Genomic DNA, 72,089 nt, shown 5'->3' with positions numbered 1-72,089 from the left:
GAGAACGGTGTTGTAGATTGGCTGACAGCACAAGAGAGAGTTGCTGGAGCCGTGAGTTTCATTCAGAACACTTTTTTTGGCATTATTCTGACTAAGAATTTTTGAGCATCCTACTGTTTTTCTGAGTGAACCATAAACTGTGTTGGAGCGAGAGACATTTTCTGAGAATCACTTAAGTGCACTTGTTAGTGCGCGAGAATGCGTCTGTGAGCTGAACGACCCAGCAAACATGCCAGTGTGGGCCCGCTGTGGGTAAGTGTGGGCAAGGGCAAACCCTTTGGGGCCCCATGTGGGCTTTCTGTGGGCAAGCCATAGCAGTTTTACCCATTTGGGCCCCCATTAGGATTTACTGTGGGCAACCCACTGTGGGTTTGCCCACAGAAAAACCCCCACGGGCCCCCAGTGGGTTAGCCCATGCAGGGCCCATAGCTGTTTTTCACTGTGGGGCCACCATGAGGATTTACTGTGGGCAACCCACCATAACAGTACAGTTAAATCATTGTTTTAAGATTAGAAGCTCAGGGTTAACCCTCTGATGTCGGCAATCACGCCAGCATGATCTGCTCGCTTTTTTTCTTATCAGTTGAATTGAGACCCGAAATACTCTTTTGACTTTGATTTTACAAACAAGTTTCATACATCAATCGATTCTGTTAAATGTGTATTATTTTTGTGTATACTCACAATAAAAACAAAGTGTTGTGCTTTTTGCCAAATAAAGAAAAATAAACACGAAGCGAGTTCTGCCTTCTCTCTGTCAGTGTAGTCCATTCTGAAACGCGTCCGAAAATGAACAATAACTCAGCGAATACTCAGTCAATCAGGCATACAGACACACAGGCATGAAGCTTGAATTCTCTTCTTTTAAATGAAGTAATTTATATAAAAAACAAATATTCTCATCTTGTGAAATCTGTATTAAAAGAGAGCGATTCCAGTCGAGCTCATTACAGCTCATTTAAAAGTAATGTGACACGCCCACGGAGAGCGCGCGCTATTCAAACGCAAATGACTGAGGCAATCGATGCAAACTGTGAATGCGCCCTTATCAGCTCGAGAAAACACAAGTTTATTCAGATCATTACTTGTTTACACCGTCTCGCAGCGCTGTGAGGAATAATAATAATGGAAAATGTACCTCAGAAGTGCGGGTATTTCGAGGAGCAAGGATCCGACTGAGCTGAGGAATACTGTAGTAAGTTTTTTTTCCTTCTCAAGTGAATCGGGTTTCTGATGAATGAACGGCAGAGATGCGCGCTGTTTACCACAGCTCGCAAAAAGACAGTTTAAATTTAAATCGCGTGTGTGAATGAATGATGATGTTTTAGCAAACTGTATTGCTATACTGAGATGAGTAAAAATCGACTGAAATATGTTGAAATAAAATGTAGGCTATTTGTATAAGCAATGTATTAAACTGCAAATTAACATTTATATGCCCTAATATTTCATAAAAACAACGTTACAGTCAGGCGAAATATGAAAGACAACATTTTGTTGACTAGATTTGGGTACAGTTTTTACTGTAGAATATACTGCCACATCAAATAAGCTTTTGTTTAGCAATTTCTATATATATAAAATACTATTTTTGTCAAAAATAAAGTCATCAACTAAGATGTTAGCTGTTCCAATGTTGGCTATATTCAAACTAATGAATACATAGATAAAATGTAGGCCTATAATCATTTTTTTTTTACAAAGAAAGAGTACACTTGAAATATTGTTGAAAGTAATTATTGTTGTAATTGTAACCTTTTTAATAAAATAGCAAAACATATTTACAAGATAGATGTAAGCAAAATCTTAAATGGTCAATATAAGTCTTCTTCTAAATATATCTTTTGTCCTTGCATTGTGGCTCAGTCAGTGTCACACCTGAGTGAATGGCTCATTATGCAGAGTGGGTGGGACATTGTATTCTCAGGTGTAAACCACTCCTCGTTCACGCCCCCCTCGCATATTGGCTTTCCAAGCAAAACCTGTTTTACATCAATTTAAATCAATGTATTGTTTTATGTGAACGATAAAGCAAGACTATTTTCACATAATTTTGAAGCCAGAACTCGAAGCGACAACATCCATTAGTCAAAAGTCTTATTGACACATATTTATTATGAGTTTTGTGGTCTTATTTCAGCAACTTTCATTTTTATTTTTTTCAATAACCACGCATAAACATTATTCTCTTAAAAATTAAAAAATATACATGCATGGTGATCACATATTTTGGTAGCCCTGTTTGTGCTATATAGAGTGAATTTACACCTTTGCCATTAACATGTTTATAAATAACTGAAAAAAGCACAAATGTCAGAGCATGTCAGAACACCTCCAGGGCCCAGAAAACCCCTCAGACTCCAGAGGGTTAATCAAACTATTTTAACAATCCCATAAAATGTCATAAATGTTATTTCATTCAACAGTCCATCCCATACTTAACTAAAACTGCACACAGTCAACAAGATAGCAAGACAAGTACTATCTTTACCTGTTTGCTTGTAGCAGCTGTTCCCAGACGGACTGATAAAGTCAGACAGACCAGTGCATTACAGTAGTTTAAACACCATTAGACTATTAGACCTCAATAAATCATACATTATTATATAACATAATAACATTATAGTAATGCAGGTTGCATCTGTAAATACATTCATGGAACCATAAAACTGACTAATTAGCCTAATACTTATAAATCAGTGTATAATGGATTATGAGCATGTGCACTGAAAGAGCAAATGAGTGACTTATAAGGAATTATAAAAAAATTATATAAATTTAACTATATCTTATAATGCATAGGTCTTAATGAGTCTTTATAAATATATTTATAGAATAGTAATATTGCTCATAAAAAAGTATAAATGGAGCTATAATTCATTATGAGCATGGTCTGCATAGAAAGTGTTACCATGTTTATTAAATAAAATTAACCTATTTGTCACAAAAAAAACAATGCAAATGGTTGACTGATTTGTTTTGGTTTCATCAGTGATGTATTTATTATTATAAAATTATATTTTTTTATACTAATAAATACATCACTGATAAATTATATATTTTTTATATAATGTTTTATTTCTTAAAACTGCTAAAGAAAAAAGAAAAATTATAAGTACTACAGTAGATGGCATCATCACGTGATTAATTCTAACCAATGAGACTGCTGGAACTTTGCATCGTTAAGGAGTTGTCATTCTGGACTCGACTGGTACCGCCCAGCTTTGCACCAAACAGGTAAGCTTAAATTTCCATAGTAATTTGAGTTTTCTATTAAAATGACTGAAATGGGTCAAAATGATAATTAATTAATTGGTATTATATTACACTCATTTTATTGTTATGATTATAGGCTATATAGTATAGCTAACGTTTCTCTGCTGCTGTTTAAATGAAACGGTGATAACGGTCGACTAACGTTAGCTGCTCAGACAGTCCGTTTTTTGGTAATCTCCGAGGTAATGTATACTTTAATACTGCATGAATTCATTACCTGTACGTGTTTTACACTTTTGGTGTTATTATAATTTGGTTTATTATTGTTTTCCCGTTTACGTGATGAACTAGGACCGAGCTAGACAAATGGCTGGGCTGAAGTCATGTCAAGTCATGTCTTTGTTTTAAAGTTTTAAATAGCGATGTAAACGAGGATTTATGTAGCGTAAATACAATACATAAGCTACACACTCTTATTACATCTCGTTAAATATGATTATGACCGTTCATAATTGATGGACACCGATAAACACTTGCCGCTGACAGACAGCAAATCAGTTAGGCTATTTAAGTTAACTTACATATAGCGTTACACGGGGTCATAACTATCATGTTAACGTGACCTAAAAATAACAAATTTTACAATTCTATCTTTAATTGATAACTGAAATGAAATCAACCATCTGTAATATTTAATTAACTTTAAATATGGTTATAATAAAGTTATAATAGAAGTAAAACATTTAGGCCATGAAATACTATTCATTCATTTAATATCATTAATGTAATAATTTCTTTTGAATGTATAAATTTCATCAGAACATTTGTCCATACAGATATTGTATTTGACTGAAATATTAATTTTTGTTTATTTTTCTCCCTTTCCCGTGTAATCAGATAATTGGTGCTGCTCTGTGTAAGTATTCTGTTGGAATCACTGTCAGACACATTCTCAGTTTTTGCATTGTAGATTTGTCATAGACATTTACAAAAACTTTCTTTGCACCATATAAATAACTGTATTTTCAAAAACATTTTGCTTATGTTATGTTAATATTTTGGGAATCAAATTTTTTAAATGAGATGTTCCTCACCCCCTGAACAAATACTGTATTTGAAATGTTGTTTGTCCTCTCTCTTTTCAGTATTTATTGCTGACTGGACACCAAAAGAATCATTTTTATTTGTTATCTTCTCTCTTTTTTCCTCAATTGTGATGTGTGTCAAACATATAAAAATGACATATTCAGGCTGCAAGTTAAAGCTATCAATGATTTCTTGATAAAGACATTAAAAGGATTGTTAATCTGTTTTGTTCATACAATGAAAATCCCATTGGATCCCATTGACTTTTTATTGAGTCATTTTTCAAAATATCATCTTCCACAGAAGAAATCATGCAGGTTTGGAATGACATGAGTGTGAGTACAAGTTGACAAAATTATTCTTTACATTGTGTTGATAATTTTAGTAAATTGTTCTCATGCTCTCATTTCATCATGCTCTCAATTGGTTCACTCTCTGTATGTTTCTCTTACAACAACACCGCCTAATTTTTTATATAATTTTTTAAATAATAATAAACACCTGTAAGACAGCAGGTCCTTCCTGAGGGGGATTTGCCATGGGGCAGCCACCATTAACTCTCTCAGGTCCGCGAACCACGGCTGTTTCGGCCAGTTCGGGGCCACAAGGATCACTGACGCTCTCTCTTCCCTGATTTTGCATAACACCATAGGCAGAATCTTCACCGGATGGAACTCAGTCTTCGCTTTTGGCCAACAAGACACCAGAGCATCTCCCGTCAGCGGGGAGTGAGATAGCGAGAAGAACGTCTGACAGTGCGTGTTCTCGCTCATCATTTGATCAAAAATCATTTGAACCGATCCGGGGTGAAGCCTCCACTCTCCTTGAGGAATCCCGTTCCTCAAAAGCATGTCCGCTCCACGGTTCAGGATACCGGGTATGTGCGCCACTCTTATGGAGAGAAAGTGTCGGTCCGCCCACAACAGGAGACTCGCTGCCTGTTTGAATAGAGCTCTGGAGCGCACACCGCCCTGGCGATTTATGTACGAAACCACAGACGTGTTGTCGGTTCGAATCAGTACATGTTGCCACTCCAATCTTGACCGAAAGGCTTGCAGGGCTAAGGACACCGCTTCCAATTCCAAACGGTTTATGTGCCACCTTCTCTGTGACTCTGACCACAGGCCTGAGGCAGGTACGCCCAGGCACACTGCTCCCCAGCCTGAAGTTGAGGCGTCCGTCAAGACCACGGTGTGCTGACTGTACCCAAAGGAACTCCTGGGCTGAACATATCCGGGATGTTCCACGGTCTCAGAGTGCTGACACAACTGTGAGTGACCGCAATACGCTTGTGGCCTGAAGACCACGCCCTTGGCGGAACTCGAGTTTTCAGCCAAAACTGCAGCGGCCGCAAATGCAGCAGGCCCAGATGGCACACTGAAGAGGCCGCCGCCATCAGTCCCAGAAGCCTCTGAAATTCCCTCAGAGAATTGATGAGATTGCCGCTATGCGCTCTTGAGCGAGGTGGGCTCACATCGCCATCGAGATCTGTTTAAGTGTTGTCATTCTGAACACACGCTTGTGAAGTGCTTGGTTGATGGGTCTCAGGTTCAGTCCTCCGTCCTTTTTTGGCACCACGAAGTAGCGGCTGTAGAATCCGCTCTCCTGCTCGCTGGGAGGGACACGCTCTATCGCTACTTTCTCGAGCAGACTGAGAACTTCCTGTCTCAGAATGGGAACGTTTTGGGGCAAATTCAGTGACGGGACCATGCCATTGAAGCGGGGAGGTCTGCGTTTGAACTGGAGAGAATATCCGTGTTGAATTATTCCCAGTATCCACGGTGAAACGCCCGGGATAGCCCTCCACGCCTCCAGGAAGTGACACAGCAGATGCGTTAGCTCTACGGCCACCGTAGCCACTGATGGCGTGTTTTGACCAGAGCCCTGTCCCCGCGAGGCTAGAAGCACTGGCGAGAGGGCGGCTCGCTGCATAGGCTCCTTCTCTGACCCTGATGTTTCCTCCCAGGCCCTGACCACTGCTTGTATTGGCCCGAAACGAGCGTTCGGGGCGGGGCGCCACAGTGTGTTGTCTAGCCGGTCCTTGAGCATGGCGAGGTGCCGAAGAAGAGCGGGACCTCACAGATGACTGAAGTGAGCGACGGGGCATCATGTGGCTCATCGCCTTGGCACGCTTTTGCGTCTAGGAAAAACGCTCCGTGACCGACTCCACGGCGTCACCAAAGAGGCCGGAGGGAGTGACTGGAGCGTTTAAGAGCATCTTGCGGTCCACATCCTTCAGGTCAGCTAGGGTTACCCGTAGGTGCCTGTTAAGGACGACCATGAACCCCATGGAACGGTCGATGGCTTGTGCAGAGCGCTTAGTAGCCATCAGCGCGAGGTCCGTTGCCGCACACAGATCCCTGATGACGTCTGCGTCAGCTGTGCTGCCGTCCAGGTATTGTAGCAGTTTTGCCTGGACAACCTGCAGTACTGCCCTGGCGTGAAGAGCAGAAGCTGCCTCCCCCGCAGATGCATAGGCTTGTCCACTTGGTGGGCCGTGAACCTACACGGCTTGGAAAGCAGGCTGCGGTCCGAACCCAATGCAGAGTTAGATGCGCGAACATGGCCTGTGTGGCAGTGGGTGCAAGCCGATTGGGGTGCAGCCTACGACTTCACCACGTGCTCATGCACGTCAGGAAAGAAAAGGGGTTCTTCTCCTCGATGCGGCCTGGCGGTGACTCGACTGTAGGAGCCACGAGTCCAACTTACTTTTTTCAGGCTATCGTCCGCGAAGCTGACAGCTTTTAACTCGTCATCGGGTGGGGGAGGGCCCACCAGCTGCTAGCTGGCGGCAGTGGGCCTCATCCCCGCTGTTGCCCGAGCCACTTCTCTTCTGGCTCTGAAGGCACTGGCAGCTCGGCGCAGTGGGCACACGTGTCGTCCGTGAGTGCCGCTTCAGCGTGGGCGAGGCCCAGGCAGGTGTGACAGAACTGGTGAAGGTTGGGCAGGTCAATGGGACCCACACATCTGGCATGTAGCAGCCATCGAAATGCGGAGAGGAAAAACAGGGGGTGAGTAGTCCTCTATTGCAACTTCCACAATGACTAAGATATGACTTCTAGCGTGAAGAAAGAGATTCTGACGTAATTGTCGCGCCCATACATTTTATACTGCCCGCAAACCTGTCAGTATTTGCATGCTTCGCGTCAATTGGCCAGCTGTCCCTAGCTGGCGTTAGCCCATAAGATTTCAGCGAAAGTGGAGAAGGGAGGAGTTCCCATATATGTCACAGCTGATGTAATGTTGAGTTACCGCCTTAAAAGGGAACTGCCACACTGGTATACCTTGCCGTACTCCCTCAATGGTCCTCTGGAAGATGGCAGGACTAGAAGAAACTCCAAAGGGTAAAGCACGGTAAGTAACCCCTTGTGGGTATTCTTGGACTCTGCATCTAATGCAATCTGATAGTAAGCATGGCTCATATCCAGTTTGGTGAACTTCTGCCCACCTGACAATGTTGCAAACAAATCTTCCATTCTAGGAATGTTGTACTGTTCCAACTTTGAAACTCGATTTACTGTTAGCTTGTAGTCGCCACATAGTCATACTGTATTATCAGACTTTAACACTGGCACTACAGGTGCAGCCCATTCAGAGGGTTTAACAGGTTCAGTGATGTTTTCTCTTCACAGGCGTTCTATTTCAGCTTCTACTTTCATCTTCATTGCATAAGGAACTGGTCTGGCTTTGGAAAATCTGGGGACAGCCTCCTTGTCTATATTGTAAGGCTGCTGCCAGTATGTCTGGCCGACCCCTCAAAGGAACAAAAGGCCCCCCTGGACATTAACACGAACTATCTCCTGCATATGTAACAGGGATTTCGAGACGCAGTTCACACTCCACACACACTATCTCCCCTTCATCCCCCCTCCTCCTCACCTGAAATACACTGAAAACCTATGCAATGTAAAGTATGTACAAGAAGTATCTATGCATGTTTGATATCATTTAAAGTGTCTCAGTGCGTCTGGTAAAATGGTCTCATTCTCCCAACCATAATGAAAAGCTAAAAGAAGTTATAAAATATGAGAAAAGTGATGTATCCTCTAAAGGTGTTTCCCTCTCCCAGATCCTCCATTCAGACTATACCTCCTGTATGGAAAACAAGAACCTATTCAAATACAAATTCTGATCTCCCAGTGTGAATCCCTGAATAGGGAACCAAAATCTAATTATAATGATAGACAGCCATTTGGTAAGAATATTGAATTATCTGGGTATACAAGGAAAAGGAGCAGAAAAGTTCGGGGAGTCTGTAGGTTGACTGCCCACACAACCGCATGTGTGTAATTTTTTGTTGCCAGGTAATAATCTTTACAAATTCCTCGATTCCGGAATTGTTGTTATGTTATGATTAACTGATGATTTTATTCTTGCGAATTGGATTTTGAATTATTGCTTCATTACCTGGTCAATAAATTGTAAATGTTTGATTTTATTCTGACTGACTCTGAGATTGTTTTTACTCTTAGATTATAGGATCCGTATATTTCCACAAGCCTGCGCTAGACATTAGTGACGACTAATACCTGATTATCAGATTCAAGTGTACTTGAATGAGGGGGGCGAGTTATTTCCGTCCAGAATCAGCAAAGGCTGTTTGATCAACCTGGATTCGGGTGCGTCCCATAACCTCTGTTCTCTTTAAATGTTCCTTTAGATACGTGTACGTGGTTATACCACGGGCTTGACTAAACTAAAGCCATTTTAAGAAAAGTAAGTTGATCGACTAACGTCTTTTATGGTGGTCATGACCTCTACTAAAGTGAAACAATTTAATTAAGTTCCTGAGGTGGCATTCAAGGGGGCTATGTAAGTGTCTGTTATTTTGTACGTGTGAATACGGCAAATCTCAGATATTTAGCCAATTACCTCTGTTTTGAGAAATCAGACTGGCGAGATTGTGTCGTGCATCCTTAGGAGAAGGACTGCTAAGCGATATAGTTTCCTAATCTAAACGGGTAAACTATAATCAGAGTTAAAAGAATAATCAAATATTCGTTCATGTTTAATGATGCACAGATATCATTAAAATCTTTTCATTTATGGAGTCAGATGAAATAAACGAGTAAGTACATATGAGAATTGTGTTCCATTTAATCTTGTTGTGTTGCGTAAAAGGAAAGACAGTAACGCGCAGAGAAACCTTCCCCGTGTTATTGGAAAATCTCCATTGGACCAATAGACTGGCTTACAATATCATTTTATGTATACAATTTAATAATATATAATAACGTGTTGTTTCAAAATGGATGAGGAAAATAGCGCCTTGAAAATTTCTGCTGCTCGTCAAACTACAAATGTGGCGTCTGTCAAACGAAGGAAGAATGAAGGAGTTTCCAATACTGCCAAAAAGAAAGGTAAAATAAACAACATTACGTCTGTATCGGAATAAATAAAGGGAAGGATCTGGCTACTTGACAAATGAAAATCACAAACATGACACTTGTTAAAATAATTTTATAAATACAATTTATTAATATGTAATATCATTTTATCTCAAACCAATTAGAAAAAATAAAGGGGGTTGAATTCAAAAAGCTCTAAACTTTTTTAGATTGTTAAAACAGCAGGTCGATACCATTTAAAAAAAGTTAAATATAGGCCTGCCCTACACACACACACACACACACACACACAAAAATAATAATTAGGATACATCTCTGTCCCCGAGGGGGAAAATAGCAGCGATTTGATGTTTTTGAGTGATTTGATGTTATTGAACTCTGAAACCAGAACTAATAACTTTTTTTTGTCTTGAATGATTTGAATACGTACATTCTAGGACGCTTCAAACTGCAACTGGCTCGATGTACTGTAGTAAGCAGTAAACTGGCGCATTTCAGTTGCCTCATTATTCGCTGCATTTTACAATGTGATGCGAAAGATACAATATAATTTGCGAAATACTGTACTCAAACATTTAATCTTTCACTCTGAACATTAAATCATAGGGGTGTAACGATACCCTCATGTCACGATTCGATACATATCACAATACTGAACTCACGATACGATATTATTGCGATACTCCAAGACATATGATAAAAGGTTAACAAAAAATGTACTGTTTATTAAACTGATAAATTTGATATTACATTGTGTGTATAAATGAATATTCTTGGACTTGGTGCTGGAAACCCAAAGCACAGGACAATAGAGACACCAGAATAAAAATATTCATGATTCTGAAAATGAAAATACAGAGTTATTTTAGACGAATATGTTTCTCTGTCACTGACAAGATACATTTAAAATAATGTAGGCCACTTTTTTACACAGATATTCCCTAATTGCATTATTATACATTATATTCAACATTATATATAATATTTGAATGTAGTACTGACACTAAAACTCTGAAAACTTAAATTTTTTCTCACATTGTAACTTTTATTTTGGGTGAACTATTCACGATACATGTTGCATTTCTGTATTGCGATATATTGTGACACGATATATTGCTACACCCCTATTAAATCACATAGGTATTATTTATTTATTTAAAACATAGTTCAAGGGATTGTCACTATTAGTCAAACTCTGTCAGAGTTTTCAGTGAGTCCCAGAGAAACTGATTATTTGTTGTGAGAATCAGATTTATAAACATCTGAATGGAGTATTTCTATTTTAAAGGGATACTTCAGGATTTAGCATTAAGCTTTGTATTAGTAGAAAACCTGTAGTATTTTCGAATTACCGTGCTTTCCACCCTCATATCCCCCTGAGACGAGAGATTTATGTATTTTTTGTCTGGAAAAAATCCAGACTTTTTTTGGCCAGAGGCTAAAGACTGCAGCCAGTAGTAGGGGCTGTCCCGCATGTTTTCAACCCGCCCATAGAGGGTGGGATCTCACTCACAGAATGTACACATAGTGTCAGCCATCTTTTTTGGAAGCTAAGCTAGCAGGCTCTTGTTCTGTGGAGAAAGCTGAGTAGTAGGGGTTACCATCCTCTTTTTCCCGGACATGTCCAGCCGGGATTTGGCTTTTGCTTTCTGCAGTCGCCATTCATTGTTTACATGCACACCTTTTCTTTCAATCTAACTGAATTCATTCCGATTGGTGAATCTGAATGTAGTGTTTACATGAACGCTAAACAAGTGATCGGTTGATGTGCGTTTTAACATTGCTAAGAAAATTCCCGCTCCTTCGTGAGAGATACGAGGCCGGTGGCGTGATTACTGAGACGCACCGTTCTCCCGCGGCCCTCAGCCTCGTCCTGCTCGCCACAGTACACATGATGAATGGCGACTGTAGAACGCAAAAGCCGAATCACGGACATTTTGGGCGATCTCAAAATCCCGGGCAGACTCGTCACGGAGACTCACTAGTAGCCTAGCCTTGTTGTTTTAAACTGCGCTCTCTTACCGGTACGCGTGGCTTGGGAGTGGCATCCTAGGGCAGCGAAGCAAGTGCATTCTGGGAGTTGTTGTCTTTCATCCACATAAGCCAAAAATACATTTTCTGGCTTTTCTCAGTCTAGAAAGCTCCAAATTCAAAAATAATTTCACATTTCTTCTACATAAATGACCCATTTTAAATACACATTCATCTTGACAGAGGTGAAGTATCCCTTTAAGTATTTCTATTTCATTCAACATTGTTGTGGATCAGCAAGAGCCTTTACATCCATTAATTTCAATGAACAAATGATCATTTCACCTCTATAACTTTTGATACAGTCAGCCATACAGTTATATTTGAATGAAATTCTTTGGTTTCAGTCGATATTTCATCAAAAGTGTAAAAACGATGGACTATGTCAGTAATATCTCTATTACTGTAATATCTCTATAATTCACTAACGGAACATCTCCAAGATTTTAAATAAATCGAGGCATGTTGTCCACTTTCTGCATTCTTGTTTTTAGTTGTAGCTCAAGTGTTGAGTAATATGATAAACACCCTTTAAAAGGTATTGAAATTCATGAAAGACAAATTCAAATATCGCAACTTGCTGATGACACGACAATTTTTCCTGATGATAGTATTGAGGTTTGGGTTAGAAAACCATTAATAGCTTCTCAAAATTCTCCAGATTGAATTTAAATTTGTCTACAGTAGATCCTACAACTTAAAAACAACAACCAATCCACTGTAATATTGCTGTTAAAAGTGTGGTAGCCTATTTGGGAATTAAAATCAATAAAAACACAGATGTAATGGTCAAGTCTAATTTCAGGCCTGTTATTGAAAAAATGCAAAAGAAATATAACTCATGGTTAACAAGAGATCTTTATATTTCAGGGAGAATAGTGAGTAAGGCAGAATGTATTTGGAGAGCAGCTCTTCTCTCTTCATTAGTGCCTCAAAGGAGAAATGCTCACAAATAGAGGAATTACTCTTTCATTTCATCTGGAGAAACAAACCTCATAAAATTAAGATAAGGCAAGGCAAGGCAAGTTTATTTATATAGCACATTTCATACACAATGGCAATTCAAAGTGCTTTACATAGAAGAAATTAAAATAATTTCTAAAACAGTTTAGAAAAATAAAATAAAATACAGTACAGTACAAACAGTCGGACGAGCATTGGCACAGTGTTCATTCAGTAAATGCATAGCTAAACAGATGTGTTTTGAGTCTGGATTTGAAAGTGACTACAGTAGGAGCACGTCTGATCTCCTCTGGAAGCTAGTTCCAGCATAATAGTTAAAAGCGGACTCGCCATGCTTAGAGTGAACCCTTGGTATTTCTAGCTGATATGATCCTAGTGATCTGAGTGATCTGTTGGGTTTATATTCAGTGAGCATATCTGCAATATATTGAGGTCCTAGGCCATTGAATGATTTATATACCAGTAATAATACTTTAAAATCAATCCTAAATTTAACTGGGAGCCAGTGTAAAGACCTGAGGACTGGTGTGATATGTTCATATTTTCTGGTTCTGCTCAGAATCCTGGCGGCAGCGTTCTGTATGAGCTGCAACTGTCTTATGGTCTTTTTGGGAAGGCCAGTGAGGAGTCCATTACAATAATCCACCCTGCTAGTGATGAAAGCATGCACAAGTTTCTCTAAGTCTTGTCTGGAAACAAAGCATCTTATTCTTGCAATATTTTTCAGATGATAGTATGCTGATTTAGTTATTGCTTTGACATGACTACTGAAACTAAGGTCTGACTCTAGTGACACACCAAGATTCCTGACTTGATGTTTAGTTGTTTGACCCCTAGAGTGAAGGTATGCGTTCACCTTGAGAACTTCATCTTTGTTTCCAAACACAATGACTTCAGTTTTGTCTTTGTTTAACTGAAGAAAGTTTTGACACATCCAACTGTTGACTTCATCGATGCATTGGCACAGGGAGTCAATGGGGCTGTAATCGTTAGGCGATAGGGCTAAGTAGATCTGTGTGTCGTCTGCATAGCTGTGGTAAGCAATTTGGTTCTTTCTCATTATTTGGCTCATTGGGAGCATATACAGGTTGAACAGGAGTGGCGCAAGAATTGAGCCTTGAGGAACTCCGCATGTCATGGATGTCCACTCAGACTTATGGTCTCCTATACTCACATAATAACCTCTCCCATCTAAGTATGACCTGAACCATTTTAGGACTATCCCAGAAAGCCCCACCCAGTTTTCCAGCCTGTCAAGAAGTATGTTATGATCGACAGTGTCAAATGCAGCACTGAGGTCGAGTAGTACCAGCACTGATAATTTGCCTGAATCAGTATTTAAGCAAATATCGTTTATTATCTTTACGAGCGCTGTCTCTGTGCTGTGGTGCGGTCGGAAACCAGATTGAAAATTGTCAAAGGATCCATTCAAGCTCAAGAATTTGTTCAGCTGACTGAAGACAACTTTTTCAATGATCTTGCCTATGAAAGGAAGATTTGAGATTGGTCTATAGTTAATTAATATGGTCTTATTCAGATTGCTCTTTTTCAGGAGGGGCTTGACAACTGCAGTTTTCAGGGAGTTTGGAAAACTCCCAGAGAGAAGTGAAGCATTTACCACTTCTAGAAGATCTGCTTCTAAACTGTTTAACACACTTTTGAAAAAAAATGTGGGAAGTGTGTCAGGGGCGCAGGTTGATGTTTTAAGATGCTGTACGGTTTCATCCAAAATTTTGCCATCAATTTCTTTTAAATCAGACATAGTAACTACTTTCTCAGGTGGTTTGATCTGTCTGACCCCAGTGCAACTCAAGGATGTGCTGATCACCTTTCTGATATTACTGATTTTCTCAGAGAATAAAGAAGCAAACTCACTGCACTTGTTGTCTGAGAGCATTTCACTGGGAATCTGGTTTGGGGGGTTGTCAGTCTCTCTACAGTAGCAAAAAGAGTGCGTGTGTTGTTTAAATTGCTGTTTATAATATTTGAGAAGAAAGTCTGTCTAGCTTTGCTTAGTTCCATATTGAAAGCATGGATGATGTCTTTGTAGATGTTATAATGGACTACAAGTTTAGTCTTCCGCCACATGCGCTCTGCTTTTCTGCATTGTCTTTTCATATTTTGCACTGCTGTTGAGTTTCTCCAAGGTGCTTTTTGTCTGCCACTCTTTTTCCTGACTTTCACAGGAGCAATATCATCAATTACACTTTTAACTTTTGAGTTAAAAGAATCAAGGAGAAAATCAACAGAGTCTGCAGATATGCTTGGTGTTAAGGATATAGCCTTCATAAATAGTACACTAGTGCTATTTTTGGACCCTTTGAAATGTTTAGACCCTTACTGATAAGTAAATCTAGAGTGTGTCCACGATTGTGTGTGGGTCCATGAGTCAGATCAAAAGTTCCATGAGTCAGATCAAAAGTTTTTAAAACAGTTTTGATTTCTTTTGCCATATTGTTTTCTGCACTATTTATGTGGATGTTAAAATCTCCAGCAATGGCAAAACAGTCAAACTCTGATGTAATTGTTGATAACAGTTCTATAAAGTCCTCAGCAAAGGCTGGAGAGTATTTTGGAGGCCTGTAAATAATGATAAGTAAAATGCGTGGAGCACCTTTTAACACAATACCCAGATATTCGAAAGAGGGGTAATTCCCAAATGATATTTGCTTACATTGATAGATATCTTTAAAAAGAGCAGCTAGACCCCCACCTCTCTTAACAGCTCTGCAGACACTCATAAAAGTAAAGTTAGGAGGGGCTGCTTCATTGAGGACTGATGCACTGCAGCTGTCTTCTAGCCAGGTTTCATTCAGAAGCATAAAATCCAGATTGTTTGTGGTTATTAAGTCTTTGACTAGAAGTGATTTATTTTTAAGTGAACAAATGTTTAAAAGTGCTAACTTAACAGTCTTACTTTTTGTCCCCACATCAATCTTAGTTTGACGTGTAATAGGCACCAGATTAGTTAGGTTTGCTGTACGGCTATTGAAGGCCTTAGACTTTCTATCTTGTAATAGAACAGCAATAGAGAAAGATACAGGCACACTGGTTTCCCGCTTGTTCTGTAAACATTTGAGAAAGTTACTGTTATCAAAACGGGGACCCAACACACATCACTGAGAGCTGGTATCAGTTGTTTTTGGTTCACCTCGAGCAGATGGAGGAGGGTGTGGGCCCTGGCGTTGTGGCAGAGGCCGAAGAGCTCTCACCGGAGGGGGAGGGCGAGCTGGGCCCGCAGGCTTTGGTGGTAGCGGTGCCTGTCGTTTTTTGGTTTGTATCTGGGGGCTTGCAGCAAAAGAGTGGGATAGTTTGGTTCCAGCATACACCAGTTCTTCCATTTTCTGTGAGAAGCACAGAAGTGGCGATGCTGGAGAGAGGGAAAAAGTGTCTGGTGAGAGGGGCTGTTGATCTGGTGTTATCGGAGGCTGTGATATGCTGTCCTGGCTTCCCTGGCTGTTTTCCAGGAAGTCGTCCTTGGGTGCTGAATCTTCGAGCAGTTCTGATATGTCTGTCTGTGGTGAGCTCTGTGGGCAGGGTTCAGCAGAGATTGAGTCCGTGAGCAGAGGTTGTTGTGGCGGAGTGGTGTTATCGTTGTCCTTGTGTGATATGTCAACCGCATGTCCATTTTGCTGCTGAAGTGAAGTCCTGTGGTCATTCATACTGTGTCCAGGTGTGTGTGTGTGCTGTTCAGATTGAGTGGATAGGCACACACTGCAGAAGGATGATTGAGGGAGAAGTAGATATTGTCCTTTAGCACTCTTGAACCAAGTTTGTTTGGGTGATGGCCATCCCGATGAAAAAGTTGTCTCTGACTCCAGAAAAGATTGAAATTGTCAATGAAGTTTACTCCTTTTATATTGCAGGTTTTTTGCAGCCATGTATTTAGCCCAAGCAACCGTGAAAACCACCCGGAGTCCAAAAGTGTCCTTGATGATAAATTATCTGATGGTGGGTTCAATTTTCTTAATTTGACTATTTTCAATCAAATCTTAAATTATTTGGCTTAAATTAAAAAAAAAAAATCTAACAAATATATTCAATATCCTCCCTTTTTTTCCCTTTTTTTTTCCTTTTTTTAAATTTGGTGGTATTAATTTTTTTCGTTGCAATGTCCTTATATAACTGGTAAACTTCCTATTGCTTTGGCCAATTATCACAAACAAGCATTACTGTTCTGCTCACTTTTGTACAAACACAGTTTTGGTGTTTTATTTGAACATAGGTGATATCATTCATGGGGCCCTATTTTAACGATCTGAAACGCAAGTATCAAATGCAAAACGCAAGTAACTTTGTGGGCGGGTTTCGGGCGCTGTTGCTATTATACCGGCGGGATAAATGACTCTTGCGCTCGACGCAAATCTAAAATGTGTTGGTCTGAAGAAGCTTCATTACTCATAGGTGTGGTTTGGGCATAACGTGAAATAAACCAATCAGATCGACATCTCACATTCCCTTTAAGAGCAGACGCACTTGTTCCATGGCGGATTGCTATTATAATGGCGGATTTGCCAGGAGCGGTTCACAGCCGAGGAGACCGATGTTCTCGTCAGGGCCGTAAAACACAGAGAAGTGACATTGGGGATGGAGAAACACACCCAAATTAGCTTCGCTTAAACAGGCGTATAATAATTTGGGTAAATGTGTAAGCTAGATTTATGCCTATTTTTTCACATCTTCATGGACACAAAAATTATTTCCCTCGTGTGGTAATATTTTTCTTTGTAATGTATTTTTTGCAAAAATGAAAACTGCTGCTTCTGTGTAGAGTAGAGAAGCAAAGTGTATGTGCGTTGTGCACACGCTACATTATGGCCAAGCATGCGCCCTTAAAATAGCATATGAATAACATGCGCAACGCGCCACTGACTTCAGACTAGGTTTTTCCTGGTCAGTGGCGGAATTGTTTTCTAAACCTGCAAAATAACACCAGGGAACGTTTGCGCCGGAACACGCCTCCTCTTTTCGCTGAACCGCCCCCGGGAGCACAAGTTCATTCCCTAATTTACCGATGTGCGTCTGTGGAGGGAAAAGTCCGCTGTGCGTCGGGTGCAAAATAGGAATGATACATGCGTCGTGTACAAAATCAATTGCGCTGGGTGCAAGATAGGGCCCATTATAAGAAGTCGTTGTACATGGAGAATTGGGTTCGGCACAACATTTTAATTGTAAAGCAGTTTATTGATGGGCAATTAAACATGCCTGTCATAGGTGGTTGCAGGAAGGCAGACGAAGATGGTGAATAAAGTTCCAGTTTAATGAGGGTAATACAAATAACACCAGGACAGGACAGGCAACACACACCAAATACAACATAGACCGAACAGAGAATGAATGTGAGGGATGAACTTATAAAGCAAACACACACGAGGATAATAATAGAACACAGCTTACACTGATAAACTAACACGATGACAATTCCCCTCATTTTATTTCAAGATATATATATATATATATATATATATATATATATATATATATATATATATATATTGTAAATGAAAAAGAATTAAAGTAATTAAGGCTATCCCCAATGGCATAATTATCTTAACCCAGTTCTCAAATGTATATATTATTAACAATCTTACAAAATCCCCAACTTTTTGTAAATGGTCTCTCCGGTTTTGATAAACGTTTTAATAACAATTTAAGAAATTCCTTTAATGTCAGATCCAATCCTTTTTGTAAATCAAAATGGCTTAAACCTCATTGTATATTTTGGCATTACCATATAAATATGTTATTTCTAATAAAGTAAAATAAATCATTTACAAAATTATTCATAGATGTTATCCTGTAAATGCAGCCATTAGTAGATACAGTATATTCATACTGTTTGTCATAAATGTACTTTTTGTAACACATCATTTGAAGATATTGAACATTTCATTTTTTATTGCCCCTTTTCTATTTCTTTTTGGACTGACTTTAAAATAGACATGACAAAAAATTCAACAGAACTCTTAATTTAGAACCTCATGACATTTTTCTTTGATTTTGAAACCCATATTTTTTGAAAAACAAAATTATATGATTAATCTTAATTATTTTGGCAAAGTTTTATATTCTAAAACACAAAAATAACTCAAAAGAAACCTTCATATATTACCTTTTATAATATTGATCTCACAATATACATTGAAACTCTTTCAAACATGAAATCACAAAACAAAAAGCTTATAAAATATTTAAAAAAACATCAAAAGCTTTTCAAATTCATGTTACATGCCGTGATATTATATAGAACCTTTTATCACAGTATTGTTTATTTTTATTTATTTTTTATTATTCTTTGTTGTACATACTCTGAACTGCACCACGATGCCTTGTGTTTATCTTTAACATTTTGCATTGTACTTGTCCGTAATTGTCTAAAATGGTCTCTAATTGGTATAATTGTGTGATATAATCATATATAATTATGATGCAAAAGGTTTAGAAATTAATAAAGACACATTGACTGAAATAATCAGGTAAATGTCAATTATCCTGAAAACATGAATGCTAAAACAGTCTCTAATCGGTCTAATTGTGTGAAGTGGAATATAAATGAATATATGAAAACTTCTTGTTTATTGATCTGAGTGTTGCTGTAGTGCTGGATATCAGTCATGTGATCATCATGGCCCAATCACAGCCACCGTACTGATATTCAGATCAACAGCACTCTTACTCATGTGATATGGATTAAATATTGGAAATATGTAAAGTGACGTTTACTGACTATTGACCGGTAAAATCCTCATAGAGTAATAACAACAGAAGAATGGAAAGAGTGTGTGAGTGAAGGTGGTTGTGAATGTGTGTAAATGTGTGTTAGTTACAGGATCAGAGAACGACACCGTTCCTCCGTCATAGTCCAGATTCACTCTCACACGATCAAGAGCCTGTTCAACACGAAAACTAGAAGCTAAAGACCATCCATACTCCACACACCAGACATCAGTGTTGAAGAAAACCCATCCCTTCCTCTGGTTTGATGCTGTAGTTACTCCAAGAGTCCAGCGTTTACTCTGTTTAACCTCCACATCCCAGCAGTGTGTTCCTGAGTTAAAACCCTCTGAACCCAGAACACAGAGATACCGGTCAAATCTCTCTGGATTATGAGGAACAGGATGATAGTTCCCGCTGTTTCTCACTCTGGTCAGATCATCAGACAGGACGAGTTCTGGATGAGCAGTGTTTGGATCCAGAATCACAGGAGCTGATGAGACACAATCAACAGATGCTTTTATTCTGATCTTCATATAATGATCAAGAGTGAACCCAACACACATTATTATGAACTATGACACTCGTCCTGTTGATCAAACACATTTTCCTCTGATCACTGTCAGTGCTGTTATTAGTTTCACACTCGTTTTTATCATCAGCGATTAACGGCATCAACTACAAACATTAAATTTGAGATTCAGACATTTGTGTCCATCAAGAGAAACTGATACTTTGGAAAAGTTAAATAACAACAAATCAATGAGATCTGTTGAGATTTATGCTGAAGGTGAAAAACTGTAAGTGTGTGTCTGATCTTCAGCAGCATCTGATCATCTTCATTTTATTGGCTCTTATAGTCTGTGTTTTGTTTTAAATTAGTTTATTATGACTGTCTGTTGTGTTTGACTTATAAACATGAATCTCCTTCAACACTTCCTAGCCACGCCCTAGCAACCATTGTCGAGCACCCTCCATCCATCCATCCATCCATCTTCTTCCGCTTATCCGGGGCCGGGTCGCGGGGGCAGCAGTCTAAGCAGGGATGCCCAGACTTCCCTCTCCCTAGACACTTCCTCCAGCTCTTCCAGGGGGACACCGAGGCGTTCCCAGAGTCCCTCCAGCGTGTCCTAGGTCTTCCCTGGGGTCTCCTCCCAGTGGGACATGCCCGGAACACCTTCCCGGGAAGACGTCCAGGAGGCATCCGGAAAAGATGCCCGAGCCACCTCAGCTGGCCCCTCTCGCTGTGGAGGAGCAGCGGCTCTACTCTGAGTTCCTCCCGAGTGACCGAGCTTCTCACCCTATCTCTAAGGGATCGCCCAGCCACCCTGCGGAGAAAGCTCATTTCGGCCGCCTGTATCCGGGATCTTGTCCTTTCGGTCATGATCCACAGCTCATGACCCACAGCTCACCCATGAGAGTAGGAACGTAGATTGACTGGTAAATCGAGAGCATTACTGCAGAAGCTGCACCGATCCATCTGTCAATCTCCCGTTCCATCCTTCCCTCACTCGTGAACAAGACCCCAAGATACTTGAACTCCTCCACTTGAGGCAGGAACTCTCCACCAACCTGAAGCGGGCAAACCACCCTTTTCCGACTGAGAACCATGGCCTCGGATTTGGAGGTGCTGATTCTCATCCCAGCCGCTTCACACTCGGCTGCAAACCGTCCCAGTGCATGCTGAAGGTCCTGGTCTGATGGGGCCAGCACGACAACATCATCCGCAAAGAGCAGAGATGAAATCGTGTGGTCCCCAAACTTGACACCCTCCAGCCCCTAGCTGCGCCTAGAAATTCTGTCCATAAAAATTATGAACAGAACCAGCGACAAAGGGCAGCCCTGCCGGAGTCCAACATGCACCAGGAACAAGTCTGACTTACTGCCGGCAATGCGAACCAAGCTCCTGCTCCGGTCGTACAGGGACCGGACAGCCCTTAGCAAAGGGCCCCGGACCCCATACTCCCAGAGCACCCTCCACAAGATGCCGCGAGGGACACAGTCGAATGCCTTTTCCAAATCCACAAAGCACATGTGGATTGTTTGGGCAAACTCCCATGAACCCTCCAGCACCCTGGAGAGGGTATAGAGCTGGTCCAGTGTTCCACGACCGGGACGAAAACCGCACTGTTCCTCCTGAATCCGAGGTTCTACTATCGGCCGTATTCTCCTCTCCAGTACCCTGGCATAGACTTTCCCGGGGAGGCTGAGAAGTGTGATCCCCTATAGTTGGAGCACACCCTCCGGTCCCCCTTCTTAAAAAGAGGGACCACCACCCTGGTCTGCCAGTCCAAAGGTACTGTTCCCGACCGCCACGCGATGCTGCAGAGGCGTGTCAGCCAAGACAGCCCCACAACACCCAGAGACTTGAGGTACTCGGGGCGGATTTCATCCACCCCCGGTTCCTTGCAACCGAGGAGTTTCTTGACTACCTCGGTGACTTCAGCCCGGGTGATGGACGAGTCCACCTCCGAGCCCTCAGCCTCTGCTTCCTCAATGGAAGAGGAGATCCTCGAAGTATTCCTTCCACCGTCCGATGACATCCCCAGTCGAGGTCAACAGCCGCCCACCTCCACTGTAAACAGCGTTGGTAGGGCACTGCTTCCCCCTCCTGAGGCGCCGGACGGTTTGCCAGAATCTCTTCGAGGCTGACCGATAGTCCTTCTCCATGGCCTCACCGAACTCCTCCCAAGCCCGATTTTTTGCCTCCACAACCACCCGGGCTGCAGTCCGCTTGGCCTGTCGGTACCCGTCAGCTGCCTCAGGAGTCCCACAAGCCAGCCAGGCCCGATAGGACTCCTTCTTCAGCTTTATGGCATCCCTTACTTCCGGTGTCCACCACCGGGTTCGGGGATTGCCGCCTCGACAGGCACCGGAGACCTTACGGCCACATCTCCGGGTGGCCGAGTTGACAATGGAGGTGGAGAACATGGTCCACTCGGACTCAATATCTCCAGACTCTCTCGGGATCTGGTCGAAGCTCTGCCGGAGGTGGAAGTTGAAGATCTCTCTGACGGGATTCGGCCAAATGTTCCCAACAGACCCTCATAGTACGTTTGGGTCTGCCGAGTCTGTCCAGCTTCCTCCCCGCCATCGGATCCAACTCACCACCAGGTGGTGATCAGTTGACAGCTCCGCCCCTTTCTTCACCCGAGTGTCCAAGACATACGGCCGGAGGTCAGATGAAACAACCACGAAGTCGATCATCGACCTCCGGACTAGGGTGTCCTGGTGCCATGTGCACTGATGGACACCCTTATGCTTGAACATGGTGTTCGTTATGGACAAGCTGTAACTAGCACAGAAGTCCAATAACAGAACACCACTCGGGTTCAGATCAGGGGGGCCGTTCCTCCCAATCACGCCCCTCCAGGTGTCACTGTCGCTGCCCACGTGGGCGTTGAAGTCCCCCAATAGAACGACGGAGTCCCCAGTTGGAGCACTTGCCAGCACCCCTCCCAGAGTCTCCAAGAAGGCTGGGCACTCTACACTGCCGTTTGGCCCATAGGCGCACACGACAGTGAGAGACCTATCCCCGACCCAAAGGCGCAGGGAAGCGACCCTCTCGTTCACCGGGGTGAACTCCAACACATGGCGGCTGAGCTGGGGGGCTAAAGCAAACCCACACCAGCCCGCCGCCTCTCACCATGGGCAACTCCAGAGTGGTGAAGAGTCCATCCTCTCTCAAGGAGTGTGGTTCCAGAGCCCCAGCCGTGCGTGGAGGTGATCCCAACTATCTCTAGTCGGAATCTCTTAACCTCACTCACAATCTCAGGCTACTTTGCCGCCAGAGAGGTGACGTTCCATGTCCCTAGAGCTAGATTCCGCGTCCAGGGATCGGGTTGTCGAGGCCCCCGCCTTCGACTGCCGCCCGATCCACTAAGCACCGGCCCCTTACGGTCCCTCCTGCAGGTGGTGGGTCCATGGGAGGGCGGCCCCACGTCGCTCCTTCGGGCTGGGCCCGGCCGGACCCCATGGGGGGAGGCCCGACCACCAGGCGCTCGCATGCGAGCCCCAACCCTGGGCCTGGCTCCAGGGTGGGGCCCCGGTTGCGCCATGCCGGGCACCATCACGGTCCTCAAATTTATAGGCATCATAAAGGGTTTTTGAACCGCTCTTAGTCTGACCCGTTACCTAGGACCTGTTTGCCTTGGGAGACCCTACCAGGGGCATATAGCCCCAGACAACATAGCTCCTAGGGTCGTTCGGGTACTCAAACCCCTCCACCACGGTAAGGTGGTGGTTCAAGGAGGGGTGTCGAGCACCCTAGCAACCCAAATCCAAAGAGGGATATCTTCTAATCTGAATGTCATAGAGGAGTTGCGGTTGGTTTATATCATTCATACTGGCAAGCAGCCTTTGAAGTAACATCATTGACAGATGCCAAGCCACTCCCTAGCAACTAAACAGAGTACCCTAGCAACTGTTCAGCAACACCTATATCTCTGCACCAGAACATCGTAGAGACATGGTGGTTGGCTCCTATGACTAATGCTAGCAAACAGGACTTCCATCATGCTTCACATGCTAGCAGAATAGCTACATGCTAATAGTGATTAACTAAGTGTTGAAACATGGCAACAATGTTAACTAAAATGCAGTAGCAGCATTCTAATCATGTTAGCACCATGTTAACAACATGTGAATTATGCTAGCATCATGTTAACAACTTGTTAATCATGCTAGCATCATGTTAATCATATTAGCATCTTGCTAAAATATGCAAGCAACATGGTGATTGTGTAAGCATCATGCTAGCAACATGCTAATCTTGTTAACATTTGGTTAAAAGCATGTTTGCAAAATGCTAATCATGTTAACAACATGATAAATGTGTTAGCATCATGTTAGCAAAATGCTAATTGTCAGAATCTACCTAGTTTCAAGTTTTGCCACTGCAAGCACCACTACATTCTAGTTATTATTATTATTCTGAGACTAATTTTTTTTTAATTGTAACCTCCTAACAAACATCAAACTCATCTATCTATCTTTATCATGAAGAGCCTCTAACTCTCCACCCATCCATCATGTCCAGCTCAGATCTCCTGCAGTCAGACTCACTGTTTTGGACGATGTCCTGCATCTTCTTCCAGACTCTGAACGGCAGGTTGCCCAAGTATCGTGGCACATGAATCAAAGCTCCAGAAGCCATCTGTGGATCCGGCTGTGAGCTCTGAACTCTGGAAGAACATTCAGGAGTCAGAACTGCAGTGGCTTTGGATCAGAACCAGAGAGACCAGAGACAGGAGCAGATCACTGACCTTTCCATTGAGACTGGAAACTCCTGCAGAACAAACACACCATTTATCATCAAGAACTCAATCAATCATCAATCAATCAACCAATGATCTGAATCAGACCTTCAGAAAGCAGACGTCATTGGCTTTCATCATCTCCTCCATGTCTTTGATTGTGTGTGAAAGAGCTGAGACGTGTATGTTCATCTCCTCCAGCTTCTCCTTCATCCTCTGCTTCTTCTGCTCCTCTTCTTCCCTCAGTGCAGTGACTGTAGCTGCTTCTTCATCTCTGAGAAACTGATGAAGCTTCTTAAACTGCTGTTTAATCCGATGCTCTGTGTGCTTAGCTTGAGACTGATATCAAAGCACATTCACTTCAGTCATCTCAATCGACACACATCATTAATATCCAAGATAAACTCGGATACCCGACATAAAACGGATCCAGAAGCAGATTGCTGCTAGTCATTTACAGAAATAATAAACTGGAATCTATTATATCAAATCATAACTGTATATAGTGATCCAACAGCTGTAATGAAAATGACTCTCGTTTCTGTTTCCTCACCTTGATGTGTTGAACTCTTTTCTCAAACTCTCCTTTCATTTTTTTATTGCATTTAAGTTTCTCTTGTAAGGACTTCAGTGCTGTATTGAGCTCCTTCTAGAATTGACCAAAAAAATAATAAAACACCAGATTACAGTGAAGAGAAGACAATACAGTGACATGATGATATAATGCAATGAAAAAGTATTTTCCCCCATCCTGATTTCTTCTGTTTTTGTGTACATCTCATACTAAATTGATTCAGAAATTGCAATCTGAGTAAACACAAAGTACAGCTTGTAAATGACAATGTTATTTATTGAAACAAATTATCCAATACCAACTGGGCCGGCGTGAAAATGTATTTGCTCCCGTAGTTACTAATTCCTCAAATCTATGAAACTGCATTTATAATCTAGTTTAGCTGGACTAAACACAACCAGTCCTGATCACTGCAGCCCTGTTCAATCAGATCAACACTGAATACTAAAGCCTGATTGGTTCACGTCTGTGCATCTGTACAGACAAATGGCTTTTCAGCCCGCCAAAACGGACGTGGCCGACTGCATATTTAAGTTCCGCTGAAAACTATTTTCATCAGAAGTTTTCTCCTTCAAGTGTGAAGATCATCTCCTCGCTGTCTCCAAAGAGAAGAATATAGGAGCCTCAAGCAGTGGATTAACGGCGCTTCGACACCTGTAGCTCTGTGCTTTTCCCCTGTGGCTATCCAACTCTTCAAGAGAAAATATCATTATTAAAGGGGTCATATGATGTGATTTCTTGTTTTTCTTTAGTGGCTGTTTAAGATCTGCAGTGTCACAAAGCTCAAAGTCTCAAACCCAAAGAGATATTCTTTGTAAAAGTTAAGGTTTAGCCATGCCTTCCTATAATGCTTCATTCAAACACGCCGCCACAAACCTACATCAGTGTGTGTGGGGACAGAGTTTCATAACACCACCCAGATGTATACGCAAAGAAAGAAGGTGTAACTTTAACCCCCTGGGGTCGGCGGTATCGATACCAGCTCGCTTTTTTTCTTATCAGTTCAAAAGAGATTCAAAAATACTCTGTTGACTTTGATTTTACAAACAAATTTCACACAACAATCGATCCTGTTAACCCTAAAACCGTATTCTGGACAAATGTGGGCAAAATAATTTTGATTTATTTTTAAAAAATACTTCCCTTGATCTGAGCGGTACAAGACTTGGCCACTTTTCCTAAGTTTGCCTCCTGAACACACACATTTTTTTTTTACTCAATTCTACAATGTTAAGTGGGTGAAAAAAAAAAAATCCTTAATCTTGTATTTGGGTCAAAAATGGGCACCCATAGAAATGAATGGGAAAAAGTGACAGTGACAGTGACAGTGAAAGTGAAAGTGAAAGTAATGTAATTTAGAGCAAAAACTGTAATTTAGAGCATTCTTCTTGTTTTTTTGTAAAAATAAATCAATAGATCCAATACAATGCATACACATACACACAAATGAAGGGCTGATCCTGTACAATATTCTTATCATGCCAAAAACTCACACTCAAAAAAATAAGCATAATTTACATAGAAAATATGGTACTTTTTGAAGTAAATAAATTCAAAAATACCCCCAAAATAAAAAAACACACCATAAATGGATAGACAAAATTTTATCGAAGACAGTGATATAACATTTATAATAAATAAAAAATAGGGTCACATCTGAGTCCTCTGTGCCCACATTTGTCCACAATTACAGAATTAAGGGCTATAAAGTGAATACGGTTTGAGGGCTACGTGTGGATTATTTTTGTGTATACTCACAATAAAAACAAAGTGTTGTGCTTTTTGAAAAAATAAAGAAAAATAAACATGATGTGAGTTCTGCCTTCTCTGTGTCAGTGAAGTCAATTCTGAAACGCGTCCGAAAATGAACTGTAACTCAGCGAATACTCAGTCAAACAGGCATACAGACACACAGGCATGAAGCTTGAATTCTCTTCTTTTAAAAGAAGTAATTTTTATAAAAAAACAAATATTCACAGTTTATGTAATATGTATAAAAAGAGAGAGATGTCAGTCGTTCTCATCTCAGCTCATTAAGTTTTAATGTGACTCCGTCCACGGAGAGCGCGCTATTCAAACGCAAATGTGAGGCGATCCATACAAACCTGTGAAACGCCCACATCAGCTGGATAAAACACACAGCGAGTTCACTTTCAGACTCATGGACTTTACGACGCTGTCAGGAATACTATCTTAATAATAATCCTGGAAAATTTACCTCAGAAGTTCTGGAAGTTTCATTTCTAGGAGCAAACGGATCCGGCTGAGGAATAGGTCAGTTCTATATCTGCTTTGTTCTAATCGCAAGTGTCTGTACGCAAAAAGACTGTTTGAATCGCGTTTCTGTGTATGAATGAATGAACAGCTTTTACCAAACTCTATTGCTATACCGAGATGAGTAAAAATCGACTACAAAATCGGATAGATTATAAAGTTTTTACAGTAAAATACGGCCACATCAAATAAGCTTATAATGTTGCCAATTTCTGCTCACATGAATTGAATTATGTATGATAACATGTATACTTTAGTTTTTACAAAGAAAGCTTACACTGGAAATATTGTTACAATTTTAAATGTTGTTGTAATTGTATAACCTTTTTAATAAAAAAATAAAAAATAAAAAATAAATATATATATATACAAGGATAGATGTAAACAAAATCTTAAAAGGTCATTATAAGCCTTCTCTTTAAATAATTTTATTATGCTTTATTAGTGACACATTTGGGTAGAGAATATATTCCAAATCTGAAAATACAGTATGAGAACAATTAACTGCACAATTACTAGAAATGTTTACCTTGGATATTATACAATTTGCAAGCACAATTTGTGGAAAAAACAACAACAACTGTGAACCAATTATATATATATTGTCCTTGCATTCTTTTTTGTGGCTCAGTCACACACCTGAATGAAAGGCTCATTAAGTATGCAGCCTCATTATGCGGGCCCATTGTCTCCTCAGGTGTGAATCACGCCCACCCGCATATTGCCTTTCCAAACAAAAAGTGTGTTACAAAATTTAAATCAATGTATTGTTTTATGTGAACGACTGGCAGGATGATTTTCACATCATTTTGAAGAAAAAACTCTAGGCGACAAAATGCATTATTCAGAAGTCTTATGTACACATATTTAGTATGTGTTTTGTGGCCTTATTTCAGAAATTTTCATTTTTAGTTTTTTCAATAACCATGCATAAACATTATTTTCTCAAAAATACAAACATGTACATACATGTTGCTCACATATTATGGTAGCCCTGTTTGTGCTAAATAGAGTGTAATTACACCTTTGCCATTAATATGTTTATAAGCAACTGAAAAAAGCACAAATGTAAGAGCATGTCAGAACATCTCAAGGACCCCAAAAACACCTTAGACCCCAGAGGGTTAATTCTCGCTGTATTATTGTTGCCACCGGCGCTGGCAAGTCGCGGAGACGCTGTGTTTTGTTGCGAAAGCCAAACTACTTTGTTTGGCCTTCCAAAAGAGGACAAAATTAGAAAACAGTGGTTAAGCTTTATTTACAACTCTGTTCCAGAAAAGTAAAACCAAAATATTCGACCGTGTGCTGCATATTTTCTGGAGGACTGTTTCCAGAACCTGCGAGAGTACAAGGCCGGCTGTGCAAAAAGGCTGATTCTAAAAAATGGGGCAATTCCATCTTTGCTAGTACAGTCTGGCACTTCTGACACACAGACACAGCCTGTAAGTATGTTTTCATATTTTAATAATTTGCTACTGACTATTCAAACGCGAGTTTTGAGCAGTTTACAAAGTGTTCTCCCCCGTAGCGTGGCGCGACGTGTAAAAAGACAGTACAAGTCATTATAATCAGTAATTATGTCCCCAATGAAATAAAACTTTACCAATCTGATGCGTTCTGGTCCAGTCGCGCTGGCAAAGTTCAGCCCGATCAGCTTGGCCCTCTGCATTTTCCGGATCAGATTCAGGCTCAAATTGATAAGTTAGTACGGTACCGACATTATCACCTGTCATTATTGCTTTGGGAGCTGATGTTCCAAATATGGTAAGGGGCGTGACATTTCTGTCACACGCTTAAGGTATTCGGGCCAATCACAATGCACTGGATCGCTGGCCAATCAGAGCACAAGCGCTTTTCAGAATGATGAGCTTTGTAAAAATTAACGCGTTTCAGAAAGGCGGGGCATAGAGGAGCAACAATAAAATGATAAAATATTAAAATAATGACTTTTTTTAACCTAGAACCGTGTAAACACATTTGCATTAAACCAAAAACACAAAATAATGTTCTTTTTAGAACTGTCATATGACCCCTTTAAAAGAGCAAATTTGAGCGACATTTGTTACAAAATACGAGTGTTGCTCCTGCAGGGCTCCCTGCTTCCCTCATCTGGTGCAAGTGCCAAGGTTTAATTTGGCGGCTCCGAGGAGGACTTTGGCCGTTCAGAATGCTAACTTTGAAACAAATCCTCTTACAGATCTGATTGTTTTTTATCAGTGGATCTGAAGGACACATACTTTCATATCCAAATAACCCCTTCATCACAGTTCTTGAGATTCACGTTCAAAGGGGTGGCTTACCAACCTACAGTCCTACCATTCGGACTGTCTCTTGCTTCGCGCACTTTTATGATATTTGTGGATGCGGCCCTCTCCCGCTGAGACAGATGGGAGTTCGCATCCTGAATTACCTCAATGATTGGCTGCTTTTGGCCTAATCAAAGGCCTGAGCGCACAAAGATCTTTGCTCCTCAGAACGGCCGACCTTCGGCCTCTCTCGCTAAAGACGCCCTTCTGCTGGCTCTGGCATCGGTCAAGCGAGTTGGTGATCGGCAGGCTCTTTCAGTGGACGCATTCTGCATCGAATTTGGGCCTAATGACAGTAAAGTCCTCCTTAGACCAAGACAAGGCTATGTGCCTAAGATGCTTTCCATGGCCTTTAGAGCTCAGGTCATAAAGCTCTCTTCCGTTCTGCGCTAGTAGCACGGCGCTATTGGATTGCGTTCCCCATAAGTGTCAGCTACTTATGTAAGGCGAGTGAACAGTATCGAAAGGGAATGTTCCAGTTACTAACGTAACCCTGTTTCCCTGAGATAACGGGAATGAGTATTGTCTAGACTCTAGTTTGTCGTGCAACTGTACACAACTCCGCTGCCACTCATCAGTAGAAAGATTCAGACTAAAATGGCTTTCGGTGTGACTTAAATAGGCAGTCGGTCCAGTTTTTGCGGACTGAAAAAGCCCTTTGTCTGTGCAGGTGCTCTGACGTGAACCAATCAGGCTTCAGTATTCAGGGAAGTTTTCCTCATAAGCGTCAGTTACTGATGCAATGCTCATGATCTCAGGGAACCGAGGTTACGTTAGTAACCGGAACGATCTGTGTTTATGACTCGTTATGGTTCTTTACATGTGAATCAAGAAACATTTGTCTTACCTTATATGATGAAACCACTTCACTGATGGGTCTGAATTTATGATTGTCATGTTGTTTTGAATCTCTGCACACTAAACACACAGGCTGTTTGTCCTCCAGACAGAAGAGTTTGAGTTTCTCACTGTGTAAACTGCAGATCTCCGCAGACCCGGATGAACGCCTCTCATTTCTCTCCTTCAGGAACGACTCACACAAGTTTTTTAACACAAGATTACATGGAGGATTAGATCTTGAGGTTCTCCTGCAGACAGGACACTCCCGAGTTCCATTTGTTCTCCAGAACTGTTGAAGACACTCTTTACAGAAACTGTGACTACAGGATAAAAGAACAGGAGCCTTGTAGATTTCATGACACACAGGACAAGAAAGTTCTTCTTCAGATAAATTTAGTGAAGCCATTTTCACAGTTTGAGCTCCAGCAATCTAAACTTTACTTTCACTTTCTGAACGACGGTTTAAAAAACAAATCCCCATGAGAATCACAAAGATCAGAAACAAACTTGCTCAGAAACAAACTTCTCAAATTGTTCTGTAAAGTTTTTCCCTTCGTACTCCACCGATCACTGATTCTTTATTGCTTTTGTCGAGACAAAGTCCATATGGCAGAAAAGAGAAATAACAAGTCAGTCTCTTCCTGGTTAGTGCTGTAAGAGGGTGGAGCTTCTGATCAAGGTGTGTTGAAACAAGTCAAAGAACAACATCAGTGGCCTGTACTAGGGCTGTAATCAACCAAAGAAAATCGACTAATCGACTAGGAGATTACAGCCCTAGCCTGTACCATGATGGTAGTTGAACAAACTCAGGGTTTCAGGATGAGTTGACAAAACCAAACCAATCCAACCAGGCTTTGTTGGTACCATGATGCTGTTCAACAACATTCTCTGTCAGCTCAGGCTTTGATCCTGAGTTTAGGAGTGACATCAGTAGTGAACAGCCAATCACAGGCTGAGAAAGAGGGAAACTGAGATTCATTTCTCAAGAGAGAAACAACGCGATTCACTACAGAATATTACGATATTGAAAAATATAAAGAATTTAAACAAATTTACACAAGAAGAAAATAGCTGTCTATGAAAGAGGACAATTAAAATAAAAAGTCTTGCTATATCAGTGCAAGTAAAAGTTGTGAAGTTAGTTTATACAGTTGATAAAGGTATAGAGAGAATTTAACATTTAAGCTCACATGCAGTCATTTTATAGCTTTATCTATTGATTCTAAAGCGTATTTAAAATTGTACGTGTGATCGATTAAGGGTACAATAATTACATAAATAATATCTAAATCATACAAAGTTATGATTCTAAATAAGCATTTCTAAAAGCCAGACGATTTTGTCTTTAAAAGTCATTTGCTGTGTAGTGATCTTACAGTGGAAACAGGTGGAGTGACGTTATCGCATCAGACATGTGACACTTTGCTCACAGCTGATTGGTCCAAGTTCGGTTTGCAACCTCTCACCTGGAACATCACCTGACCCGGACCAGGTTACCGTGGAGCGTTAGTTACTATGGCGATGAACACGCTAAAAGCCAAACCACTTTCATGGTGCCTAAAACCCAGAGTTGGCGCAAACTAACCTGAAACACACCTGGCTATCCCCCTAAACCGGCTTCATGGTACAGGCCCCTAGACTATACCTGTCATGATTCCTGTCTTGTGTTCCCCTTGTCTTGTTTGGACTTTTGTTATTTCCTGTTCTGTGCCATGTTTTGTAGTCCTTTGTAGTTCTTCTTGCTGATTAGTTCATGATTGTTCCCACGTGTGTCTTGTTTGCCAATCTCCCCTTGAGTGTAAATATACCCAAGTGTTTCTCATGTTCTTTGTCTGGTGTTGTCCTCCTATGGATGTTTTGCGTGTGTGCGTGCATGTGTATGTTGTGTGCGCTTGTTGTCAATTTTGTTTGCCTTCCTTGCATGTGTCTGCATTTATCAGTTTTGCCTGGATTTACTTTGATTATGTTTGTTTGAAAAAATGTTTGCTGCATCTGGATCCCACTTTCTTTTTTTGCTTTTTTTCATATTCTTTATTGGATACAGCGTTCAAACAATATTTGCAACATAATACAATATAAGTCTCCATTTTGTGTTTTCAGAATGAACAATTCTTCAAAACAAATGTCCTTTTGTGGTTTCATCCCATATCCCTAACAAATAATAATAAGAAAAAAAAAAAAGTAAATCAATCACTAGACATATATATATATATGCTTTGACACACATACGCATATGTACACACGCACATACATACATAAAGCTCTTAAAGAGCGAAATCAGGAAACAAAATAACAAATAACAAATAAAACAAATGAGTAAGTTAGGAGGACTGAGTGAACTGTAGAAAAAAGTTAGTAGTTGCCGACACCCAGGGCGCTGTGCCAGGTTGCCAGGATTCATGGATCAGCAGGAATTATGAGGGCTATGGCTCAATTACCCCTATAAAGCGGCTTATGGTGTGGCAGGCAGAAAGTGAGGTATAGGGAGGTAGGAACCTATGTAGACAAATACTAAATATGCCACTACACAGACATTTCCCTAACAGAAAGCTGGTTCACATAATTAATCAGTGGTTTCCAATGAGAATAAAATTTATCAGTAGAGCCTCTGAGAGTAAACTTTATCTTCTCAAGTTTTAAGAAAGACCATGTGTCACATAGCCAGGCTTTAAATGACGGTGGTAAGGGTGACTTCCATAAAGTTGTAAGAACTGATTTTCCTGCTAAGACAAAACTCACCCTGCAATAAAGCAATAAAACACACCCTGGACACAAGATTGCAAAGAAAGATCACAGGACATTGTCCTGTCCAAAGATCCTGTCCAAACTTTTCTCCTACCTTATCTCTGCATTCCCCTCTCCCTCCTCCCTTCCTCTCCCCCTGAGTCAAGTCACCACAAGTTCACTAAGAATGTCTATATATCCCATATGATGTATCTTGTGAAACTATTGTTTTTCTTTTTTTTTGTTTGTATTCATTTTAAATGGTATCATTTTTAAATGTCAGTGCGATTGGTAAAATGGTCTTAATTTCATTGCAGTCATTGGTATACTGAGAAAGATTGAGAACTTAGGAGACCTGTTCTCCTCTTTGGGTGATGTCTCTTCAAGATATCTCCCCTCTCCCCCGAAACCAGGTGCTACCCCCTGGGGTAAATTAATTGACCCAAAACAACCCTAAATATTGGTATAACCCTTTTGTTCTGGTCTGGGTATTTAAGGGTAGGTGACAGAGCAGTCTTTGGGAACCTGTAACCAGAAAACCCCCATGCAGTGCTGTATCAGTGTCTTCTCAAGTTTTACACTTGGAACACACTCACACACCACTGCATGTCTCTATCAGGAATGCATTGCTTACTTTTAGAGTCATCTTTGAGTAATTGATGTCATGTATTTATTATTTCTGAATTGGCTTTTAATCACTTGTGTAATTGGCATGATATATTTTTACCTGACAAATAAATGTTACATCTTGATTTATTCTGAAGTATTCTGAAATCATTCTTCCTAGTAGATTAATGTGCAGTCTGGTGTTTCCGCAAATCTCTGTCCAGGATAGATCAAAACAAAGGCACTATGAATGGAGCATGGGGCACATCATTAAGGAGACCTTCCGATGTCTGACTATCACTGACTTAGCACGTTGCAAGCTGGCAACTATTAAAAAAATGACACCTTTGTCATGAGTCAGCAGTGAGCGGCCGCTTAGGGTAAAATAGTTGCACTGCACTCTCTGACTATTTCAGAAATGAAAGCTCTAGCATTAAGTTCTGCCAGGAAGACTTAATTGTTACGTCACTCTATTTATCTATCCAATCACATTCCAACACTTGTGGTATAAAAGATCGGTACTTACTCATGTTTGAGTTCGCAGATGCTGACGCTTCAATTCACCACCATCCTCCCCACCTCCTCCAAATTGAATCCTTCCCTCCATCCTCCTCACCACCACCACCAGGATGGTCCCTTCCATACCTCACGGGGGTCGGCTGCGCCCCTGCCTTGATCTTCAGGCAGGATATGCAGAGTCCGGACCCTCAGATTGCGAGCTACGGACGGGGCCCACGCCAAAGAACTTTATTGCTTGCTGGGTTGCTAATAAATGGATAATTGTCACAGTATTTATTCTCCCGAGTCTTTCTGGTAGAACTGGCTAGTTTGTGATCGTGAGTGCACATTCACGGCGTGACGTCTCAAAGCAACACTGGGTCCCTAATGAACGGATATTTGAAATTATGGGATACCCAGAGTAATCAAATATCTAAATTACTTCATAATCAATATTTATGATTATTTTCTAATAAGAAACACAATCTAAATTTGATTATCATTTGAAATTGGAGTCAGATTAAGCGCAAAGCTAAAGTAATATTGAAACTAAATCCCAATAAATTAAGTGAATTTCACTGGAGCGCTGAAAAGACATACACGCATTATACCTTCGCCCATACCGTTGGACTTCCGTCGTTGGGCCAATGGGTGGTCTTTGCAGAGTCAGAATTTTCCGACGAGCAATTAGAGAGGTAAAAGCAATGGTATTAACTTGAGTTTTTGTCAATTTGTCAATCTGAATCCTATGTACCACTTTAAATTGAATAAGACTAAACCTAGCACAGCTGGAGGAAGAACTGACTGCTCGCAGGGCTTTTTCCCAAAAGTCATCAGACAGGGAAATCTGCAGTTCGTTCTCCCAGCTGGTCCTAATTTTGTTGACAACAGAATCAAAAGATGGGGAAAGTAGGTTATAGAAGTAAGATATATGGCCCTTGGGTAGAGTCTCAGCCTTAATAATTAGATATATGCCACTTGGGGGTGGGATTTGAGGGAATTGAGGGGAGTGGGTTCTAGCGAAATCCCATAACTGGAAGTATCTTAGAAAATCAGAGCCGCTGAAGTTAAAAGTTGTGCGCAATTGCTCAAAGCTAACAAAACAGCCGTTAACATACAAATCTCTGAAATATCGGAGGCCACTCCTAGCAAAAAACATGAATCTAGGGTCAATTTTAGCAGGAAGGAATAAATGGTTTGCAAATAGGAGTTGTCTGAGGAAAGGTGAGCCAGCCAGAGTTGCGCCTAATTTGTGCCAAGATTTTCAGAGTGCCAGTTACTATAGGATTAGATATATAAAGCGACGGGGAAAAAGGAAGGCTACTGCAAACCAGGGCCTGGAGCGAAGAATAGGAGCATGACTTGGCCTCGATTTGACACCAGTTGCTCTGAGCTGAGGTAAACCAAAGCATAATCTTATGAACATTTGCAGCCCAGTAATAGCCAATAAGGCTAGGGAGGCCAAGACCCCCAAAGGATCTGCTCCTCTGCAATAGTGATCTACCGGCTCTGGCGTGTTTGCCAGCCCAAATAAATGAGGAGATAATACCTTCTATGGCAGTAAAAAATGACCTGGGTAAGAAGATAGGCAGACATTGACGTTAGACGTTAATGCAGACATAGACGTTACTTGGATCGCTGATCGATTGCTCCTGTCTGCCTCGCTGCCTGCTGTGAGTTTGTTTGCTTCGGCGCTGTAAGCTCCGTCTTAGCCTCGTATTTCTTTCTGTTTTGAACCATCATTTACTATCATTTCTAGTTGTTTATACTACTAAATACAGCTTACCCAACATCTCAGATTAACCTGACATCGCTAGCTTCCGTTATTATTAGCACAACATGCTAGTAATTCGCTAGCCTGTTAACGCGCCACCCGTGCGCTCAGTTATTTTTTATTTATTTTCTCCCGCGCATCCACGCCTTTGAGTTCATAAAAAGCCCAGGTGAGTAAGAATCAGTCAACAAACACGGTGAGTGATGTCTTGTCCTGTTATTGTCACCTGCACTTCATGTCACATGTTTAGCATAGCCTTCTCTGTTGGCAATATAGGATTTATATGTGATAAATGCAAGGAGACAGTCAGGCTGACGGAGAAGATTTCAGAACTAGAGATGCATCCAAACTTTACTTGAGGATAGTAAGAGTGCTAGAGCTTTAGATACTATTTTGGATGCGCCTAGCATAGTGAACTCTTTACATGATTCGGTTCCGGCTGAATTGGTGCCTGTGCAGCCAGGCAAATGGGTGACAGTGAGGGATCGCTCTAGTCGCGGATCAAAAAACCACTCTTCCGTTCCGATTACCATAACAAATCGATTTCAGTGAAATACCCACTGAGAATTCTGTTGATTGTGCCCTAGTAATTGGTGATTCGATCACACGACACACGGAACGTGAAAATAGAGACACCAGCCACCATAGTCACATGTTTGCCGGGAGCCAGAGCGCCTGACATCAAAGCAAATTTAAAAGTGCTGGCTAATGGTAATCGTAAATTCTCTAAGATCATTATTCACGTCGGCACTAATGATGTTCGACTCCGCCAGTCGGAGATCACCAAAATTAATATTAAAGAGGTGTGTGAACTCGCAAGTACGATGTCTGGCCCCCTTCCTGTTCGCAGGAGTGATGAGATAGTTAGTAGATTGTGTTCACTCAATGGCTGGCTGTCTAATTGGTGTCCGCTTAATAATATAGAATTCATAGACAATTGGGAAAGTTTTTGGATTAAAACTGACCTGTTGAAAAGAGATGGTATTCATCCCTCCTGGGATGGTGCTGCTCTTCTCTCTAGTAATTTGACTCATAGTCTTAGAGATAAAAAATGACAAATTGGGCACCAGGTCAGAAAGCAGACAGACTGGCTAAACCGACCGTCTGCTAGTGGCCTCGCATCACCAAGGTCAAATCCCATCACATAGAGCCTCTTTCACCTAGATATCATCATATAGAGACTGTGTCTGTTCCCGAATTTGGAAATCCAAAAAACGTCCAAACTCATCTAAGGTTAAAAATTTAATTGATGTTCAACAAATAAAAAACAGATATAATACAGATGAGCAAATGCTAAAGCTTGGGTTGCTGAATATTCGATCCCTTACTCCAAAAGCACTCATTGTTAATGATATGATTTCAGATAATAACCTAGATGTGCTGTGTTTGACAGAAACCTGGCTAAAACCAGACAATTATATTACTTTAAATGAGACCACCCCGCAAGATTACTGTTATAAACATAAACCTCGTCTGAAACACAAAGGGGGAGGTGTTGCTGTAATTTATAGTAATATTTTCAAAACCACTAAGAAATCAAGTTTTAAATATACTTCTTTTGAAGTGTTGGTGCTTAATGTAAAAATATATAGTGTAAACGATAAATCACATTTGAGATTTGTGCTGGCTACTGTATACAGGCCACCAGGGCACCATACAGACTTTATCAAAGAATTCGCTGACTTTCTATCAGAATTAATATTGACTGCAGATAAAGTACTAATTGTTGGTGATTTTAATATACACATAGTTAATAAAAAAGATGCATTGGGATTGGCATTTAAAGACTTTGTAAACTCAATTGGAGTTAGACAACACGTGTCAGGACCTACTCATTGTCGAAATCATACTCTAGATCTAATATTATCACATGGAATAGATGTTGATACCGTTGAAATTCTGCAGCAGAGCAATGACATCTCAGATCATTATCTAGTCTCATGTAAATTACATTTAGCCAAGGCTGCAAAGCCGACTCCGTGTTACAAATATGTGAAACCTATCCCTTCTGCCACTAAAGATTGCTTTATCAATAATCTTCCTGATCGGTTTCATCATCTCAGCTTTCCAGATAGCTTAGAAGAACTTGATATTGCGACAGAAACTCTCTCTTTTCCAGCACTTTAGACACAGCTGCTCCGTTGTGCTTCAAGAAGATTAAAGAAAATATTCCAACGCCGTGGTACAACGAGCACACTCAGGCCCTTAAGAGAGCAGCCAGAAAAATGGAGCGCAACTGGAAGAAAACAAAACTAGAGGTATTTTGGATTTCATGGAAGGAGAGCTCGATTACTTACAGAGAGGCCTTAAAAGCTGCTAGATCTGCTTATTTTTCAACCCTATTAGAAGAAAATAAACATAATCCTAGGTATTTATTTGAAACAGTGGCTAAACTAATGAAAAAGAAAGCATTAAAGCCCAGAAGTTTCAAAGCAACACAGCAGTAATGACTTTATGAACTTCTTCACTTATAAGATTGATAATATCAGGGACAAAATTATAATTATGCAACCGTCTACTACAGTATCGCATCAGGGAGTGCATTTTAGTCTCCCTGAGGAAATTTTTTATTCATTTATTGCTATAGGAGAGGAAGAATTTTGCAAACTCGTTAATTCATCTAAATCGACAACATGTATGTTAGACCCTATTCCGACTAAGCTACTGAAAGAGATGCTCCCAGAGGTCACAGATCCTCTTCTTAATATCATTAATTCATCTTTGTCTCTAGGATACGTACCAAAAACCTTTAAGCTGGCTATGATTAAACCGCTTGTTCAAAAAAACGCAACTTGATCCTACAGAATTAGTCAATTACAGGCCGATCTCGAATCTACCTTTTCTGTCAAAGATATTAGAAAAAGCAGTATCCTCACAACTGTGTTCCTTTCTTGAAAGAAATGATATCTGTGAGGATTTTCAGTCCGGATTTAGACCGTACCATAGTACTGAGACGGCTCTCATTAGAGTCACAAATGATTTGCTCTTAACATCCGCTCGTGGTTGTATCTCTCTATTAGTGTTACTCGATCTTAGTGCTGCATTTGACACCATTGACCACAACATTCTTTTAAATAGACTAGAAAACTATGTTGGCATTAGTGGAATTGCACTAGCATGGTTTAAATCATACTTATCTGACCGTTATCAGTTTGTAGCAGTAAATGAAGAGATGTCTTATCGATCACAAGTTCAGTATGGCGTACCACAAGGCTCAGTACTAGGACCACTGCTGTTCACTCTGTACATGCTACCATTAGGAGATATCATTAGGAAACATGGAATTAGCTTTCACTGTTATGCTGACGATGCTCAGCTGTATATTTCTTCAAAACCTAACGAAACTTACCAATTCACAAAATTAACGGAATGCATAGCTGATATAAAAAATTGGATGACTAGTAATTTCCTACTTCAAAATTCTGAAAAAACAGATATTCTAATTATTGGACAAAAAACTCCCTCATGTAATAACCTAGAATACTGTCTAACACTTGATGGCTGCTCTGTCAAGTCTTCATCATCAGTTAGGATCCTGGGTGTGCTCTTTGATACCAATCTTTCATTTGAAAGTCACGTGTCTAGTATCTGTAAAACCGCATTCTTCCATCTTAAAAATATATCTAAATTACGCCATATGCTCTCATTGACAAATGCGGAACAATTAGTTCATGCGTTCATGACCTCAAGGCTAAATTATTGTAATGCTCTACTGGGTGGTTGCCCTGCACGCTTAATAAACAAACTACAGCTAGTTCAAAACGCAGCAGCTTGAGTTCTTACCAGAACCAGGAAGTATGACCATATTAGCCCGGTTCTGTCAACACTGCATTGGCTGCCTATTAAACATCGCATAAATTTTAAAATATTGCTGATTACTTACAAAGCACTAAATGGTTTAGCTCCGCAGTACTTGAGCGAGCTCTTAACGCATTATAGTCCTTCACGTCTATTGCGATCTCAAAATTCCGGCCAGTTAATAATACCTAGAATATCAAAATCGACTGCTGGCAGTAGATCCTTTTCCTATTTAGCACCAAAACTTTGGAACAGTCTTCCTACCATTGTCCGGGAAGCAGACACACTCTGTCAGTTCAAAGCAAGATTAAAGACACATCTCTTTGACCTAGCATACACATAACACATTACAGACTTCTACAATTCCATATTAGGCTGCATAGATTAGGTCAGCCGGAACCGGGAACACTTCCCATAAATCCTGATATACTCGTTACATCAGAAGAAGAATGGTATCTACGCTAATTTTAGTGTCTTTGTTTATCCCGAGGTTTTCCCGCAGCCTGCCGTATCCAGATCTGACGAAGGACCTTCACCTGGACCCGATGACAACGCAGTCCTGAAGTGCCAACTAGTCTCTCCCTATGGAGGATCCCTTTACCACTCTACAGATAAAGCGTTGTCGGGAAAATTCATTTCGCGTACCTACCCCGAAGTGACAAAATAAAATAAAATTCTGTATCAAAATTTATAAGGAAAGCCCAGTACTTTGTTTAGGCTTGGTTTGTAGGGAATTACAAACCTGCGCACATATATTCAAACGCACATAACTATAGAACCAATTCTTAATGCGCTTGTGAATGCCATCAGCGTTTCTCACAGGTTCGCGTTTAAAGTCTGTGTAGAGAGAATGGTGTCGTCTTAGCGGCCCCTTATTTAATAACAAATGATCGTTGCGACGGAAGCGAATCAATCAAAACTAACTTTAGCTGGAAAATAACTTTATTAAAGAACCGCTATAAAGCAAAAACAATCTCTGTTACCTTAAATTATACGTTTATCTCTGTAAAGCTGCTTTGAAACAATCTATATTGTTAACCCCCTGAGGTCGGCAAACGCGTGGGCGCGTTTTGCTGGATTTTCTTCACATTGTAGCACAATACATTTAAATTACTCCGTCATTTATGGTCACACAGAAAAAAGAAATATGAAAAAAGAATCTGTGATATTTCTACTTTTGTATGTGTCCACTTACAATCAGATCAAAACATTGTGCTTTTGTAAAATAAAGAAAATAAACAGGGTGTGTTTTCTGCCTCTCCGTCGCGGTGAACTTTTTTTTCTTGAGCACGTCTATAAACTGAAACAAAACTCAGCGAATACTTGTCACACATTTATGAGCCATATATCTTTAGAAACATTTAAGTGTGTACTTTTAAATGATCGGATTCAAACTGAAAACGTACTCGGTTACTAACGTAACCTCGGTTATCTGTAGTAGAGGGAATGAGTACTGCGTAAGATATCTTACGCTAGGGGAAAATCCTTTTTCCGCGAGATATTGAAGCCAAAAATTATCCTTAATTTTTCAATAATGCAAAACGCGTTGCGGCAGCATACAGACATAGGCGAGGCAGCTCGCGCGCCTATTGGCTGTTCTGCGGCAACTGCAGCAGCCTATCGAGCGAGGCCTGGCGTGATGCCAGACCCAATGAGGGTGCTTCGCGCCCGCTGCGTCACATCCCGCCGAAACGGGCGTGGTCTAGGCCTATAAATACCGCTCACAGGCAGCTATTATCTGGTTTTTCATCATCGAAGCAACCAGAGCGTGTGCATGCACGGCAAGATACGCAGTACTCGTTCGCTCTACTAGAGAGAACCGAGGTTACGTTAGTAACCGAGTACGTTCTCTTACGAGAGGTCTCTCGTACTGCGTAAGATATCTTACGCTAGGGGACCCAATGCAAAACGCCGTGCATGCTGGGATCTGACACCAATGACCCAAGGGCGAAAGCCCGGGGTTCATATAGTGCACAATCACCCAGGGAACTCACAGGGAGTCCGGGAAGAGGGAGGGGCGAAGCCGCACTCTTCCACATATGGCAGCGTCGCTTAGACGCGAATTTCATCATACAGACAGGGCGGGGTACGGCCTGAACTGATGGGGTAATGTGGGTCTTACACAGTTTGCCCAGGCACATCTTTGTGCTACTGCTTTACACTGTCGATCATCGAGCTGTGCTCAGTAGACGCAGCATTCTGAGCTGATAGCATCAGGACAGATAATACTGGTTAACTAGACCGACAGCAGCCTGGCCTGCAGGGCGGGAACCTCTAGGTTGTAAAACCTTATAAATGTAGACGGGGAGGCCCAGCCCGCCGCCGTACAAATGTCTTGCAAGGCAATCCCACTCGACCAGGCCCACGAAGAGGCCATGCCTCTCGTGGAGTGCGCTCTGACACCCAACGGGCACTGCATGCCCTTGGAGGCGTATGCTAGCGCTATAGCATCAACTATCCATCTGGATAGGCTCTGTTTCGACGCGGCTAGTCCCTTAGAACGCCCGCTGAACGAAACAAAGAGCTGCTCTGTCTGTCTGAAAACAGACGAGCGAGACACATAAGCCCGTAATGCCCTGACTGGGCAAAGGAGGCTCGTGTCTCTTTCCTCATCAGGGACCGGTAGGGCTGACAGGGAGATGACCTGCGCCATAAACGGTGTGTTGAGGGATTTTGGAACATAACCGTGCTTAGGTTTGAGTATAACCTTTGAGTCATTAGGCCCAAATTCCATGCACGTCGTGCTCACAGAGAGCGCGTGTAAGTCCCCTATGCGCTTCACTGAAGCGAGAGCCAGCAGAAACACAGTCTTGAAAGACAGATGTTTCAAATCAATCGTCTGTAAAGGCTCAAATGGTCCACTTTCATGGCTTCCAGCACCGTAGAAAGGTCCCATACGGGGACTGAGGGAGGTCTGGGAGGATTCAGTCTCTTAGCCCCTCTAAGGAAGCGGATGACTAAATCGTTTCTTCCTATTGACTGACCAAGCGTTGTTCTCGAGAACGCTGCTATAGCCGCCACATAAACTTTGAGCGTGGAAGGGGTCCTGCCCTTATCCAACAGCTCTTGTAGGAAGGAAAGCACCTCCGTCACTCCACAGTCTGTGGGTGACACGCCACGGGCTGTGCACCAGCCCGAAAACACTGACCATTTCGAGGAGTAGAGATGTCTCATAGACGGAGCTCTAGCCTGCGTGATCGTGTTTAACACTCCTTTAGGGAGTTCAACATGTACCCGTTGATGGCCCAGACATGAAGGGACCACAATTCCAGGTGAGGATGCCAGATCGAGCCTTGGGCCTGAGAGAGGAGGTCTCTCCTCACTGGCACTGGCCACGGGGCAGTGCTCGCTAGCTGCATCACAACTGGGAACCAAGGTTGGTTTTCCCAGAACGGTGCTACAAGCAGTACTGAGCATCCTTCTTCCCTGATCCGCTCTATCACCTGAGGCAGGAGAGAGACGGGGGGAAAAGCATAGAGCGGGTGGCGGGGCCATACATGAGCCAGCGCGCCCCTGCTTTCTTGAGACGCGAACAGGTCTACTTCCGCTCTGCCGAATTTCTTCCACAGCAGTTGGACTGTCTGTGGGTGTAGAGACCATTCGCCTGCCGGAACATTGTTCCTGGACAGTGTGTCTGGTCCTATGTTTAGGAGCCCTGGCACGTGCGCTGCTCTCAGCGAGCGCAGGTTGCGCTGAGCCCATACCAGGAGGCGTTCTGCTAGCCTGTACAGGTTCCTGGACCTGAGGCCGCCCTGGCGATTTATGTAGGACACCACAGACATGTTGTCCGAGCGGACCAGGACGTGGCGTCCTTTTATTTGGGGACAAAAACGCGTCAGCGCGTTGTCTACTGCCAGCATTTCGAGGCAGTTTATGTGCAGGAGCTTCTCCCGTTCTGACCACTGGCCGAAGAACGGTCTGCCCTCGAGCAGCGCTCCCCATCCCGAGGTGGATGCGTCCGTGGACACCACTCTCACCCTCGAGGAAGTCCCCAGGCTTACACCTGATTGGTACCAGTCGTCCGCTTTCCAAGGTTTCAGAGCTGTGACGCACTTCTGATTGACCTTGAGGCGAAGCAGACCGGATGCCCACGCTTGGCGTGGGACTCGCGCTTTCAGCCAGAACTGCAGCGGGCGCATGCGGAGCAGACCCAGCTGGAGCATTGATGATGCTGAGGCCATGAGACCCAGCATCTTCTGAAATTTCTTGAGCAGGACAAATGCACCGCAGCGGAACGAGTTCGCTGTACGCTTAATGTCTACCGCGTGCTATGGTGACAGTCGCGCTATCATGGACAGCGAGTCCAGCTCTGTGCCCAGGAAAGATATCGTCTGACTGGGGGACAGAGAGCTCTTCGCCCAATTGACACTGAGACCCAAATTCTCGAGGTGATCGAGTAAAATGGTCATGTGCTCTATGAGCACTGAGTGAGATTGCGCTAGAATCAGCCAATCGTCCAAATAGTTCAGTACTCGCACGCCCCTCATTCTGAGGGGTGCGAGCGCCGCATCCATGCACTTCGTAAACGTACGGGGTGCCAGGGATAAACCGAACGGCAGGACTATGTACTGATATGCCTGGCCCTCGAAGGCAAATCTCAAATATCGCCTGTGACGTGACGCTATCTGTATTTGAAAATACGCGTCTTTCAGGTCTATTGACATGAACCAATCTCCTTGGCGAATCTGTGCGAGGATTTTTCTGGTCGTGAGCATCCTGAACTGTCGCTTCACAAGCACTCTGTTCAGTTGCCTTAGATCTAGTATGGGTCTGAGAACCCCGTCTTTTTTCGGTACCAGGAAGTATCTGCTGTATAGTCCTCCTTCGCTCTGAACTTGAGAGAGAGGCTCTATGGCCCCTTTGTTCAATAGTTTCGCCACTTCGGCTCGAAGTAAATGTGCTACTTCTGCTTTTACCGTGGTCTCGACACGCGCCGTATAGCGGCCAGGGCGTCGGCGAAACTGTAGCGAATAGCCTCTTTTTATAATGTCCAGCACCCACTTCGAAACCCTGGGCAGCTTTGCCCATGCGTCTGCATGAATAGCTAGGGGTTGAATACGAAGCGCGCTCCGTTCGCTCAGCGATGGAGAGGCTTCGGTGTGCTGTAACACAAGCGTCGCGCTCGTGACATTTGAGGCATGGGGCGCGCTGATAACAGCGGGCAGATTGCCCGCGCTCGACTCCTCTGCAGCGGTCAACCGCGAGGGGGAGGGCTGGGCGAGTCCCGTAGGAACTGTCATGTCTGTGTGTGGATGTGGGCGCGGGACAGCGGGCACATTTACCACACCGAAAGCATTGTTCGCTTGAGTGAAGCGAATGCACGCTGGTTTCGTTTTTACAGAAACCGCGAGACATGCATAACGTGGTGTTTGTGGGCACTGGGTAGTGGGCACATTCACCACGTTTGAAGCGCAACCGATCTGAGTCGATTTTATGTGCGCGGGCCCTGTGTGACAGGCTGTGCTTGTGTGTAGAGATGGGCACTGGGCAGTGGGCATTCTTACTACACATGAGACACCATCGGCCGTGGCCGGGACACCAGAAAATACACTCTCTTAGGGATTTATCTGGGTAGCCGTGAAAACGGCATTTGTGTGCAGGCAAGCGGGTGACAGAACCGGCTTGTTGGCTGCAGAAAACACTGGAACAGTCACATTTGCTGGAACTGGACGAGCGAATAACTTTGGTGGAAGTCCGGCCGCGGCGGGACTCGAACACCGCCGTTTTCCTAGGAGTGCTAGGACGACTTCGGGGCCTCGGGCTTTACCACAATCCTAGGCCGCGGGCCACGCATGGCGGGGCGGCGGCTGGATGAGCGGGAGCGCGGTCTCGTGCTTCGGGCCTGGCGGCGCTGCGAAGTGGCGGCAGTGGACGGTGGCTGGGGCTGTGAGCTCTGTGCAGACGGTTTCGTACGGCCTGCTGCAGAGCTGGAGCGCTTCGGGAGGAAGTGCTTCATAGCCTGTGACGCTTTCTGTACCTCTGCGAATCTCTCCGCAAAATCCTTGACGGAGGATCCAAAGAGGCCAGCGGGAGAAAGCGGGGCGTCGAGGAACGCGGTGCGCTTGGACTCGGACATTTCTGAGAGCGTCAGCCACAGGTGCCTCTTGGTCACAGTGAGAGAGGCCATACTCCGTCCAATGGCCTGTGCTGCGGACTTAGTGGCACGGAGAGCGAGGTCCGTGGCGCTTCTTAGGTCCGGCACGCAGATCGCGTCAGGTCCTTTCTCATCCAGCTTTCGGAGGAGATCGGCCTGGAAGATCTGCAACGTGGCCATGGTGTGCAGCGCTGACGCAGCTTGCCCGGCGGCGGAGAAAGCGCGGCGGAGCAGGCTTGACGTCGTGCGGCAAGCTTTAGAGGGTAGGGCCAGCTTAGCGCGCCGTCCAACGGAGGGCGGACATAAGTGGGCCGCTATCGCCTCTTCGACCGGCGGCAGCGAAAGGTATCCCCTGTTCTTGGCATCGTCAACTGCAGAGAATGCCAAAGAAACAGATGGACGCACTCTAGCTGAATAGGGGGCGTTCCAGGACTTAGCGACTTCTTCGTGTAGCTCAGGAAGAAAGGGTGCTGGTTTGGACACAGGCGAAGCGCGCTCCCCAGGCAGGAAAAAGCCATCCAGCCGGTTGTGAGCGGGCTGCTCGGGCGAAGACCACTCGAGGCCGAGGCTCGCCGCGGCCTGTGCGAGTATCCGCATGAGCTCCGTCTCGATGGACGCTCTCTTGCCTGACAATGTGCGGGCAGGGGGCGCGAGATCCTCAGAGCTTGCCCAATCCTCACTGCCTGACGCCAGGATAGAGCAGGAATCATCCTCTCCCAGCAGGGCTTCCTCGTCAGAGATGTCGACGGAAGCGGCGGCAGACAGCGGCCGCTGTCCGTCAGGAAGAGAAGCTGACGAAGCCGGTGAAGCAGGCGGGCGAACCGGCGAGCTTTGGCTGCTGGGGGAAGGTTCTGGGACCTGCTGGGCATGGCGCTTTTTACGGCGCGACACCGCGGCGGGCGGGGGAGCAGTCTCGGTGAAGAAAGCCAGGCGAGTCCTCAGAGTCGCCATGGGCAGTAGCTCGCAGTGAGGGCAGCCGCCGTCAGCGAGCGCGAGAGCTGCATGTTCCTCACCCAGGCAGGAAACACAGATAACATGGCGGTCCCCGTCGCTGAGTGTGGCTCTGCACGAGCCGCAGGAAGACATCTTAAAAAAGACGCTGCTCTTTTAGAATGTGTGTCGCGGCGGCGACACACACACACACACAGTACAGAGAATAAAAGGATATAAGCGCCGGAAAGCGCAGCAGGAACCCGATTGCGCTCGTTACCTCAAAAACAAAGCACCAAACTTCATCAGTCTCTGCTTTTAGTCGAGTTTGGAAGACACGCAGTGAGCTTACATTGGATTTACCTCAGAAGAAGAAGAACGCGATTTGAAGGCAAGAAATATGTAAGGTAAGAAATTCTTAATTTTTTGTTTATGTTATTGTTGCATAAACTTCACATTGCAGTTGAACTGTTGCTATATGGTGAATATTATAATATTTAGACCCGTGTTTATAATATGGTAACCATAATGTTTCATATTTTGGAGCACGCTCTGCGTTTGAATGTTTCATATTTTGGAGCACACTGTGCGTTTGAATGTAACATATTTACGAGCGCGCTCTGCGTTTGAATGTAACATTTTCGAGCGCGCTCTACGTTTGAATGTAACATATTTTCGAGCGCACTCTGCGTTTGAAAAGCAAAACACACCAAACAGTACATTAGGCAACAAACATTAGGCAAACATATGTTTTTACTCCATTCTCATTTAATATCATCATAACGAATGGAAACATATGATAATCAATATATTTTTTCCTAGTAGTTGTCACTGAAGTGATCCGTTTGAAAGATTTATAGGCTGCTATAGGTTATTGTTATTATTATTTTATGTAGCACTGAGCGTAGCCTATGCTTACAAGGCACAACAAACCTGGTGTTCATTATTGTTGGAAACATTTGTGTGTGTATTCTGTGAATTTTAAAAAGCAATTTTAACCAAAAAAAAACAAAAAAAAAACATTTTAACCGTGCAGCCCTATAGTTTCTCTTGGTATCAGCATGTTCACAGGTTTTTTTTATTAATTTTTTGGGTTTTTTATACAGGGACCAGATGCCACTGAGTCCTGCTGACTTCAACATGAGCATGAACATGGTAAAGTGAAAATCAAACACCTTGGAAATGAAAGGTATGTACAATGTTTTTAGGAATGGCACAAAGGACTCTGTCTTTGGATAATTGTTTTCAATAATGTGCTTTTTTATCATTTGTTGTGTATCTTTGGATTATGTTGTGTTGTAAATAAATCCAAACAATCAAAAAGCCATTCTTTTTTAAATCTCCTCATTCGTTGTGCAAGGTTGCTCAGAATGACAGGACCTGATAGCTCCTAATAGGGCCATTAGGGGAGGGTCTTTGTCTTTCTCAGGTGTGAAAACCATACATATTAATGATGTGTTTACACCTCCCGCATAAAGCTTTCTTACACAAAACATGTCTTACACATTTTAAATCAATATATTGTCTTATCTGAATGAGCAGTCAGGATGATTTTCACATAGTTTTGGAGCAAATATTCTAGGCCACGTGATACAATTTTCAAAAGTCTTCAGTATGGGTTTCATGGCCTTATTTCAGTGACAATTTATTTATTTATTTTTCACAAACCACGCATAAATGTCATTATCTCAAAACTACAAACTTTTACATACATGCTGCTGATATATTATTGTAGCAGAGTTTGTGCTGAATACAGTGTAATCAGACTTTAGCCATGAAAATGTCACAAGTAACAGAAATAAGCACAAATGTCAGAGCATGTCAGAACACCTCCAGGGCCAGAAAACAGCTCAGACCCCAGAGGGTTAAAAGCGCTATATAAATGAAGATGACTTGACTTGACTTGTTGTACATACTCTGAACTGGACCACAATGCCTTGAGTTTATCTTTAACTTTTTGCACTGTACTTGTCTGTCTAAAATGGCCTCTAATTGGTTTAATTGTGTGATATAATCATATATAATTATGATGCAAAAAGTTTAGAAATTAATAAACACACACAATGACTGAAATAACTGGGTAAATGTCAATTATCCTGAAAACATGAATGCTAAAACGGTCTCTAGTCGGTCTAATTGTGTGAAGTGGAATATAAATGAAAACTTCTTGTTTATTGATCTGAGTGTTGCTGTAGTGCTGGATATCAGTCATGTGATCATCACGGCCCAATCACAGCCACTGTACTGATATTCAGATCAACAGCACTCTTACTCATGAGATATGGATTAAATATTGGAAACATGATGAAAGCAGGAAGATCCAGATCTACAGGAGTGACGTTTACTGACTATTGACCGGTAAGATCCTCAGAGAGCCAGAAAAACAGAAGAATGGAAAGAGTGTGTGAGTGAAGGTGGTTGTGAATGTGTGTAGATGTGTGTTAGATACAGGATCAGAGAACGACACCGTTCCTCCGTCATAGTCCAGATTCACTCTCACACGATCAAGCTTCTGTTTAACACGAAAACCAGAACCTGAAGGCATGTACCATCCGTCCTGATCATACTCCACACTCCAGACATCAGTGTTGAAGAAAACACGTCCCTTCCTCTGGTTTGATGCTGTAGTTAATCCAAGACTCCACCATGAACTCTCTTTAACCTCCACATCCAAGCAGTGTGTTCCTGAGTTAAAACCCTCTGAACCCAGAACACAGAGACACCGGTCAAATCTCTCTGGATTATCAGGAACAGGTTGTTTGTTCCTGCTGTCTCTCACACTGGTCAGATCATCAGACAGGACGAGATCTGGATTCGCAGTGTTTGGATCCAGAATCACAGGAGCTGATGAGACACAATCAACAGATGCTTTTATTCTGATCTTCATATAATGATCAAGAGTGAACCCAACACAGATTATTATGAATTATGACACTCGTCCTGTTGATCAAACACATTTTCCTCTGATCACTGTCAGTGCTGTTATTAGTTTCACTTTCGTTTTTATCATCAGCGTTTAACGGCATCAACTACAAACATTACATATGAGATTCAGACATTTGTATCCATCAAGAGAAACTGATACTTTGGGAAAGTTAAATAACAATAAATCAATGAGATCTGTTGAGATTTATGCTGTAGATGAAAAACTGTAAGTGTGTGTCTGATCTTCAGCAGCATCTGATCATCTTCATTTTATTGGCTCTTATAGTCTGTGTTTTGTTTTAAATTAGTTTATTATGACAGTCTGTTGTGTTTGACTTATAATCATGAATCACCTTCAACCAGGGCCTGAAATTAACACCCGACCACACGCCAAATGCGGGTGGATTCTGCAATTGGCGGGTAACACTGTCAATCTACCTGCCACATTGGCAGGTAGCCCATGAGAATCGACCCTTTGCGGGGAGTTTGATTGACAGGCGATCTGGCCAATCATAATCCGCCGAAACCGCCTTTTTTGTCCGACAAAGCAGTCAGGAGAGTTCAACGTTGGAGGATTTGAACTTGAAAAAACGGAGTGTACTGAGTAGGCCTACTGACATCTTTCCGCAGTTAAAACTATATTCCTTCTGATGTTCATTCATGTTTATTTGATGCTATAAATTAACTAGAAGGAAGAGATGATCGGTTCACGAGCAGCTTTAACTGAGGCACCACAGCGATCTGTCAAGACACTGTCACGGTTCATGAATTCACTGTTTTCTTTGTGTCTCGTGTATTTGTTGTTCTGTGTGTGTGGGTGTGTGTGAGTGGGCGTGACTGCTCGTTCCAGCTGATCAGCGCACCAGCTGATCTCACTCCCCGCACCAGCTGCTGCCAATTCACTCACCTATAAAGACTCATCGCACTCTCCTCTCTTTGTCAGATCGTTGTTTGGTGTCCTCAGTGTGTGTCATCGTATGCCGTCTTCAGTCCTGTTCCTGGTTCTAGTTTCCTGTTCGGTGTCTTCGTGGGTTTCGTCTCGTCTCGTCTAGATGTTCACCTGCACTGGATTCACCATCACCACTCTTCACCTGCACGCTGATCATCTAGTCCCTGCGCCACTAGCCCACCCGAACTACTGTACTGAGTTTGTCATCTGACGTCTAAATAAAAGAGTTACTTGCATCTTGCTTCCGCGTTGTGTGTTATGACAGAACGATCTGACCAAGCAATGGAAGCAGCAAGTGGATCCTCTTCTTCTCTGGAGGACTTCATCAGATCCAGCATTTCACGGATGGATTCCCAGGAGAGGAATATGACGGATTCGGGTCGGGCTATTCAAGCTCTTGTGGCGCAGGTGTCCGAGCTCACCCAGCAAATACAACATCTGCGAGCTCCCACTGCGCCACCCACACCGCTTGTTCTCCCTGTACCACCAGAGAACGTCTCCCAGTCAGAGCCCCGCCTGCCTGTTCCTGAGTCATACAACGGTGAGCCAAACTTTTGCAGAGCATTCCTAACACGTTGTTCGATGCACTTTTCCTTGCAGCCCAGGAACTTTGCGAGTGAACAGAGCAAGGTCGCGTTTGTGCTCACGCTACTGACTGGGAGGGCAGCGTTGTGGGGGACAGCGGTGTGGGAGAACCAAGATCCATGCTGTGCCTCGTTCCAGACACACTCCGCCGAAATGAGAAGAGTATTTGACCACGCGGTCGCGGGAAGAGAAGCAGCACGGATTCTCGCGGACCTCAAGCAAGGTGAAAGATCTGTATCTGATTACTCTATCGAGTTCTGGACTTTGGCGGCAGAGTGTCAGTGGAACGAGGAGGCGCAGTGGGATATGTTCCTGCATGGGCTGGCTGACCGCGTCCAGAGAGAGATTTACGCCCTGGATTTACCCACTTCTCTCAATGGGCTGATTGAACTGGCGCTTCGTGTGGATTCCCGACTCTCCCGAGTCGAACGTCGGATGTTACCCGCCCGTTTTTCCGGAGCAGCGGAGACTTTTTGAGCCAGCGGCGGGGACGCGGTCAGCCCCGTCTTCGATCATGAGCCCATGCAGGTCGGGTGAGCTCGGCTTTCCCGGGAGGAGAAGGAAAGGCGGAGATCCCAGGGCCTTTGCCTTTACTGTGGTGCAGCCGGACATTTTGCCTATAACTGCCCGGTAAAAGGGCAAGCCCGGCAGTAAATCTGAGGCTACTGTCGGGTGGGATCTCCGCTGAGAAGACCTCATCAACATCTACGCTCCTCCCGGTAAGACTAAGATGGTCAGCCCACACTCACGACTGTCGAGCACTACTGGACTCCGGGGCAGAAGGTAACTTCATGGACTACACATTTGCACTCAAGATTCAGGCTCCCCTTCTACCTCTCACCCGTACCATCGCAGTTCACGCTCTCAACGGCCAAGCTCTTCCCACCATTTCATTCACCACTGGACCCATCACACTCATCGTATCTGGCAACCACACTGAAACCACTTCCTTTTACATTCTGGACTCCCCCCTCGCACCCATCGTTTTAGGACACCCCTGGCTCATTGAACACAATCCCAAGATAGACTGGCAGCAGAAATCAGTGTTGGAGTGGAGCAGTAAATGTCATGAGTCCTGTCTTGTGTCTGCTTGTCCGTCTATTTCTGTTTCTGTCTTTCAGGAGGAAGCAGTGGATTTGTCAAACGTGCCCGCGGAGTATCAAGACCTGAAGGAAGTGTTCAGTAAGTCTCGTGCTGCTTCTCTCCCTCCGCATCGTCCCTATGACTGTGCTATAGAGTTACTGCCAGGTACGTATCCGCCTAAGGGCAAGTTATATTCACTTTCTGTTCCAGAAAGAGAGGCTATGGAGAAATATATTTCTGATTCTCTAGCAGCGGGGTTCATCCGTCCCTCCTCTTCTCCAACGGGGGCGGGGTTCTTTTTTGTGGGGAAGAAGGACGGATCCCTGCGACCTTGTATTGACTACCGGGGGCTGAACAGCATCACGGTAAAGAATACTTATCCTTTGCCGCTGATGTCTTCAGCCTTCGAGAGGTTGCAGGGAGTGTCACTCTTCACTAAATTGGACTTACGTAATGCTTATCATTTGGTCCGCATCAGGAAGGGGGATGAATGGAAGACTGCTTTTAACACCCCCAGGGGGCACTTTGAATACTTGGTCATGCCCTTCGGCTTGTCCAACTCCCCAGCAGTCTTCCAGGCACTCGTCAACGACGTGCTGCGAGATATGGTCAATCAGTTCATATATGTCTACCTGGATGACATATTGATTTTTTCTTCTTCTCTCCAGGAGCACGTGCAGCACGTTCGACGAGTGCTTCAGAGGCTGCTAGAGAATGGGCTTTTTGTCAAGGCGGAGAAATGCGTTTTTCATGCACAGTCTGTTCCTTTCTTAGGGTACATTGTGTCGTCTGAGGGAATGTGTATGGATCCTGAGAAGGTTAAGGCTGTGGTGGATTGGCCAAGTCCAGATTCCCGTAAGGCCCTACAGAGGTGTCTGGGGTTCGCCAATTTCTACCGGCGGTTCATTCGCAATTTCAGCCAACTAGCCTCACCTCTGACTGCCTTGACCTCTCCCAGAACTACGTTCAGGTGGTCAGACGCAGCTGAGGCTGCGTTTGCCAAACTGAAAGGCCGCTTTGTTTCAGCCCCCATCTTAGTTACCCCTGATCCATCACGTCAGTTCGTGGTGGAGGTCGATGCGTCAGAGGTGGGGGTAGGTGCAGTGCTATCCCAACGTTCTCCTGCAGACGACAGAATGCATCCATGCGCGTTTTTGTCTCACCGTTTGTCCCCTGCTGAACGTAATTATGATATTGGTAACAGAGAGTTGTTGGCAGTCAAGTTAGCATTGGAAGAATGGCGTCACTGGTTAGAAGGGTCGGGGGTACCTTTTATCGTTTGGACCGATCATAAGAATCTGGAATACATTAGAACCGCTAAAAGATTGAACTCCAGCCAGGCTCGGTGGGCACTTTTTTTCGGACGTTTTGACTTTACTCTCTCGTACTGCCCGGGCTCCAAAAACATCAAGCCCGATTCTTTATCACGTATTTTTGACCGCTCCGATCGCCCGTCTACTCCCGAGTGTATTTTTCCTGAGACCCTAATTATCTCCACACTCACATGGGAGGTCGAATCGAAGGTCAAGACGGCCTTACAAGGGGTAACGCCTCCGGTCGGTTGTCCACCGAACCGCTTATTTGTGCCAGAGGGATAACGGTCCGACGTTATTCAGTGGGGGCATTGTTCCAATGTGGCTTGTCATCCAGGAGTCAGTCACACTACATCTTTAGTCAAGCAACGATTTTGGTGGCCACGTATGGCTCGCGACGTTCACAGTTTTGTTTTGGCTTGCTCAGTTTGTGCCACTGGTAAGACTTCCAATCGACCCCCAGATGGGCTCCTTCAACCGCTGCCGATCCCTTCGAGACCCTGGTCCCATATCGCACTAGATTTTGTCACCGCCCTCCCACCCTCCCAGGGTAACACGGTAGTTTTGACCGTGGTGGACCGGTTGTCGAAGGCGGTCCACTTCATTCTCTTGCCCAAATTACCCTCAGCCAAGGAGACAGCGTTAACAGTCATTAACCACGTCTTTCGGTTACATGGCCTCCCGACGGATGTGGTTTCCGACAGAGGACCCCAATTTGTGTCCAAATTTTGGCAAGAGTTTTGTAGATTACTGGGTGCGACTGTTAGTCTGTCCTCAGGGTTTCATCCCCAGAGCAATGGCCAAACCGAGAGAGCCAACCAGGATTTGGAGAGAACGTTGCGATGTCTGGTCTCCAAGAATCCTTCCTCATGGAGCCAACAACTGTCTATGGTGGAGTACGCCCACAATTCGTTACCAGTGTCATCTACGGGCCTATCTCCGTTTGAGTGTAGTCTAGGTTACCAGCCACCAATTTTTCCTAGTCTGGAATCCGAAGTCGTGGTCCCCTCCGCTCACGCTTTCGTCCAGAGGTGTCATCGCACTTGGACTAGAGCCCGCGAGACTCTTCTCCAAGTGGGAGCGCGCACCAAGGCCAAAGCCGATCGCCACCGGTCTAGGCCTCCCGTATACGTCGTTGGTCAAAAAGTGTGGCTTTCTACAAAGAACATTCCTCTCCGTTCCGTCTCTAATAAACTTGCTCCCAAATTTATCGGCCCGTTCACTGTCACCAAGATCATTAGCCCGGTGGCAGTCCGCCTCAAACTCCCTCCAGTGTACAGGAGGATTCATTCCGCCTTCCATGTTCCCAAAATAAAACCCGTGTTTCATTCTTGTATTAATCCGCCTGTCCCGGTTCCCCCCCCCCGCCACGACTCGTAGAAGGGGAACCTACATATTCGGTTAATCGTATTCTGGACTCAAGGCGGAGGGGACGCGGGTTCCAGTACTTGGTGGACTGGGAAGGTTACGGTCCGGAGGAGAGAAGTTGGGTGCCTGCTAGAGACATCCTGGATCACTCCCTTATTGATGATTACAATCGACAGGTAAGGGAGTCTGGGGACGCCAGGAGGCGTTCCTAGGAGAGGGGGTACTGTCACGGTTCATGAATTCACTGTTTTCTTCGTGTCTCGTGTATTTGTTCTGTGTGTGTGGGTGTGTGTGAGTGGGCGTGACTGCTCGTTCCAGCTGATCAGCGCGCCAGCTGATCTCACTCCCCGCACCAGCTGCTGCCAATTCACTCACCTATAAAGACTCATTGCACTCTCCTCTCTTTGTCAGATCGTTGTTTGGTGTCCTCAGTGTGTGTCATCGTATGCCGTCTTCAGTCCTGTTCCTGGTTCTAGTTTCCTGTTCGGTGTCTTCGTGGGTTTCGTCTCGTCTGGATGTTCACCTGCACTGGATTCACCATCACCACTCTTCACCTGCACGCTGATCATCTAGTCCCTGCGCCACTAGCCCACCCGAACTACTGTACTGAGTTTGTCATCTGACGTCTAAATAAAAGAGTTACTTGCATCTTGCTTCCGCGTTGTGTGTTATGACAGACACATTACAGAGCCACAAAACGGTATTGTCTAAATTTTAACGTTGAGACTTTGTTTAATATCAAAAGTAACCACAGTCTTGTCTGTCAGCGTGTTGTCAGTGTCCGCTCTGCTGCGCGATGTGTTTTTCATTGCGTGAGATCATGGTTTGGCGTGAGCGCGGTGTAGCTTGTCGGACATAGCAACAGTAACTAAAGGGGCCGGGTCTTTGCGAAGGTTTTTTTTTATTTATTTTTTGCAACTGTTGTTCTTTGACATTTAAACGAAGTCAGCCATTTCGTTGGATTTTAGCTAAAAAATGTGGCGGCACATTACTGGAGTAAAGAAAGCATCTGTGAAAGCAGCGCAGTTTGAGTGTTTCGGAACGTATATGTGATCGGAGAGAAAGATGAGGCCCTTCTCTGACTACGTTTGAATGTGTAAGTTAAGTATTAAACTGTTGGTGAGATGAGATGAGATAATGCAACGCTGACATAGGCTACAGTACAATGACAGTTGCACAGATGTTGGGAGTTGGGAACCGGTGAGAAAATGTCCGGTAGCCTAACCAGTAACTTTATCAGTAATAACAATATTAATTTAGTTCTGCTTAACGGTTCCTGAACGCTGTAACTAACAGCTGCCCAGCCATCAACACAGTCGCGTGTGATTTGTTTATGAGCTGCACTAGGTCTATATCTGTATTCTAAGAGTTATTATTACTTGTATGGATCTCGTTAATAACTAGACAGCACTTAAATGTGTATTCTTACAAGTTAAAGAACAAATGTTTGTTTTTCACCTTTTATGAGGCAAAAAAAAAAAAAAGGCTGGTAAAAAGTCACTGTGGCGGGTGGATTTTTAAATGGTGGATTTTTAAATCCACCCGCCACAGTGGCTGGTGGTCAAAAAAGTTAACTTCAGGCCCTGCCTTCAACACTTCCTAGCCACGCCCTAGCAACCATTGTTGAGCACCCTAGCAACCCAACTCCAAAGAGGGACATCTTCTAATCTGAATGTCATAGAGGATTTGCGGTTGGTTTATATCATTCATACTGGCAAGCAGCCTTTGAAGTAACATCATTGGCATCATTGGCTGTCTAGCCAAGCCACTCCCTAGCAACTAAAAAGAGTACCCTAGCACCTGTTCAGCAAGACCTATATTTCTGCACCAGAACATTGTAGAGACATGGTGGTTGGCTCCTGTGACTAATGCTAGCAAACAGGATTTCCATCATGCTTCACATGCTAGCAGAATAGCTAAATGCTAATAGCGATTAATTAAGTGTTGAAACATGTCAACAATGCTAACTAAAATGCAGTAGCAGCATGCTAATCACATGCTAATAAACATGTTAACAACATGTTAATTATGCTAGCATCATGTTAATCATATTAGCATCTTGTTAAAACATGCAAGCAACATGGTGATTGTGTTAGCATCATGCTAGCAACATGATAATCTTGTTATCATTTGGTTAAAAGCATGTTTGCAAAATGCTAATCATGTTAGCATCATGCTAAGAACATGCTAATCATCTTAACAACATGATAAATGTGTTAGAATCTACCTAGTTTCAAGTTTTGCCAGTGCAAGCACCACTCACATTTTCTTCAGGAAATGTATATTCTAGTTATTATTATTATTATTCTGATACTATTTTTATTTTTTTTATTGTAACCTCCTAACAAACATCAAATACATCTATCTATCTATCTATCTATCTATCTATCTATGTCATGAAGAGCCTCTATCTCTCCACCCATCCATCATGTCCAGCTCAGATCTCCTGCTGTCAGACTCACTGTTTTGGACGATGTCCTGCATCTTCTTCCAGACTCTGAACGGCAGGTTGCCCAAGTATCGTGGCACATGAATCAAAGCTCCAGAAGCCATCTGTGGATCCGGCTGTGAGCTCTGGACTCTGGAAGAACATTCAGGAGTCAGAACTGCAGTGGCTTTGGATCAGAACCAGAGAGACTAGAGACAGGAGCAGATCACTCACCTTTCCATTGAGCCTGGAAACTCCTGCAGAACAAACACACCATTTATCATCAAGAACTCAATCAATCATCAATCAATCAACCAATGATCTGAAATCAGACCTTCAGAAAGCAGACGTCATTGGCTTTCATCATCTCCTCCATGTCTTTGATTGTGTGTGAAAGAGCTGAGATGTGTGTGTTCATCTCCTCCAGCTTCTCCTTCATCCTCTGCTTCTTCTGCTCCTCTTCCTCCCTCAGTGCAGTGACTGTAGCTTCTTCTTCATCTCTGAGAAACTGATGAAGCTTCTCAAACTGCTGTTTAATCTGACGCTCTGTGTGCTCAGCTTGAGACTGAAATCAAAACACATTCACTTCAATCATCTCAATCAACACACATAATTAATATCCAAGATAAACTCGGATACCCGACGGATAAAAACGGATCCAGAAGCAGATTGCTGCTAGTCATTTACAGAAATAATAAACTGGAATCCATTATATCAAATCATAACTTTATATAGTGATCCAACAGCTGTAATGAAAATGACTCTCGTTTCTGTTTCCTCACCTTGATGTGTTGAACTGTTTTCTCAAACTCTGCTTTCATTTCTTCATTGTGTTTAAGTTTCTCTTGTAAGGACTCCAGTGCTGTATTGAGCTCCTCCTAGAATTGAACAAAAATACATTAAAACTCCAGATTACAGTGAAGAGAAGACGATACAGTGATATGATCATATAATGCAGTGAAAAAGTATTTGCCCCCATCCTGATTTCTTCTGTTTTTGTGTACATCTCATACTAAATTGATTCAGAAATTGCAATCTGAATAAACACAAAGTACATTTTGTCAATGACAATGTTATTTATTGAAACAAAAAAGTTATCCAATACCAACTGGGCCGGCGTGAAAATGGATTTGCCCCCGTAGTTACTAATTCCTCAAATCTATGAAACTGCATTTATAATGTAGTTCAGCTGGACTAAACACAACCAGTCCTGATCACTGCAGCCCTGTTCAATCAAATCAACACTTAATACTGAAGCCTGATTGGTTCACGTCTGTGCACCTGTACAGACAAATGGCTTTTCAGCCCACTAAAACAGATGGGGCCGACTGCATATTTAAGTCGCGCTGAAAACTGTTTTCATCAGAATTTTTCTCCTTCAAGTGTGAAGATCATCTCCTCGCTGTCTCCAAAGAGAAGAAGATAGGAGCCTCAAGCAGCGGATTAACGACACCTGCAGCTCTGTGCTTTTCCCCTGCGGCTATCCAGCAACTCTTCAAGAGAAAATATCATTATTAAAGGGGTCATATGATGCGATTTCTTGTTTTTCTTTTTCTTTAGTGGCTGTTTAAGATCTGCAGTGTTACAAAGCTCAAAGTCTCAAACCCAAAGAGATATTCTTTGTAAAAGTTAAGGCTCAGCCACGCCTTCCTATAATGCTTCATTCAAACACGCCGCCACAAATCTACGTCAGTGTGTGTGCGCAGAGTTTCATAACACCGCCTAGATGTATACATAAAGAAAGGTGTAACTTTAATTCTCGCTGTATTATTGTTGCCACCATGTCGTGGAGACGCTGTGAAACTACTTTGTTTGGCCTTCCAAAAGAGGACAAAATTAGAAAACAGTGGTTAAGCTTTACTTACAACACTGTTCCAGAAAAGTAAAACCAAAATGTTCGACTGTGTGATGCGTATTTTCCGGAGGACTGTTTCCAGAACCTGGGAGTACAAGGCCGGCTGTGCAAAAAGGCTGATTCTAAAAAATGGGGCAATTCAATCTTTGCTAGTACAGTCTGGCGCTTCTGACTCACAGACACAGCCTGTAAGTATGTTTTCATATTTTAATAATTTGCTACTGACTATTCAAACGCGAGTTGTGAGCAGTATAGAGTACGATCACAAATGCAGACATAGTTTTATGCTTACAAAGTGTTCTCCCCCGCAGATCCGTTCTGGTCCAGTCGCGCTGGCAAAGTTCAGCCCGATCAGCTTGGCCCTCTGCGTTTTCTGAATCAGATTCAGGCTTGAATTGATAATTTAGTACGGTACCGACATTATCACCTGTCATTATTGCTTTGGGAGCTGATGTTCCAAATATGGTAAGGGGCGTGACATTTCTGTCACACGCTTAAGGTATTCGGGCCAATCACAATGCACTGGATCACTGGCCAATTAGAGCACACTGTGCTTTTCATAACAATGAGCTTTGTAAAAATCAATGTGTTTCAGAAAGGCGGGGCATAGAGGAGCAACAATAAAATGATTAAATATTACAATAATGATTTTTTTTTAACCTAAAACCGTGTAAACACATTTGCATTAAACCAAATAAATGAAATAATGTTCTTTTTAGAACTGTCATATGACCCCTTTAAAAGAGCAAATTTGAGCAACATTTGTTGCAAAATTCCGAGGAGGACTTTGATGACACTATGTCTCTGGCTGCCTCTGAAGCGGAGGACTGCGCAAACTCTGCCGATGACTCCCCCCCCACACTCCCTGTAGAAATGTTGGGCCATTCTTCCTAGAAGTCCACGAAGAACTGAATAAGTCATGGTGCACTCCCTACTCATCACGCATCCACTATTCCTCTTCGTCTGCCTTCACCGTTGACGGCGCTAAGGAAAAAGGATAAACCAAGCTTCCGCCATTGGGAGAGACCGTCGCCCACGGCCCTTGGCTGGAAGACTAAAGCTGTCCATCCCTCTAAGCCGTGCAGAACTAGATCTGCCCTCGCGGTCAGAGAGTATGGAGCGAATGGTCAAGCTGGATCTTCCCCTCATACAATGGCAGTCCTTCAAGTCTACCAGGCCAACCTTCTCTGCACCATGGATGAAACTGGTCTTGACCCGGCGGCCTTCAAAGAGATATGCAGCGCGACCGACATCACCCTGATTGCCACTAATTCCATGACCCAAGTGATTGGTCGTGCCATGGCCAGTTTGGTGGTCCTCGAGCAGCACCTTTGGCCTAACCTGACAGTGTCAGAAATATTCAAACGGAGTTACTCGCTCCAGTTATCTCGCAGGCTCCCCTGCTTCAGGAGTGTGACTAACACTTCAGTCTCGGACAGCGACGCTCACGTCCTCCGAGCTGAAGCACAAGCTCTGCTAGCGAAGGGTGACTCAGGCTTTTACAGCCGTTTCTTCCTCGTTCCAAAGAAGGATGGCGGCCTCAGTCTTATCCTCAATTTGAGATGTCTGAACCGCGCTCTGGTAAGACGGCCGTTCAGAATGCTAACTTTGAAACCTTTTGCCACCGGACATGGCGTCAATGTGCGACCGCCTCGCTAGCGCGTCATTATTCTGCCGTCTGTCTGGTGCTCTGTCTGGATGCAAGTGCGACGGCCGTTTGTGTTTTTGCTCGAACCGACCGGACTTTAAACGGTTAACAGTGTTATTCTTGTCAGGTGCTGGGCTGTTTGCGGATAAGCACACGTTGTGCTGAGGGTTTGCAGCCATTGGCAATACACGCCGTTTGCCAGTTATCAACGCATGTTATATATATTGCACTAAGCGTCGCTGGTATATTGCTGCTTGGCTTCCTGGTAGGTCTCTTTCTGGCTCGTGTTGCCGTATTTATTTTAAGTGATGTATATGTCACGGTTCATGAATTCACTGTTTTCTTCGTGTCTTGTGTATTTGTTGTTCTGTGTGTGTGGGTGTGTGTGAGTGGGCGTTACCGCTCGTTACGGCTGATCAGCGCGCCTGCTGATTTCATTCCCCGCACCTGCTGCTGCCCATTAACTCTCCTATAAGTTCTCATCACAATCTCCTCTCTTTGTCAGATCGTTGTTGATGTCTCCAGTGTTTGTGTATCCAGTCCAGTCGGAGTTTCAGTTCGTGTCCTCGTTTCCTGTTCCATGTTCAACTGGTTTTCGTTTTCATCTGGATTCTTCACTGTTCGTCATCACTTCACTTCAGCACCTTTATCTGACCATCTAGTCCCTGCGTCGCCTGCCTGGTTGCCTGCCTGGTTGCCTGCCTGCTTGTCTGCCTGCCTGCCTGCCTGCCTGTTATCATTGTTCTACTTCTACTACATTCAATAAAAGAGATTACTTGCATCCTTGCTTCCTGTTTATTGATCGTGACAGAACGATCTGACCTTCTTCATGGAAGCAGCGAGTAACCCATCCAGCTTGGATGAATTTGTCAGCTCCAGCATTCGGCGCATGGACAGTCAGGAAAGAGGTCTGACAGAGACCACACGGGCTGTCCAGGCATTGGTGACGCAGGTGTCCGAGCTCACCCAGCAAATCCAACATCTGCGAGCTCCCACTGCGCCACCCACACCGGCCGTTCCCCCCACACCATCAGAAGGAGCTTCCCAGTCAGAGCCCCGCCTACCGATTCCGGAATCATACTCGGGTGAGCCAAGCTTTTGTAGAGCATTTTTAACCCGTTGCTCAATGCATTTCTCTCTACAACCAAAGACCTTCAGCAAGGAGAGTGCCAAGGTGGCCTTCGTGCTCACCTTATTGACTGGGAAGGCAGCACTTTGGGGAACGGCGGTGTGGGAGAATCAAGACCCTTACCTCGTTCCAGACACTCGCCGCCGAGATGAAAAGAGTTTTTGATAGAGCGGTCGCCGGGAGAGAGGCGGCTCGGATGCTCGCGGAACTCAAACAAGGAGAGAGGTCGGTGTCGGAGTACTCTATCGACTTCAGGACCCTGGCGGCGGAGTGTCAGTGGAACGAGGAGGCGCAGTGGGACATGTTCCTGCATGGGCTGGCTGACCGCGTTCAAAGAGAGATCTACGCCCTGGACCTTCCCACTTCATTCAATGGACTGGTAGATCTTGCTCTTCGAGTAGATGCACGATTGTCGAGAGTCGAGCGACGGAGCTTGCCCAGCCGTGGATTAAGAGGTACGGAGAATCAGCGGTCCAGCAGTGCGGACGCGGTCAGCCCCGTCGACGATCACGAGCCCATGCAGGTCGGTCGAGCTCGGCTTTCCCGGGAGGAGAAGGAAAGGCGGAGATCCCAGGGACTATGCCTGTATTGCGGCGCGGCGGGACATTACGCCTATAACTGTCCGGTATGAGGCTACTGTCGGGTGGGATCTCCGCTGAGAAGACCTCATCAATATCTACGCTCCTCCCGGTAAGACTAAGATGGTCAGTCCACAATCACGACTGTCACGCACTGGTGGATTCAGGGGCCGAAGGTAATTTCATGGACCATTCATTTGCAATCAAGTTTCAAGTTCCCATCCAACCACTCACCAACAAGATTGCTGTTCATGCACTCAACGGCCAGGACTTACCCACCATTGCACTCATCACCGGACCCATCACACTCATCACATCAGGCAATCACACCGAGACACTTACATTTTACATACTGGACTCACCTCTCGCACCTGTTGTTCTCGGACATCCCTGGCTCATCGATCACAACCCCAAGATAGACTGGCAGCAAAAATCAGTGTTGGAGTGGAGCAGTAAATGTCATGAGTCCTGTCTTGTGTCTGCCTGTTCGTCTGTTTCTGTCCCTGTGTTTCAGGAGGAGGCAGTGGATTTGTCTAACGTGCCCGTGGAGTACCTAGACCTGAAGGAGGTGTTCAGTAAGTCTCGTGCTGCTTCTCTTCCTCCGCATCGTCCCTATGACTGTGCCATAGATTTATTGCCAGGTAAGTCTCCGCCTAAGGGCAAGTTATATTCGCTTTCTGTCCCAGAAAGGGAGGCTATGGAGAAATATATTTCTGATTCTCTAGCAACGGGGTTCATCCGCCCTTCCTCTTCTCCAGCGGGGGCGGGGTTCTTTTTTGTGGGGAAGAAGGACGGATCTCTGCGACCTTGTATTGATTACCGGGGGCTGAACAGCATCACGGTAAAGAATACTTATCCTTTGCCGTTGATGTCTTCAGCTTTCGAGAGGTTGCAGAGTGTCTATCTTCACTAAATTGGACTTACGTAATGCTTATCATTTGGTCCGCATTAGGAAGGGGGATGAGTGGAAGACTGCTTTTAACACCCCCAGGGGGCACTTTGAATACTTGGTCATGCCTTTTGGGTTGTCCAACTCCCCAGCAGTCTTCCAGGCACTCGTCAACGACGTGCTGCGAGATATGGTCGACCAGTTCATTTATGTCTACCTGGATGACATATTGATAGTTTCATCTTCTCTCCAGGAACATGTGCAGCACGTCCGACGAGTGCTTCAGAGGTTGTTAGAGAATGGGCTTTTTGTCAAGGCGGAGAAATGCGTTTTTCATGCACAGTCTGTTCCTTTCCTAGGATACATTGTGTCGTCTGAGGGAATACGTATGGATCCTGAGAAGGTTAAGGCTGTGGTGGAATGGCCAAATCCAGATTCCCGTAAGGCCCTACAGAGGTTTCTGGGGTTCGCCAACTTCTACCGGCGGTTTATTCGCAACTTCAGCCAACTAGCTTCACCTCTGACTGCCTTGACCTCCCCCAGAACTACGTTCAGGTGGTCAGACGCAGCTGAGGCTGCGTTTGCCAAACTGAAGGGCCGCTTTGTTTCAGCCCCCATTCTCATTGCCCCTGAACTATCACGTCAGTTCGTGGTGGAGGTTGACGCGTCAGAGGTGGGGGTAGGTGCAGTGATATCCCAGCGTTCTCCCACAGACGACAGGATGCATCCATGCGCGTTTTTGTCTCATCGTTTGTCCCCTGCCGAACGCAATTATGACATTGGTAACAGAGAGTTGTTGGCAGTCAAGTTAGTGTTGGAGGAATGGCGTCACTGGTTAGAAGGGTCGGGGGTACCTTTTATCGTCTGGACCAACCATAAGAATCTGGAATATATTAAGACTGCCAAAAGACTGAACTCCAGGCAGGCTCGGTGGGCACTTTTTTTCGGACGTTTTGATTTTACTCTCTCGTACCGCCCGGGTTCCAAGAACATCAAACCCGATTCTTTATTGCGCATTTTTGACCGTTCCGAACGCCCGTCTACTCCCGAGTGCATTTTGCCCGAGACCCTAATTGTCTCCACACTCGTATGGGAGGTCGAATCGAAGGTCAAATCGGCCTTAGAAGGGGTAACGCCTCCGCCCGGTTGCCCACCGAACCGTTTATTTGTACCGGAGGGATTACGGTCTGACGTCATTCAGTGGGGGCATTGTTCCAACGTAGCTTGTCATCCAGGAGTTAGTCGTACCAAGTTTTTGGTTAAGCAACGATTCTGGTGGCCGCTTATGGCTCGTGATGTCCACAGTTTTGTTTTGGCTTGCTCAGTTTGTGCCATTGGTAAGACCTCCAATCAACCCCCAGATGGGTTACTTCAACCGCTGTCTGTCCCTTCGAGACCCTGGTCCCATATTGCGCTAGATTTTATCACCGCCCTCCCGCCCTCTCGAGGCAACACGGTAGTTTTGACCGTGGTGGACCGGTTCTTGAAGGCGGCCCATTTCATCCCCTTGCCCAAATTACCCTCAGCCAAGGAGACAGCGTTGACCGTCGTTGATCACGTCTTTCGCTTACATGGCCTCCCGACAGACGTGGTTTCCGACAGAGGACCCCAATTTGTGTCCAAATTTTGGCAAGAGTTTTGTAAGTTATTGGGAGCGACTGTCAGTCTGTCCTCAGGGTTCCATCCTCAGAGCAATGGTCAAACTGAGAGAGCCAACCAAGATCTGGAGAGGTCGTTGCGATGTTTGGTCTCCAAGAATCCTTCCTCATGGAGCCAACAACTGTCAATGGTGGAGTACGCCCACAATACGTTACCAGTGTCATCTACGGGCCTGTCTCCGTTTGAGTGTAGTGTAGGTTACCAGCCACCAATTTTTCCTAGTCTGGAATCCGAAGTCGCGGTTCCCTCCGCTCACGCCTTCATCCAGAGGTGTCACCGCACTTGGACTAGAGCCCGTGAGACTCTACTCCAAATGGGGGAGCGCACCAAGGCCAAAGTCAATCGCCACCGGTCTAGGCCTCCCGTATACGTCGTTGGTCAAAAAGTGTGGCATTCTACCAAGAACATTCCTCTCCGCTCCGTCTCTAATAAACTGGCTCCCAAATTTATCGGCCCGTTCACTGTCACCAAGATCATTAGTCCGGTGACAGTCCGCCTCAAACTCCCTCCAGTGTACAGGAGGATTCATCCCGCCTTCCATGTTTCCAAAATAAAACCCGTGTTTCGTTCTGGTCTTAATCCGCCTGTCCCGGTTCCCCCCCCCCGCCGCGACTCGTAGAAGGGGAACCTACATATTCGGTTAATCGTATTCTGGACTCAAGGCGGAGGGGACGCGGATTCCAGTACTTGGTGGACTGGGAAGGTTACGGTCCGGAGGAGAGAAGTTGGGTTCCTGCTAGAGACATATTGGATCACTCCCTTACTGATAATTACAATCAACAGGTAAGGGAGTCTAGGGATGCCAGGAGGCGTTCCTAGGAGGGGGGGTACTGTCACGGTTCATGAATTCACTGTTTTCTTCGTGTCTCGTGTATTTGTTGTTCTGTGTGTGTGGGTGTGTGTGAGTGGGCGTTACCGCTCGTTACGGCTGATCAGCGCGCCTGCTGATTTCATTCCCCGCACCTGCTGCTGCCCATTAACTCTCCTATAAATTCTCATCACAATCTCCTCTCTTTGTCAGATCGTTGTTTGATGTCTCCAGTGTTTGTGTATCCAGTCCAGTCGGAGTTTCAGTTCGTGTCCTCGTTTCCTGTTCCATGTTCAACTGGTTTTCGTTTTCATCTGGATTCGTCACTGTTCGTCATCACTTCACTTCAGCACCTTTATCTGACCATCTAGTCCCTGCGTCGCCTGCCTGGTTGCCTGCCTGGTTGCCTGCCTGCTTGCCTGCCTGCTTGTCTGCCTGCCTGCCTGCCTGCCTGTTATCATTGTTCTACTTCTACTACATTCAATAAAAGAGATTACTTGCATCCTTGCTTCCTGTTTATTGATCGTGACAGTATAGTGATGGGGTTTATCTGTGTATTCCAGCTCGTCTTTGTAAACTATGTTCATCTGTTGCTGCTGGACAAATGACGCGATCTCTGCATGTTTGGTATGTGCCATTATTGTATAACAATGAGTTAATACTATGTATATTTAAGCTTACATTCAGGCTTTTGCAGGTGGATTAATCTGGTGCTGCGTGGCTTAGGACTTTCATTGCTGCTGTTTTGTTCCTACTATTCTAACATTTTTGTTTCTATTGTTTTGTTTCATCAATATGCTTGAGTGCAGTTGCTCACATGTGAGCACGCTGCAGCATTGTTGATGTTTGTCTTTGCTTGCTTATTTGTTCGAGTTATTTTGCTTTATTAGTTTGATTGTTTAATTCATTATTTTCTTGTATTTTTTTGTTGTGTTATGAATAATATTTTCTTTTTATCAATTGTTACTGTGCGTGATACTCGGCCTGTCAAAGGAAAGAGGGGTTGTGAGTGGTAACTGGCCTGTGAAGTTTGGACAGGTTGGTGACCGTGGTCTATTCACAATTACTGAAACCGATGACTGCAGGTTTGAGTGGATCGTCTTTTTCTTTAAGTTATGTTGGTCATTTTGTTTGTTTTGTATAATCTGTCTTGTAAATTGGGTACCCATATGTAAGAACAATTATTTTATTCTTTGTAATTTGCATTTCTTGTGTTTCAGGCACAGTGAGTCCGGAGCAGGAGGGCTAGTTGCTCTATTTGGTGGTGGGTCCTGATGAGGCACAGTGTGTGGTCTACAACCCATAGTGATTGATCTTGGTTGAAGTGAGTGAGTGTGTGAAGTGTAGTGCACGTGTGGGTGCTCCTTGACCATCGCTGACGTTAGCGAAGCCTGGCACTAGCTCGTCCTGCTTCTGGTAATCACGAGTCCTGGTAGTATCTTTATTGTTATTGTGTTGTGGTTATGATTGAGCCTAATTGACTTGCACTCCAGCATTTTATTTTTGTCCAATAAAGAATATTTTTGTACTTTGTCATATCCACGTCTCAGAGTCTCTGTGTAAGGGAAAAATCGAACCTGTGTGTCCTCATTAGGATACTTCCCTGGCTTAGTGACCAGGGTGGCGTAGTCGACTCTCTTCCTCCTTTGCTCTCTCTCTCTCTCTCTCTCTTTCTCTTTCTCTCTCTCTCTTCTTGTTTTGTCTCCCTGTCTTTTCCAAGTTCTTTCTGTCATCAAACGTACCGCTCGCCACACTGGCTCTGGCATCGGTCAAGCGAGTTGGTGATCTGCAGGCTCTTTCAGTGGATGCATTCTGCCTTGAGTTTGGGCCTAATGACAGTAAAGTCCTCCTTAGACCAAGACAAGGCTATGTGCCTAAGATGCTTTCCACGCCCTTTAGAGCACAGGTCATAAAGCTCTCTTCCGTTCTGCGCTAGTTGCACAGCGCTATTGGACGCTAAGTGTCAGCTACTTATGCAAGGCGAGTGAACAGTATCGAAAGGGAATGTTCCAGTTACTAACGTAACCCTGTTTCCCTGAGATAACAGGAATGAGCATTGTCTAGACAAGTCGACGCTGCCACTCATCTGTAGAAAAATTCAGACGAAAATGGCTTTCGGTGTGACTTAAATAGGCAGTCGGCCCTGTTTTGGTGGACTGAAAAGCCCTTTGTCTGTGCAGGTGCTCTGACGTGAACCAATCAGGCTTCAGTATTCAGGGAAAAACTAAGTTTTCCTCATAAGCGTCAGTTACTGATGCAGTGCTCATGATCTCAGGGAACCGAGGTTACGTTAGTAACTGTAACGATCTGTGTTTATGACTTGTAATGGTTCTTTACATGTGAATCAAGAAACATTTGTCTTACCTTATATGATGAAACCACTTCACTGATGGGTCTGAATTTATGATTGTCATGTTGTTTTGAATCTCTGCACACTAAACACACAGGCTGTTTGTCCTCCAGACAGAAGAGTTTGAGTTTCTCACTGTGTAAACTGCAGATCTCCTCAGACCCGGATGAACGCCTCTCATTTCTCTCCTTCAGGAACGACTCACACAAGTTTTTTAACACAAGACTAACTGTAGGAGGAGCTCTTGAGGATATTCTCCTGCAGACAGGACACTGCTGAGTTTCCTTGGTTCTCCAGAACTGTTGAAGACACTCTTTACAGAAACTGTGACTACAGGATAAAATAACAGGAGCCTTGTAGATTTCACAGCACACAGGACAAGAAAGTTCTTCTGCAGATACATTTAGTGAAGCCATTTTCACTGTTTGAGCTCCAGCAATCTAAACTTTACTTTCACTTTCTGAACGACGGTTTAAAAAACAAATCACCATGAGAATCACAAAGATCAGAAACAAACTTGCTCAGAAAGAAACTTCTCAAATTCTTCTGTAAAGTTTTTCCCTTCGTACTCCACTGATCGCTGATTCTTTATTGCTTTTGTCGAGACAATGTCCATATGGCATAAAAGAGAAATAACAAGTCAGCCTCTTCCTGGTTAGTGCTGTAAGAGGGTGGAGCTTCTGATCAAGTTGGTGTGTTGAAACAGGTCAAATAACAACATCAGTGGCCTGTACCATGATGGTAGTTGAACAAACTCAGGGTTTCAGGATGAGTTGACAAAACCAAACAAATCCAACCAGGCTTTGTTGATACCATGATGCTGTTCATCAACATTCTCTGTCAGCTCAGGCTTTGATCCTGAGTTTAGGAGTGACATCAGTAGTGAACAGCCAATCACAGGCTGAGAAAGAGGGAAACTGAGATTCATTTCTCATGAGAGAAGCAGCGTGATTCACTACAGAATATTAAGAGATTGAAAAATATAAAGAATTTAAACAAATTTACACAGCAAGTAAATATCTGTCTATGAAAGAGGACAACTAAAGAAAAAGTCTTGCTATTTCAGTGCAAGTAAAAGTTGTGAAGTTAGTTTATACAGTTTATAAGGTATAGAGAATTGAACATTTAAGAGAGCAAACCAAGACCTTAGTGAGCTGTGGAAAGCCATCAAAGATCCACAAATTCTGGAATACTTCTCAGGGAAGGGCATCACTTGGCGTTTCATTGTAGAACGAGCAGCCTGGTGGGGTGGATTTTGGGAGAGGCTTGTTAGGTCTGTGAAAACGAGCCTGAGGAAGGTGCTAGGAAAGGCATCGCTCACCTTTGAAGAAATGTCTACACTCCTTGCAGAAGTAGAGGCCACACTAAATTCCAGACCCCTCACCTTTGTCCATAATGAGCTCGATGAGCCGCAGCCACTAACACCAGCACACTTCTTGGTGGGTGAACGACTCACTTCACTACCTCCAAAACCATTTCCGGCAGACTATGATCATCCCACTGTGAGTAAAGAGGATATGACAAAAAGGTGGAGATACAGGAACCGACTCATGACCAACCTGTGGAATCGCTGGAGGAAGGACTATTTACTGGACCTAAAATCTGCACATTCCTGCAACATACAGAAACCTACTGAGATGAGGATGGGTGGCATTGTTCTCATAGGAGATGCCAACATGCCGAGACAAACCTGGAAATTAGGAAAAATTGAAGAGCTGTTCCCAGGCCGAGATGGCAAAGTTAGATCCTGTGCTGTTCGCACATCCACAGGGACTGTGTTAAAGAGACCTATTCAATTGCTTTACGCATTAGAGATTTAAGTTGATGAACATTTGTTCATGGGGGGAGGATGTTGTGAATTAATTAGAATAGAAATGTTTAATTAATTATCTTTAATAATAACAGAAACAGTTTTGTCATTTACAAGGTTGTTCAGCTTTAAGAAAAGTCTACCCATAATGCATAGTGGGCGAGAGCGCGCAGATAGAAAAAAAGATAGAGAAGTCAAATGAGATTGACTCCATGTGTGTGCGCTGTATCTGTGTAAACCTGTTCAAAACTTCAGTAAACAGTTCGTTTATTTTAATTCAAGTCGTCAGTGGTCATTACTGCTTGTGAAGGAAGAAAAGACACGACACTATATATTTTAAAATACATGATAAAATATTTTAACTGTAAGGTAAATGACTTTAACTCAGAATGAGTAAATCATGTTTGTTTGTTGAACCTCAAGATTAAGCATTTATTCATAAAGGAAAGTTCACTTTAAAATGATCATTCTGTCATAATTTACTCACCCTCATGTTGTTTCAGACCGGCATGAATTTCTTTCTTCTGATGAACACAAAAGAAGATGTTTTGAAGAATGTCGATAACCAACAAGTTGGTTAATATATAATGAAATTTACATATCCTACCTTGATAGAGAGTTTATATCCCTTGACACGCAGGCGATAGTGTTCAAGTGACGGGCGACTTTCCTTTTCAAATGAGAAGGGGGGATTAATAAATACAAATAAAAACAAAAGAACTGAAACAGAGAACCTCTGAGAACAAAACTGAGCACAACGAAAGAACATGGAGCTGACCTGACAAATGAACACAGCAAACACTTTAAACACTTTAAACACTTTAAACACAGGGCTAAAGAGACGAGAAAAACAATCCCAGACTAACAGAGGGAAGCAGGAACAGATCAGGACTAGAAACAACAGCTCTCAAGACATTTCTAAACAAGATTTACTAGACAAACAAGCAGAAGATAGCCTACCCTCCACATGGGTTTATTTGTCAGTAAATAGGGTGAATACTGGTAAAGTGGGACACTTTCTGATAATGTACCTTCTGCATCATTTTTTATTATGATCCACACGTCTTAGCCCCTCATTATCATACTATTCTATACAGCTTAAGAGCTTTACTATATAGAATAAGAAAGAAAGAAACACTGAACCCAGGATGGATGACTCTTCCTCAAACACACATTTTTCCAGACCCTACTGTCAAACTGGGACACTTCAAACACATTAATGTAGGCCCAATGAATTAAATACACAATAACAACAATAATAAACATCACTTTTTTAAGGAGGGGTGCAGGTACTGCAGATTTCTTTGTTGAAATATCTAGCTAACTAAATGTATGAGGGACAGTTGTGCAATCTGTAGGCCATTTGGGGAGCTGTGCATTAGGTCATTTGTGCAATATATTATTGGGGTTGTGCAATATGTCAGTTGTGCATTTTGTAGGGTAGGGGAGCTGTGCATTATCTCATTGTGCAATATGTATACCATTGGGGACGTGCAATATGGGAGCTGTAACGGTTGTAATTTTTAAAATTGCCAATGAAAGGTGTTAATGTGCCTACTATATACGCACCTGTCTAATGTATATGAGAACGTGTTTTGTGAGAGGATGTGTTGAGAGACGTTTATTCTTTGTATTTTGTATTTTGTGTTGTCTTTGTAAAAACTGCGGAATGGACAGAGTC

At 43.6% G+C, this 72,089-nt stretch overlaps 2 protein-coding genes across 2 annotated transcripts; both read right to left on the bottom strand.

Annotated features, from left to right (window-relative positions):
* Nucleotides 1-17,885: 17,885 nt before the first annotated feature.
* On the bottom strand, nt 17,886-44,210 carry LOC311066101 (nuclear factor 7, brain-like). The gene is made up of 6 exons (XM_084087099.1): nt 30,615-44,210; nt 25,167-25,262; nt 24,722-24,952; nt 24,623-24,645; nt 24,423-24,541; nt 17,886-19,851 (listed from the first exon to the last, which is right to left on the bottom strand). Exons 1-6 carry the CDS (start codon nt 31,011-31,013, stop codon nt 19,364-19,366), a joined length of 1,356 nt encoding a protein of 451 aa, XP_083943225.1. The 5' UTR covers nt 31,014-44,210; the 3' UTR covers nt 17,886-19,363.
* Nucleotides 44,211-47,468: 3,258 nt separating this feature from the next.
* LOC311066097 (zinc-binding protein A33-like) lies at nt 47,469-69,263 on the bottom strand. Its single transcript, XM_084087094.1, has 6 exons — nt 68,613-69,263; nt 58,465-58,560; nt 58,017-58,247; nt 57,917-57,939; nt 57,717-57,835; nt 47,469-49,875 (listed from the first exon to the last, which is right to left on the bottom strand). The coding sequence occupies exons 1-6, from the start codon at nt 69,012-69,014 to the stop codon at nt 49,373-49,375; spliced, it is 1,374 nt and encodes a 457-aa protein (XP_083943220.1). The 5' UTR covers nt 69,015-69,263; the 3' UTR covers nt 47,469-49,372.
* Nucleotides 69,264-72,089: the final 2,826 nt, after the last annotated feature.

This window comes from Abramis brama, assembly GCF_963993115.1.
Source record: "Abramis brama genome assembly, chromosome: 16".
NCBI classification, from domain to species: Eukaryota; Metazoa; Chordata; class Actinopteri; order Cypriniformes; family Leuciscidae; genus Abramis; species Abramis brama.
Note: the sequence above shows the minus strand (reverse complement) of the source record. Positions and strands in the feature narration are given on the sequence as shown.

What these genes read in the sequence shown, in the direction of transcription:
- LOC311066101 (XM_084087099.1), bottom strand. Translation starts at nt 31,013, where the DNA reads ATGGCTTCACTAAATTTATCTGAAGAAGAACTTTCTTGTCCTGTGTGT. An exon ending in AAGTGGTTTCATCATATAAG is followed by an intron (nt 25,263 to 30,614) that starts GTAAGACAAATG and finishes GGTCAATTCTAG; the next exon opens with AAGGAGCTCAATACAGCACT. An exon ending in GCAGGACATCGTCCAAAACA is followed by an intron (nt 19,852 to 24,422) that starts GTGAGTCTGACT and finishes GTGTCTCATCAG; the next exon opens with CTCCTGTGATTCTGGATCCA.
- LOC311066097 (XM_084087094.1), bottom strand. Translation starts at nt 69,014, where the DNA reads ATGGCTTCACTAAATGTATCTGCAGAAGAACTTTCTTGTCCTGTGTGC. An exon ending in AAGTGGTTTCATCATATAAG is followed by an intron (nt 58,561 to 68,612) that starts GTAAGACAAATG and finishes GTTCAATTCTAG; the next exon opens with GAGGAGCTCAATACAGCACT. An exon ending in TTTCCAGGCTCAATGGAAAG is followed by an intron (nt 57,836 to 57,916) that starts GTGAGTGATCTG and finishes ATGTTCTTCCAG; the next exon opens with AGTCCAGAGCTCACAGCCGG.